This window comes from Lemur catta, chromosome 2, assembly GCF_020740605.2.
Source record: "Lemur catta isolate mLemCat1 chromosome 2, mLemCat1.pri, whole genome shotgun sequence".
Lineage (NCBI taxonomy): Eukaryota > Metazoa > Chordata > Mammalia > Primates > Lemuridae > Lemur > Lemur catta.
Genome location: NC_059129.1, coordinates 84720395 through 84792483, shown reverse-complemented (window position 1 = coordinate 84792483; position 72089 = coordinate 84720395). Strand labels below are relative to the sequence as shown.

The 72089-nt window shown below is 37.4% G+C and overlaps 1 protein-coding gene across 3 annotated transcripts; it reads right to left on the bottom strand.

The window, feature by feature from the left end:
- Nucleotides 1-17019: 17019 nt before the first annotated feature.
- Nucleotides 17020-68692, bottom strand: SPACA1 (sperm acrosome associated 1). 3 transcript variants are annotated; one of them, XM_045542274.1, is made up of 8 exons: nucleotides 67208-68692; nucleotides 65366-65552; nucleotides 27352-27408; nucleotides 24391-24492; nucleotides 23399-23505; nucleotides 22603-22738; nucleotides 17992-18112; nucleotides 17020-17425 (listed from the first exon to the last, which is right to left on the bottom strand). In XM_045542274.1, the coding sequence occupies exons 3-8, from the start codon at nucleotides 27368-27370 to the stop codon at nucleotides 17272-17274; spliced, it is 639 nt and encodes a 212-aa protein (XP_045398230.1). In that variant the 5' UTR covers nucleotides 27371-27408; nucleotides 65366-65552; nucleotides 67208-68692; the 3' UTR covers nucleotides 17020-17271. The 3 variants fall into 3 exon arrangements, with proteins under 3 accessions (XP_045398230.1, XP_045398232.1, XP_045398231.1); XM_045542276.1 differs by lacking the exon at nucleotides 27352-27408; XM_045542275.1 differs by lacking the exon at nucleotides 67208-68692 and having other exon boundaries at nucleotides 65366-65730.
- Between the last annotated feature and the right edge of the window lie 3397 nt (nucleotides 68693-72089).

Below are 72089 nucleotides of genomic sequence, written 5' to 3'. Positions count from 1 at the left end.
GAAAGAAATTGTCCCAGTGCAAAGTGATGTGCTTCTTGAGATGAATTGAGCCAGAGCTAGGAAGTTGGAGAGCATCTGGTTAGAAAGTCAGCCACGTGTGTTCCTTGCAGAGCCTAGTTAGGAGACCACCTTTATTCATGGTGCCCAGAGACCTACTAACAGGATGAAAACAGTTCTGTATCAGAACACATCATGGTAGGAAAGGGCCTACGTTGAACAGCTTTTGTGACTGGAGGTGGCTCTGGATATGCCCAGAATTTTGAAGCATCCAGTAGAAGAGACTGGAAAATATGACAGCAGATTCAGGCACTAACTCCCCAGAGTAGAGCTGCCTCTTCCTGGTACCTAATTTCAAAGAAATGCGGAATGATGCCAAACTTCGAGCTCAGCTGCGAAGAAGGCAGATTCATAACTCCTGTGAAAGCATTCTTGAGCCATCCTAAGCCTTAATTCTATATTCCTTTCATGAGTTTTCATTTTCAATAGAACAATCTGGGGCTAGGATTAAAAATTCTGTAACAGCATGTAATTATCACTAAAAAAGGCTTGGCATTGTAACTTGTGAGTGATGGCTCTAACTACTTCTCTGGGGTGAAATTTCCACAAACACTTACAGATGAATCGATTGCCCTGAATGCCAGTTACCATTATAAGATGTTTCAAAGAGATATGCTAATTTCTCTCCAGAACACTATTGCTTTATGTCCATCATTAATCGTGGGAGGGAAAGCTGTGCAAATTTCAAAGATAAAAATAATCCCAAAGCTAGACATACAATAATCCTTGCCCTGTAAATTCCACTCTAACAGTCACTTGTGTTCATGATAATAGAGTCTGAAGACATATTCTAACCTGTCAAAGAGAATTCTAAAACACATGCATAAATACGAAGCAAATATTCTGAGCTATTTCCTGAATTTGTCAGGCACGTTTTGAAGCAAAATTAACACTTTTAGATCCTTAATGCTTAAATACAACATTGAAGGCTTAATTTAATGACTAGAGCTTTAACCGGAAGAATCAATGTATCCTCTCTACCAAATTTATCTAGAGATAGAGAAAAGTTTTGCAATAGAAAAATCCAGTTTAGCTGATAATATCCATCAATACAAGTAGTAATTCAAACCACTGTATTTCCACTTACCGAAAATAAATGCACGTGTCTTTGTCTAGGCTTTCATACATTTGGCTGTCTGCATCATATTACTTGAGAGTTGTTTTCTTCAAAATTTTTCTTACTCTCCATCATTGGCTGAGAACTAACACATGGTATCCAAGAAGTTCTTCTTACAAGTAAAGATATCCTTGGGAGGGCAAACACAGTGAAGCATTAACACATTATATAAATTTGTTAGCAGTAGAATAGTTACCATTTTCACCTTAGTGTTCCCTTTGGGTTCTTAATTATGTTATTGCCCTAACTAGCTTCTAAGTGGGTGTGTTTTTGTGTCTGTGTCTGCAGAGGCTAGGAGGTCCTCTGAGACTGAGGATCTCCTTGTTCATCCCCATGTCCTCTTGTCCCTTGTTTCCCTTGACCCCCTAGCATCTGGCAAAGTGCCAAGCAAATAGCGCTCAATAGGTGGCTGAGGTGTTATGATATGTATGTTGGTCCACGGTTACTGGCTCATAACTCCCAGCGCCCTTCTTACAGTCTTTTGTTATAATGTTGGGTGTTTTAGGCTTCAGGAGCAGCCTCAGGAAACAGACTCTCTCTGACCTTCACCTGCCCTGGGGTGCAGGTGGGGTGCCTGGGGAGGGCATGGAAGTTCCATGGCCCTTCCTCGATACCTCACCCCATGCATCTCTTCATCTGTAAGCTTTGAATATCTTTTACAACACACATAAAGTATTTTCCTAAGTTCTGTGAGCCATTCTAGCAAATTAGTCAAACCCAAAGAGGAGGTTGTGAGAGCCCCAACTTGAAGCCAGTCAATCAGAAGTTCTAGAGGCAGACTTGTGACTGGTGACTGAAGGCTGGGGAAGTTTTGGGGACTGAGCCCTCACCCTCATATCTGATGCGATGCCTGGGTCAGTAGCGTCAGAATTGAATTGGAGGACACCAAGCTGCTGTCCACTGCTTGGTGTGGGGGGAAAATCCCCACATTTGGCCATAGAAGTCTTCCATGTTGATGATTATTGTGTTGTAAGAGCAGAGGAAATACACAGTTTGAGAGTTTTTCCCCCCCAAAACAATGGCTATTGAACAAAAGAATTAATAATTAAATGTAAATACAGCTAGTTGATTAAAAAGTTCAGGGGTGAAACTGCAAGAGAGATTTTTTTTTTTATCATGAAAAAAATCAGCTTTATTTTAAGCAGAATTACCTCTCAGTAAAAGGTTAGCTGTAATGGAAGGGAATGGATTGCAATTGTCAGGTTTTAGTCTGAAATGTCGGTTCTTAGTGTGCTCGTGGCTGAAGAATGACCAGGAACACCAAAGTAAGGCAATTACAAAAATGAGGTTTACTGAGGAGAGAAAGATAGGATTATAGGACAAGAGCAAGATAGAGGTTTACAGAGCGTGATACATATGCCACAGATGACAACTGGACCCACTGTTGCAGCAAAGGAGAGCGAAAGAAAGGGTGCAAAAAAGGGGGGCTTGCTATGGTCTGCATCTTGTTTGATAGTGCCCAGATTGTGACCTCCCTCATGGCTCAGACGTCACCTTGGAACCACTTTGGACAGTTGGGAGTTGCACCACTACGCATGCAGATGGTCTAGGTCAATTTCTGGACTCTATGGTACCTATGCAGCTTGCCCCGTGGGCTAGAGAGTCCTCTGCATTCTTTTGCAGGTGGCATACTAAGTTATGATTGGCAGATTCATAGGATATTCCCTCCTCCCCCAGGTCTCTGGGAAGAGGATTAGGGTGGTGCAGGGCCAAGATAGGGGCCTGGGGTCCACCCTCATCCTTCTTCCTAGGTGGGGCAATTGCACCAAAGCAATGGTACCCACTTTTGTCCCTGGGAGATCTGGAGTCCCTCCCTATCTACCTAACATAATGACTGAGCTCTAAAGACTCTCTTCTAGCCATAGGTGATTTGTCCTATCGCTCTTCAACTATTCTACCATTCCCAAATACCTCTATTGAACACCATCACTTCCACTGAACATTTCCAGAAGGAAAGCAAGAACTATGTTCAGTAGGTTGCTTCGTACTTTACTATGAAGGCCCTATGTCTGAAGTATTATTTTTCTCAGGCAGAATAATCACAGCTATTACCAAATATCACACAGGTAGAGCCAATGATTACTAGATCTATGATTACTTCGCTTGTAATTGTCACAAGAAAAAGAAATACAAAATTTCATTTGGACACTTCAGTGCACATACTGTAGTCCAAGGCATCCAAGATAAGCTTGGCATTTGTTGTCACTGTGGTTACATAAACTGCTTGGACACATTTCTAAGTGAACTTACTACTGATGTGGAACACCAGTAACACAATGCATGCCCAGTGGAGGCAGAAGAAAAAACATATTGCTGTATTTTTTAGCTAGGATAGTTTTAATCTGGAAGTACCAGAAAACTCAACATGTTTAAACAATAAGGAAATGTGTTGGCATTAGCTAGATTTGCTGGAAGCATAAAGGAAGGGCAATTTGAGGGTTAGCGTATCTTTGCAGAAGCAGTTTCTTTTCCCTTTGGTTCCTTGTCTCTAAGCACACCACAAGTTAGCTTCATTCTTAAGATGAAGTCAAGGTGGCTGCAGCACCTCTGGGCCTCACATGTATGTAGGACAATAATAGGGGAAGAAAAAAGATGTTGTTTCCTGTGTTCCCTTTTAAGATGGAGAAGTATTTCCCAGTTTTACAAACTTCATCTCACACCTCACTGTCACAGTCTCACTCCTGAACTAATCTCGTGCTTAGGGATGTGCTGTGTCCTGACACTAAGATCATCCCTGCAACCACACGACTTCCATACAAAGTGGGGACGTGAAACTGGAGTCAAGGAGAAAACTGCCATTCCCAACCACACCATCATTGTGCCAGGACTATAGAGCAAACTACTAAAAACAACTCTGATACTTTTAGCTAAAGATGAAACGTCTTTCTTTTTAAACCTACCCAAAAGAACAAAAAGGTTACAACAAAGGAAGGGGCAACAACCCTGAATCACATACTATAAAATATCTGTCAAACATAAAATTTGTGTCAACATAAAAAAGGACATTGAGAGACAATGTGCTCTCTGTCCAGCCTCGGACAAAATACAGATGAGCCGAAATAAGTGTCCCTGTTGAAAAAGGCTCATCCAAGGATGTTGCAATTAGTAGAAGATTTGGCTGTAAGCCAGGCAGCTGGAGTGGCTACAGGAAAAACAGGTGACGTGGTTTGACACAGGTTGATAGACATAAGAGCCAGATCCAGCAGGATCTTCGAATGGAATGTCTGAAGAATCAAACAGAAAATATGAAACAGAGAAAAGTATTCAACAATACAATAAAAGAAAACCCTTCTGGAATAATTGACAAAATTGAATCTATAGGTTGAAAGAAAAACTTTAACCCAGAAAAAAAATGACACAGAATAAGTATGCTTATATTCTGATAAAATTATAGATCTTCAAGAACAAACAAAAAAGTGAATATCAACTTCACCCACACATAGAAAAATAAGTTTCCTAAGAGGCAGAAATAATCAAGTTGACCTCAGAGACTTCTTTCGAGTAACAATGCCATAAATAGTGAATCAGCATTTACACACTTCTAAAGGCAACAAAGTATATTCAAGAATTTGGGAAGGTTTTAAGGAAGTGGGGGATTTTGGGTTTAATGCTTTCAGGAAGCAGAAATCATTTTGTAGTTGTGTACCCAAGTAATTCTTCTCTAAAAGATAAGAAGAATGAAACTAAAGGCCGGGCGCAGTGGCTCACGCCTGTAATCCTAGCACTCTGGGAGGCTGAGGTGGGAGGATTACTGAAGGTCAGGAGTTCCAGACCAACCTGAGCAAGAACAAGACCCCGTCTCTACTAAAAATAGAAAGAAATTATCTGGACAACTAAAAATATATATAGAAAAAATTAGCCGGGCATGGTGGCGCATGCCTGTAGTCCCACCTACTCGGAAGGCTGAGGCAGCAGGATCGCTAGGGCCCAGGAGTTTGAGGTTGCTGTGAGCTAGGCTGATGCCATGGCACTCTAGCTGGGGCAACAGAGTGAGACTCTGTCTCAAAAAAAAAAAAGAATGAAACTAAAGTTGGAATTGGTAAAGAATCAGCAATTGCTTATATTAGACAGAATAGGAGGGTGTTTTATCATTTTTGTTTGGACAATGTTCATGTTTTTGTCTGAAAATGGCTTTCTATGAAATTATTTATGTTTAACAGAACACCACAGTCTAGCCGTGAGTGCCAGGTCAACTTCTGGCCTTCAGGGGCTGTGCCCTTCTTACCCAGTTGTCTGTAGTAGAAAGTTACATTGTGATTATGAATGCCTGTGTATTTGTCTTGGATTTTGGTATTCCTGAGGAACTTGAATCCTGCCAACTAAATTGATACTTAAAAGTTGCTGTAGTGGGCAAATGTGGTTCCAAGATTTCAATTATGTTATGTTTCTGCTGCTCTAATTTTATGTGTGAAGTTTGTGCTGCAGCAGTTATAAAAATTATTATAATAGTTATAATAATAAGAGCTGCCATTTATTATGTCTAATGTGTACCAGACAGCACATTAGGTGCTCTATATTTAGATTCTGTTTTACCTCTCCTCAAACACAATGAGGTAGCTATAATTATAGATCATGAAAGAGAAGCTCCGAGAGTGTACATAACTTGTGACAAGGTCACACACAGAGTAAGTGGCAGAAACACGATACATTTCCAAATCTCTCTAACCTCAAATACCGTATCATTTCTATCGATAAATGTTAATATGATTTCAGAAGCTTATTTTCTACTATAAAAACAGAATAAGAAATGCTAAAAACAATACCAGCAGTAGCACCAATAGAACAGAAAGTAAATTTTGTTAAAAAAAAAAAACAAACCAAACTTTCAGATTGTCCCCTTCCCCATGTGTTCTTTTGTTCACCTTAAATTTAGTGAACTACCTGATATTTGCATAATATTCTCCCTGTCATCATCTTGTTCTTTCAGCTGATCCCAACTAATTGGTTTAGAATGAGTCTCTTCTTTCTAAAGAAGAATGGTTTAGAATGGGTTCCCCACTGTGTTTTGGAGAAACTTCTTACTGGTGAGTAAAATGTAGGCAATAAGTTTCTCCATAGCACAGCAAGGAGCCCATCTGTGATGATGTAAACCACAGATCATCACAGAGAACAAAGTTCCTGACCTAGATAGCATCAGAAAGCCCTCCTCCTCTGGTCCCTTCTGGTGCATGGGCTGACAAGCTGGGGATGCCAAAGCAAAACATTTAATGCAATGACATTTTTGGCTGACAATTCTTTTACATTTCCCTTTCTTGAATTGCCCTTGAACTAGAACACTGCATGGAAGATGCCATCTGGCCAATAAATTTTCCCAAGAATCATCTTACCAAGAAAACTTTATCTTTTATAAAAAAGAGCCATGACTACTAAAAGAGGGGTTGAATCCTTAAAGTTATAACACTTGCCCATACTACCTTCCCTGGGTTATAAATCTCTGATTTTCTCTAAAGAATGTTACAGAAATGGCAGAGGAAAGATAAGGGGTTATACTTGATTAGGGGGTGGGGTGAAAAGGTAACCTGGCTTCAGAGGTCTCAGCCTTCTGAGCATCTGGTTTGACCTCAGGGAGATCCCCCAGTCCATGTGCAGATGCTCCAGGCTGCAGGGAAGCAGATGACAGTCTGACTCCAGCCGATGCCTGGGTGAGCTCCTTGGTTTGGACAGAGCAGAATAAGGAAAAAAGATGAGAGAGGAGCTGTCTCAAGACTTTGTGTGGACGAATCAGCAGAAACAAAGAATTATTAATATTTATTTAATTCACCACTGGAGCTGACGCAGATGTGTGAAAGTTTTCCAGAAAGGCAAAGTTTTTGGCATTTTTTGTCAAATGTTTCACCCAGCTGTCACCCCTCTGTGTTTCAGTGAACCCATGAGGAATGCTTGTAAGTCCCACACACCTATCTGGCTGTACCCCGTCCCCTCCTGACCCCCTCCTGGCCCCTGTGCCTCCTCACACTGCCGCTCCCTCTTTCTGCCACTTCTCCCAAGTATGGGTGTGGATCTATCCTCAATTCTCCAAAGCACAGAAAGGCCAGACATCATGTTTTACCAAATCTTTTTTTCAATTTAAACAATTTTTATTGATGCATAATAGATGTACATAGTTTCAGGGTACATGGGATAATTTAATATATTCATGTAATTTGTAAAGATCAAATCAGTACTTAGGATATCCATCACCTTAAATATTCATCTTTGTGCTAGAAACATTTGAATTATTCTCTTCTAGCTATTTTGGAACATGTAAGAGGTTAACTATAGTCACCCTACTGATCTGTGTAACACTAGATCTTATTTCTTCTATCAAACCATATACTTGTACCCATTAATCAACTTCTCTTTATTTCCCCACTGCCCTACCCTGGCTTCTCGTAACCACCAATCTAGTCTGCACCTCCACGAGATCCACATTTTTAGCTCCACCACACATGAGTGAGAACATGCGATATTTGTCTTTTGGTGCTTGGCTTATTTCGCTTAACATAATGATCTTCAATTCCATCGATGTTGCTGCAAATAGAGGATTTCATTCTATTCCATTGTGTGTATATATATAGAGAGATATCTCTCTATATATAGATATATACCACATTTTCTTCATCCATTCATCCTTTGCTGGGCATTTAGGTTGATTTTATATTTTGGCTATTGTGAATAGTGCCGCAATGGTGGTACAGATATTTTTTCAATATGTTGGTTTCCCTTCTTTTGGAATATATACCCAGTAGTGGAATTGCTGGATCCATATGGTAGTTCTATTTTTAGTTTTTTAAAGAACCTCCATATTGTTCTCTGTAGTGGCTGTACTAATTTACATTCCTACCAACAGTGTACAAGGTTCCCCTTTCTCCACATCCTTGCCAGCATCTGTTATTGCTTGTCTTTTTGATAAAAGCCATTATAACTAGGGTGAGATAGTATTTCATTGTAGTTTTGATTTGCATTTCCCTGATGACTAGTGATTTAGCCAGATCTTACTGTTGGCTTACAAATTGCAAAAGGGAATTAAAGCACAGAAAACCTTAAAAATTTATGTAAATAAAATGTGCCCAATGTCCCTATGTCCCGCCAGGGTCCAATATTAGTGTCTGTCTCCTTAGGTCATGACCTCCTTCCCAGGTTCCAGTGCCAGCCTGGCCTCGTCTCCGCTCCCCAGTCCAAACCCACCCCTCAGAGGTTTCCTCTCGCTCCCAGGCTCAGAGCAGCTTCTGCTGGGATATGACTCCTCTCACAGGGGACAAACCTGTGACAGAGCTACGGAATTTATTACCCCCGTTCTTACCACTTAAAAATTTTTTTTTTGCTTCATGTTTGCTTAACCATAAGGAAAAAAACTAAGATGCTTTCATAATATAAAAAAGGTCAATTTTCTCTGAAAGTAGAACTCATGTCTCTAATAGAAGTTTTAGACTTTCATCCCCAACTCTGTCAAAAAATATCGGGGTCTAGTCTCAGCTACAGCACTCTTTAAAGGAGGTATAGAATAGACAATATATTGTCAGTATTACCATAAATGTTATCATCTTCATTGACAAAACATAAAACAGTTGATCCTGTCTATCAAATATAAATAAAAAAATCTGTGACCGTATTTCTTCCAATATCATCCTTCCTGAAAGGGAGATCCCTTGGACCAGAATAATGTCAAATTTCTGATATCATTATGGAATTACTTAATAAATTAATAAACAATAGCATAAAAATTTACCTTTTTTCCTAGTGAAAGCACTGGCGCATACTTTCAGCCATCTTTAATCATGCAGTGGGAGGCTTTTTATGCTCCTACCGACCAACACAGTAGAGGTACTGGGGCCCAGCTGTGTCTCGTCAGTGACATTAGCACCACTTGAAGCCATGATCCTTTGTTTAAAATTGCCACCTCAAAAACTTCTTTTGTTACCCAGCCTCATCTGACCCCTACATTTTGCCAGAAGCCTTTACCTTATTAAGCAATTATCTCTGCACCTTAAGTTTCTTTTACCTTGTTATGAAATGAGCTTGGAGCTGGGTTTTGCCAATTTCATTCAATGTGGCTGTGTTTATTAGTGATTAAGTGACTTCTTGGCCATCTGTGGTAAGTTACTTTCTCATGCTCCTAGGTTCCATTTCCCTTGTTGAGAAGGTTATTTCCTTGTATTTACATGACTCCTTTCATTTGCCCCCTGGCCTGGCTCTGCAGGGTTTTGCAACCTGATTTAGTCCTTTACCCACAAGGTCACAGCCCCCTGACCATTCCCGTGTATTCCCTTCTTTCTTTTTTTCTGATATCCCCTCACCCTCACCCCACTCCCATGGCTTCCTCACACTGCTCATTTTAGAGTTTCTGATACCTGACAGAGTCAACATATTGGTCCGAAATTTGTCTATAGCAATGTAGCATCTAGAGCTATATCCAGACTTCTGAAGTAATAAAGAGGTTTTACTCTATTTGCATTAAAATAGTACAATATGGCTTCTGTTAGGTCTCCCTCAATTTCTAACCTAAGAGTACAGTTGGCTGCATGATCTCATTGGGTTCCATAAACTTGCCTATTAATTTCTCCCTTCCCTTTTTAAAACTATTTATGTTCAGAATTTCTGCTCATTGCCATCTTACATGTATCATACTCATAAATTGGTGGTGTGTGGGAAGGGAGCTGGACTTTAGGTCAGAAAAACAGGTGTTAACCATCACTCAACACTCAGATAATACTTCGAAGGTGAGTTCTTCAACTGCCTCTACACTTTAGTTTCTTCATCTTTAAAAGGAGGCTAATACTGACCTGCAAATGTATAATGCAAATGTAAAGATTCAGTGAGATCATGAGCTTGGCACATAAACTCCTCAGGTCTGTTGATTCTAATTATCTCACACGCATTAGGAAGGTTAGCTGAATGATGTCAAAGAACTTTTAGGTAAAAGGTTGAATCCATGTACAAGGGCAGCAGCATACTCACACTTCAGCCCTGTGGGTGGTAACTCTTCCCACCAACAAGTCTTAATGTACTGCTCAGAATAGGTTCTTCTCTCCCAACTTGTGCCACAAATTCCAATCGTGTTCAAATCCAAAAGGCATCATCATCATTATAATTTATGAAAATGATAATTTTTACACACCCACTATGTACCAGGTACTGTACTAGGTACTCAAAGAATTTATCATGAGCTGAAATCCTTAACAAGCTTATATTTTAAGTGGAGAGGTAAAAAAAAATGTAAAAGAAGAAATAACAAAGTAAAGGAGCATAAATTCAAGGGAAGCAGATCAGTACAGGATTAGAGGCAGTAGAGATCCCTGAGGAGTTTAGTGGTTGTGGCACAAGGTGCTAATTCGCTCTTCCTTCCCCCTCAACTCTCAGCATTCTCCCTACCTTCCACTTCCCACATTTCCCCTTCTTCCTTTTAGTAATAATACTCTGCATTTTAGCTAGGATCAGACTCCCAGACAGAGACTACATTCTCCAGCTTCCCTGGCAGCTAGGTGTGGTCACGCAACTAAGTACTGCCTCATGAGATGTGAGTGGTAAGCCGTGTGTGCAACTTCTGGGTCATACTCTTCAAAGGAAGCTGCTTCGTTCTCTACTTTCTCTTTTGTCTTACTGCAGGCTGAAATGTGGACCTGTGCCTTTGCCCTTACTGAAGCTCTTACCATGTGAACGAGTAGCTCAATGTGATAGAATTCTGAATAATCTCATAGCCAAGAATGGACTACCCATCCCCAACTGCCTGGCTACCTGTAGACTATTACATGAGAAGAAAAGAAATGTCTATTTTATTTGAGTCATTAATGATTTGGTCTCTTCATTATAGTGGCTTAACCTATACAGTGGTAAAAAGGAAGCTTCATGATGAAATGCCTCAAAAGGTAGCTAGGATATAGACTAAATAGGAAGCAAAGAGTGAGAGATGGAAGGAAAAAGTAAATGAGGATTCTCACCTAAAGAAAAAAGTAAAAGCAAAGATGTGAATGTAGCACATGGCATGCTTAAAGGGAAGCTGATGGATCGATTATGTTGAAATTAAAAATATATGCATAGGAAGGGTAAAAGACAGTCAAATTGAGTTTGGGCCAGATTGTGGAAGCACTTGAACAAAAGCTAAGTAATGTAAAATTCTTCACGCAGGCAATGGGACCAGTGTTTTAATAGACTAACCTGTTGGAAGGACACTGAATGGCCAGAGGCACCTGGCGGAGATACCATCTAGGAGGGTAAGAAAAGGTTAGTCTGAACTGGGATGGAAAGGAAAGACAGAGCTGGGGAGACATTCGCTGGCCTTGGTAACTATTTTGCTATGTAAGGGTGTGGTTTGGGGCATGGATAACTAGAGGACAGGGATACTGCAATGGAGGAACTATATGTATGAGGGAAACTTCAGTTTTATATACACTGAGGTGATGCCAGTGCAGCCATGAGGAAATATCCATTCAGCAGAAAGGCAAAATTAAAGCTCTGGGGATCTTCAATTTATATATATATATATATATATATATATATGTATATATATATATGTATATATACACACACACACACACATACATACACATATATATATCTAATGGCATCCCAAAGAAAGATTGAAGCCATTGGAAAAGGGATGAAAGAGAGGTAGAAGAAAAATAGGCAAAACGGTGCTGTTGAAGGTCAAGGGAAGATTTTTGACAAAATAGGGGCTACTCAACACGGGAGTAGGTGAGAGGGAAGGTAACTACACAGAAAAAGGGCTCATGAATTCATGTTCTTTTTATCTGTGTATCCTCATATCTAGCTTTACTTAAAATCTTTTTTGCCCTAAAATCTGTTCTTTTTTATTTCTCTCTGCTGCCAAGACACTCATCACATCCTGCCTTGATTTACACAAACTCCTTCTCACTGGCCTCTTTCTCATCAGTTCCCTACTCCAGTCTTTGCCAAATGTTACTGCCAAGTCCATTTTCCTTTCCTGCTGTTCAGACTATGTTTCTCCCACTCTGCTTTGGCTTCTCTTCACCTTCCAGCCTCCCCACGACTCTGCACCTGCTTACAACTCTTCCTCATCCTTCCTACGGCCCCCACCTCCCCCACCCTCACTCCTTCCTCTGGCCCTCTCATCTTCTCTGGCATCATTAACCACGAAATTCAGGCACTCATAACTTCAGGCCAACACCCTACGTCATCCTCCCCCGCAGACCTCCCAACTCGCGCACATCAACATAGCTCCTAGTCCTGCTGCAGAGAAGCCCAGCATATCCCCTTCCTTTGTGAGGCCTGCCGGCTCCAATAGCTGCATGCTGTGTGCTGCTTTCCCCCAGAGTATACAAAAGAGTATTGCTTGTACTGTACTCTTTCCTGTCCCTGTTACCTCTAAGACCTTATATTGTTTGTTCTGGAAGAACATGATTTCATTACTGTCAGATGATTTCTGTTTCTTGTAAAGCGCTTATTGGTGCTGCCTCGGGGTACTGCATAAATAATACAAATCTCACAATGCCTCTCTGATTGAGAGGGCTCACACCCAACCAGTTTGTCCAAAAGCACCTTGAGTTTTGTCCCAGTAATACCTGGAAGAAAACTGTGTCTGTCAAGAAGAGGAAGAACATTAATGTATAGAACAAAAGCTGTGATGTTTCTATTGTCTTCAACAAATAACATTCATAAACAAAAAATGCATATTTGAGTAAATAAGAAATTCAATGGGCATTATAGATAGCTTAGCATAAAGTTCTCTCCAGCTATGGAATGTTCCTCAGGGACACAATACTGCTATCATAGAAAGCAACAATGTGCATTGCCTACTCTGAACCTTTGCTCATGCCAGTTTCACTTAGCATATATACTAATGTACTTCATTTTTGGTGAAAATATTCATGATAGAGCCTAAAGATTAATTTCAAATAAGATCTCTATTTATAAATACATAGGTATAAAGAATAATAAACTAGTATACATGTCTCTAGGAGCGTGATTTAAATAATTGTTGCTTAATTCTAAGTTTTCTTCTCAAGAAAAAAATGCTTGAATACCTCTCATTTATTTAAACGCACTTGATATTTTCACAAAATGTAGAAGTCGAATATCAAAGAAAGGTTTGTTCCTTTTCTGCATTTTATTTCTTTTAAAGGGTGAAAAAAACCCTTGAAATTCAGCATCTGAGTTTCATTTTCAATAAGAATCAGAAAATTGTCAAAGGCAAACTGTTTTCCATCATACAAATGACTTGATCACAAATAATAAAATTGCACAAACCTCAAAGCCTAAATAACCATGTAAATGGGTTCTATGTTTTTTGAGACAGATGGTGGATCACAACAGTGATGGGTTATGAATTCCAAAAAGATTGTCCTCCAGAATATAAGAAAAAATGACTGAAGAAGCAGATTTAAAATATAAAGTGAAACCAATAGAAAAATCACATCAATTTTTAAAAGATCAAGAGAACATACAGATTATATCAGAACCACTCTGGAAAGAAAACCATTTTGAATTGAAACATTATGCTTATGTTAACACAAGGAAATTGGAAAGTATTTCAATAAGATGAGTAATGTTATCTACTTCATTCCGTATCATGTCCAAGACTGTAGAAAATTGCAGTCTACTGTCTATCAACCACCTAATCACTTGCTGCTTGCCTAGAGGTACGCCCAGCAACCATGGCCATTGTTGCAGACTCTTAATCTCCTTATCTGGTTCTTAGCTGCATAATGTGAGAGTGAATTAGGAACCATTATGGAAGAGAATTGAGTTCTCACTGATAGGTTTTGTGTTCCCAGTACAATTCAAAGGAGCCCAGGTTGAAGTGTAGACTACCCTATCTAGGTAAAGGAACAACAGTCATAGTTTGCCAAAAGGCCAACAATAAGTCAACTCCAGAAAAGCATGGGCATATAGGGTGTAGCAAAAGAACCAAGAGTGCCAACTTCAACATCGACTCCTTGATATGCATTCCCAGGCCATTTAGCTGTATTATTTTGTGAATAAATATATTTTAATATTATCTTATATATAGTAAAACACATAGTATGTATAGTATCTATAATATCACCTGCCTCTGCTTACATCCCAGCCTTATCTCCCCTTTCTGTACACTCCAGCTCTGCCATCCTTCTCTCAGGCTGCATCGTCCTCCTTCCTGTCTCAGAGCCTTTACACCTGCTCTTCCCTCTGCCCAGTCCCTCCTCCCTTTTAATCAGAGTAATTCCTATTTAGACTTTAAGTCCCCTTTAAATGTTATTTCCCCTACTATGGCTTCACAGAAACTTGTAGGTTTCATTCAATGTATTCACCCCAGTTGGGGTTAATTGTAATGTCTGTCTCAGGCAAATAATAAACTCTAAGAGGGCTCTCTCTCCTTTAGCTTTTTTTTTGTGTGTGTGCAGAAACTGTATTCCCAGTGCTTAGCATAGTACCTGGCCCATAGGAATAGCTCAGTTAGTGTTTGTTGAATGAACGAAGAAAGGATTTTCTTGGTGATTACAGCGTTACTCTGAACTTTTCACAAAATCCTGCTACTGCATATGCAGAGACCACTGACTTGGTGTCCAAAGTGAAGGCCTCTTTTTGATACATTATTGCTTGGCTTTATTTACCTCCCAGATTCAGATGAAAACTTCAAGGCTTCCCAAGAGGGTATTTTGGTGATCAAGAAAAGTGACCAGGAAAAATTCCAGCCTAGAAATTAGGAGAAGATAGGAGCTAGAAGATTCCTCTGGTATATGCCTCCTGAAGAGGAATGTGGCCAGCCCCACCGATAGTTAGTGGGGTGCCATGGGGACTCATGGACCATGGCAAGGAGAGATTCCCCAACACACAGACTATGACTAAGTGGCAAATGACAGCATATCGTCATGAGACCTGGAGCATATTATAATCTACAAACAAGGTTTGCTCATTATTTTTTACCCAATTCAGTGTGGTCATAGTACTTAAGAGATGAGCCCCTAGTCTTAGGAATAGGATGGCTTCAAGAAGGGCCATCAAGGTGGATCTGGAGCAGTTGATGGTCTAAGTTAACACCCAGAAGTCTCAGAGAAAGTGCTGTGATTGCCAAGGTATATTGCTGACTTGCTGTGTGTTATATATTATGAAAGACAAGCTCACTGAGCCCTGGCTCCCCATGGATAGACATCAGGGACAGTTCTGCTCAAAAGTGTATTTCTGAGCTGGTAAAGTATTAAAGTTCATGCATGGTTTCATTTTTGTTTCGCAGACCACCAATAAATTTGGGAAATGTTGCACCTATATGCTCTTCCTGGATAGTCACAGTGTGCGTAGCACATTGATGACTTTAAGAAGTTCTGCACTAAAGAAGGTTCTTCAACTCATGTGACCATGATACTTCTTATTCAGAAAAGACTTATGTACCAATCAAGATAATCTTAGCACGGCTGCTGTGTCAGACAACCTCTGAACCTCCCTGGCTTAACATAGCACGCTTTACTTCTCATTCATGCTGCATATCCATTGTTGGTTGACTGGAGATCTTGTGCCACACGGTCTTCACTCTGGGATGCAAGGGGGCAGAGCAAGCACCGTCTGAGCATTTTTTGTTGCTCTGGCAGAAGGAAGGTGAGCTCTGGATGTTTTCACAATTAAATGTTGCAGCCTGAAAGTGACTCATAACTTTGGAATTTGGCTCAGAACTAGTCACATGGCCCCATCATGAGGGGCTGAGATAATACTATCCTACCATGTACCTCAAAGGTAGACAGCCAAAAATATTCAGTGAACAGCACTAATGACAAATAACCAACCCCATTAATATGACTGAACACTAGTGTTTATTGAATTACAGTTGGAACCCACTGCTGTTCATGGTTTTAAAAATGAGAATTGATGATAATTACTATTCAAGAATGTTCAGCACCTAACGTTATATGACCATACGTACTCAGGAAGAACTGGAATGCTAATTTTAAAAAACACTTACGGGGTGGGGATGTCACAGAATAATTCTTTTGGAAGGTTTTATGAAAATCATTTCTTTTCACTTAAAGTCCTCAGTGGATATCCCACAGTAGATAACAAAATCATTTTCCAGTCAATTCCTCATTGCTTCTCTCAAACGTTCTTACAAACAAAAACCATGGGTAATACCACAACACAGCCTATTTCTAGGCTACTACAGGGAGGTATATCATAAATGTCCATTTACAATGAATTCTGCATAGGTGTGCAAAGAGTTAATGGTATCATCAGATAAATCCCATGATAACAGGAATAAAGTTGGCATAGAATTCATTGAAACAGAAAAAATTAAATGTAGTTTGTGCTCCCATCATAACCTCTGAGAATTAATTCCTGATGAAGTCTACTAAATCAAATTACCTAATGCCTTGGTACCTTGTTTGACAGTTGGCCGTAATTGCATCACATAATGACACAGCACAAAAAGGCAGTGAGGATGTTCAGAAACAAGTACCTAGGTTCTGAGATGTTATCACCTGCATACTAAGAGCAATGAAAGTACTTATCTGTGGTCATTCAAAAGTCCATAATTCACTGCTTCTGTGAGAAATACAGGGCATGTAAATTCATGTCATTTCCTCGGCCATCTCCAAGTTCCTCTCCAGTTCTTCCTTATGCATTTCCTACACACAATCATAATTAAATTACCTAGTATATGGAAAACGCTTTGAGCAATGCTTGGCACACAGTAGTCACTAAGTGTTGTTTGTTATCATCGTCAGTATCATTATTTCATGTCTTACAAGCTCTGTATCACATGCAGAGATTCTAAAGTTTTATTTGCTTTAGCAAGTTCAATCCAGTGCTCCCAAGGGGGAGGAAGTCTAATATGCAAGGCATTTCTATATTATATTTTTCTTATTTAGGACAGAACAAGCAATCAACTAAGAATTTATCAAAATGATCAAAAATGTGTTTAGAAGATTTGTTGTTTGTACCTCTAGATAAATGTCCCCAAGCTGAAATGCAGAGTGCTGAGAACAAATTAAAAGTATTATGTGATAAATGTACCACAAAGATGGATTAAAACTGCCCTATCCTCATGCTGCACCACCTTCAGACTGTGGTAAATCTACTGCAACATTATTAAAGTATTCCGTATATATTTTATTTGTATAATAATGAATCTGATAAGCTCTAATATCCTTTGATTTGTCAAAATAATCCATACATCATTCATTCCATTCACTTAAAGCATCGTCTTCTACAGGTATTTCTGTTGGTGCTTGGTCAAGAGAATTTGAATCTTTATATCTCACAGAACTCAGCTCAGATTGTATCTCAGCTGCGGAGCTTCTTGCCCCCCAGAAAGCCTTGACTGCTGCCCTGGAAGAAACAAAAACAAAAACAAAAACCATCATATGAAGTGAAAAATAAAGCTAAATAGAATTATATTTACATTTTCTACATATAGAAGGGCCTTTTTATTCATGATTCATTTTTAGTTTGTGGTGCATCAGCTATACTGTGTGATAGTGCATGAACTCTCAGACTTACCAGGGTGTAATACTCATGTATATGAAAATAAATATTCTCATATAATTAGTAGTTACAATAACCAAGTTTTAGGGTTGTGAGAACTATAACTGAACAACACAAATATTCATGAAATAAGCCTTTTTATAGCAATTACCACATAAAATTGTAAAAATTGCTTTTAAAGGCTCTCCCTTGGCTGGAGAAGCAAGTCATGCAATTGTTTAATAAAGCATCCACAGAAAGAGATGGGGTAGACTGAACTAGGATAGTCACAGGAATAATGAAGGGAGTCGGACAATTCAAGACACATCTAGAGGGCATCATGGGCAGGGCTTTGCAATTCACCGGATGAGGAAGGGGAAGAAGAGGAGGACTCCAATCAAGGGTGATGACGCATCCCACCATTCACCTACCAATTTACAATTATGAAGATCAACACAAAGATCACGAATACACAGATAATGACTCCTATGGTCAGCACAAAAACTAGTACTGCATCAGTGTCTGGTTGGCTTGATCTTCTTATCTGCAATTCTAGAGAAAACACACACACCTGATGATTATTACTACCAAAAAAAATTAAAAAGTAAATGGATCTCTGAATGGAGACTTTATATTTGAAAACCAATTCTAGAAAAATACAGAAATAATTAGTGGAAAGAAAATTATTATTAATGAACTTGCTCTGCACATTTTAAATGTACTTTTCCAACATACAAAAAAAAATGGAAAGAAACTGACAATGAACATCCTGTATTACCATCACCTAGATACTATCATTAATATATTAGTATTCAACTATCCATCCCTCTATCAATTCATCAATCTATCTTATTTTTTGATGCGTTTCAATGTAATTTGCAGATGTCAGCACACTTCCCCCAAAATTCTTCAACAAGCATCATTAATTACAGTTTAATATTTGTTTATATTTTTTCTTTGAGGTAAAATTTTCATACACTGATTTGCACAAAGATCTTAAATGTACATTTGCTTAGTTTTGGCAAACGCACATATGTAATCAAATGTCAATCAAGACCTAGAGTATTACCATACCCCAGAAAGTTCCCCTGGGCCCTTTCCTAGTTAGTCCCGGGCCCATCCTTCAAGAGGCCATATTATTCTGATTTTCTTTTCCACCATAAATTAGTTCTACATATTCTAGAACTTCATATGAATGGAATCAAACATTATGTAATCTCTTGTGTAAGAGTTTTTTTTATCCAGAATAATGTTTTAAAAATTCACCCACAGTATTACATGTAACTACAGTTTTTTCTTTTACATTACTGAGCAGTATTACCCAATTTGTTTATTCATTCTCCTACAGATGAATATCTAGGCTGTTCCAGTTTGGGGCTATTACAAATAAAGCTTCTATGAACATTCTTGTACCAGCCATTTTGTGAACAAGTATTTTAATATTTTAACTAAATACCTAAGAGTAGAATTGCTGGGTCAAAGGGTAGGTAGTAGATGTATGCTTAGTTTTCTATGAAACCATAAGAACTTTCCCAAACTGACTGTACTGAATGTACATGTTTTGGAAATGTTTTCTCCCAGATTTTGGCTTGCCTATTCATTACCCTAATGATTTCTTTTAGTGACTTGAAGTTTTAAATTTTGATGATGTCTAATTTATTCAATGTTTCCTTTTATGGTGATTGCTTTTCAGAGTCATGTCTAAGAAACCTTTGCCCACTCCTGAATCATGCAAATATTCTCTTATATTTCCTTCTTAAACTTTTATGGTTTAACTTTTATACTTAGGACTATGATACATCTCTAATTTTTGTATATGGCATAAGGGAGGAGTTGAGGCTCATTGTTTTCCATACAAATATCCACACACTACTGTTATTTTTCTCTTTAAGAGAAATGTTGCTCAGGCTGGCCTTGAACTCCTGGACCCAGGTGATCCTCCTGCCTCAGCCTCCCAAGTAGCTGGGAGTACAGGTGTGTGCCACTGAGCCTGGCTCACATACCACTCTTCAATCAATCATTCTCTCTCATATCCTTCTGTTCTTCCCGAAAATAAGGCTATTAAAGAGACAAAGCCAGTTTACCATATGTGTTACAGCATTGTGATACTGTAAACTGGTGAAAAGCTAATTTACATCAAATATTACTTATTTTTGAATTACATAGCTTTCTTGTGGCTCTTCCTGGTCCCCAAATTCTAGAATCATAAGATTCATGGGGAAAAGGACCATAGAGATCATCTGATCTACCCATCATATTATATAGATAAGTAAACCAAGGTCCAGGGAGGTTTAATGATTTGTAAGCTATATTTTGACTATTTTAATATTTAATTTTGGTAAGTATTCTGTCAGAAATAGTCTCCTGTATGGGCAATCTCAAGTGCTTGTATTTCTGGAATTTTTTTTTCCTATCTTTTAAACATCATGGAGTATAATTTTCCATTTTCCCTAGTAATTCTATAGCTATAAACTCCATTTAGTGCTCTCACTAAATAGTTCTAAGTATGATAAAGAAATTGCATCTATATGGATATTCCAACATTGTTTAATTTTTAAAATATTTTTATTTTAAAATAATTTTAGATTTATAGAAGTGGTGAGATTTTTAAATAAAAGACAGCTTTTAGAACTAAAACCTTAGGAAAAATGCAAAAATCATTTACCTACTGCCCTGCAACATCATTCAAGAGAGGGTGGAGAGTGAGGGGTATGAAGATTTTAGTTCATTACAACAGTAGTCTTCTTGCAGGGGTCAACTAGACTACTTTTATAGCTAACATAAAATATGCTGAATTTCCTATTGAAATTTTCTAATAAAAAATAGGCTAAATTTGATACTGTCACCTTTTAGATAAATGAAGCTTATGTATATATTAGTGTCCTAGGATCACCATAACAAAGTACTACAATCTGGGTGACTTAAAACAGCAGGTATTTATTGTCTCACAGTGGTAGAGTCTAGAAATCTGAAAACAATGTGTTGGCAGAGCCATGCCTACTCCCAAGATCCCAGGGGAAGATCATTTCTTGCCTTTCCCAGCTTCTGGTAACCCCAGACATTCCTTGGCTTGTGGTAGCCTAACTCCAATCTCTGTCTCCGTTTTCACATGGCTGTCTCCTCCCTGTGTGTCTGTCTCTATGTCTGACCCTGGCATTCTCTCTCTCTCTCTCTCTGTGTGTGTGTCCAAATTTCCCTCTTCTTATAAGAGCACCAGTCATATTGGATTAAAGTCCCACTCTACTCTAGTATGACCTCATCTTAACTAAGTACATCTGTGATGACCCTATTTCCAAATACAGCCACATTCTGAGTACTGGAGAGTTAGGACTTCAAAGTATCTATTTTGGGGGGACACAATTCACCTATGACAATGCCTAATTATGAAAGACAAACATTGTGGGAGTGAAAAAATCTGATATGTGAGGGACTTTTTTATTAACTAAGCCATATTTACCCTAAAAATATTTCAATTACACATTTGTTTCAAGTGAGTACTATATTGTGTGGACATTTCTAGCCAAAACATTTCTTTGATTTCTGAACAGCTAAAAGGGTCTGTTGTAGTAGTATACTCAATTGTAATTTTAAAAAGAAACTGATAGATACCAAAGTGTTCTAAAAACATTCTGTCATTTAACCAGTGCAGGTACTGAGATGGGAGAGCTAGCCTGCGAGTCCCAAATTGCTATGAGAGAGAGAAGCCAACTTTGGTTCAATAAAGGCCTGACCTTCTGGGGTCTGTGTTCCAGCCTTGGGCACACACAATAGCAAATGTATGTTCTCTTCTAATGATAGGAGGAGCTAACCACTGAATTATCCTAACAGGGACGAGGCAGCGGGGACAAAAACTGAGAATGGCCCCACACACCTTTAATATCACGAACTAGGGCTAGTTGAGATATTTTTTAGTTTGATGATGTTTTGGTCCTCTTTTGCATTTTTTTTGAGCTTTATTGATTTGAGCCTTTTAATGTCACCTGATATCCCCACAAAGTAGTAAGATTATTAGCTTTACCATGAAAATTTTTTTGAAAATAACTAAACAACATATCAAAGTTTAAATAATAAAGTTTATTTTTAAAGATCACCCCAAAACACTTTAACCTGTTTTCATTTCAATAAAAAAAATATTATGTTGTGTGGTATCTCTAGACTACAGTGGAAGCTCTTTACTTGGGGTTCAGAAATTCCTTCAAGAAATCCATAAACTCCCTTAAAATTACATGTAACTTTGGGCATGTTTGTATATGTGAATATTTTTCTGAGAAGAGGATCCTGACCCTTGACTGGATTCTTATAAGATCTTGTGACCAAATCCCCCATACCCCTAACGACAAAGATGACAAGCACAATAAAAATGGTTAAGAGCAACTGAACAAAAGAAAATAATTACCTGGTTACAGAAGGCATCATAGACTAAATTGAAAAAATTGCAAATGAATCCATCTCACAAGGGAAATACAGTTTCTAATACATAAAATTATTTTCAGGACAAGATTTGCATTTTGTGACATACATTGAGAACTCTATTATTGCTTCATCAAAAAACATTTTCTTCAAATGTATAATTTTTAAAGAGATATGCTCTGATATCACATTTATTAATTTTATTTATTTTACTGTACCAAAATTTTTGTAAGCATCCATGAGATTCCATTTATCCATTTTTACTTTTAGAAAATAAGTAAGAATATAATTCAAGTTAGAGAACTGTTCTTTGGAGATACTTCAGACATATACCAGTTTTCCAAAGTGAGGCAATCTGACTCTATACGAAAAGAAAATTAAGTACTATCTTGTAGAAAAGTCTAAATGACATAACCTAGTGGTTCTCAAAGTGTAGTTTTTAGATCAACAGTAACAGCATCACCTGGGAACTTGTCAGAAATTCAAATTCTTGTGCCAGCCCCATCCTAGATCTACTGAATCAGAAACCCTAGAGGTGGGGCTGGAGATCTGTGTTTAGCATGCCTCCAGGTGGCTGTGACACTCTTTAAAGTTTGAGACATAAGCAAACCAAAGCATTGCTAGGCACTTACCAGTCAGCGTATAGACTGTGAATTTTACAGTTGCTATTAGTTCATTATTCTCCAAGGTGTCACACTCGAAAGCCAAGGGATGGGCTTCCCTATGTACTTCTAGGATTGCTGAATCATTTGCAAGTATTATGGCTTGCTATTTTAAAACAAACAAACAAACAAAAAAACAAAGTATCATCATTCTTCATATACACTTAAGATCAGGAAACAATTTATTTCCCTTAACAAAGAAAAGTTACCATCTCTCTTAGTCTCTCTTAGCCTCCTTCCATAATTAATCGTGCACATGGATTTTTTGGAGTCACACACTCCAGATTCTGAATCCCAACCTTATTACTTCCTGCTGTGTGACTGTGGACAAGTTACTCACTGCACCTCAATCACTTATCTGTAAAATGGGTATAATAAGACTTACCTCATAAGGTTGTTGTGTGGGTTAAAAGAGACTCTAGCACTCAATGTAGGTTTGGCACTTAATAAACCCTTAATTAGTGTTAGCCACTGTTATCATTATACAACTCCCATAAAAGCCAATGAAAATCTTGCTTCCAAAATAGAACCCTTTATATAAAATGGAAGTTTTTAAGTTCTGATTATAGTTCACCCTATGATATATGTAAAGTCTTTGTCTACCAAATAATGAAAAATTTTTAATTGTGATAATAATAAAGTATAATTTTAAATTTCATTTTGGGAAACTGCTTTTAAAGAGAAGGTTTTCTGAGAGTCATCAGAACTAGGGAACAAACTTTATTAACCATTAGAAGTCACCAGATCACATACATTCATTACTCACTTGGTCTGGCCTTAGAAGTTTCCACATATATTTGAAACGATTTACAGGAGATATATGAATACATGCCAGTCTAACACTTCCAAGACTTTCTGAAATTGGTTTACCCCCTGAAAAAAAGAAACATTAAATATATAAATATCATTACGCATTATAAATTGCTCTACACACACTACTGTTTTAAAAGCCACCTCCTTAAATCAATTTTATGTTGGAAGTTATCATTGTTGGGAGTTTGAGTGTACAGGAGCACAAGAGTGACGGATGTAAATTGCTCTACACACACTACTGTTTTAAAAGCCACCTCCTTAAATCAATTTTATGTTGGAAGTTATCATTGTTGGGAGTTTGAGTGTAGAGGAGCACAAGAGTGACGGATGTAATCTGCTAGATTAACTTTTGAGATCCATTAGTGGCTTCCAGTTTGCTGGTTAGGGACTCCTATTAGAGATACTGAAATCTCAGAATAGCCTCCTTTGATACAGAACAGCTTTCAAAGTTCCCAGCTACCCAGGAGGCTGAGGCAGGAGGATCGCTTGAGCCCAGGAGTTTCAGGTTGCAGTGAGCTATGATGACACCACTACACTCTAACCCAGGCAACAAGAGCGAGACCCTGTCTCCAAAAAAAAAAAGAGAAAGAAAAAGTTCCCAATTTAAGATTTACCAATCTACCAATAAAATGCCATGCCTAAAGTTTCAAGAGCATTTCACTATAGCACAGCCTCAACAACAGATCTGAGTACAGTAAGGCTCCAATGTGTTACAGAGAATGTATGTTAAATTTTAGACATCCCTAAAAAATGTAAAGTTAAATCGCAAGGATACTTAAAACTATAACTGTCTAGAGAAGAAGTAGAATTTAAAATTTTATGATGATTTCCTTTCAATGTATCAATTGACTGCCTCCTCCCACTCAGTGGGAAGCTGAGGTTAAAGACATTTCCCCAGAGTAAACTCCTGCCCTCAGTCTCCCTCTATTATGTAGTCCAACTCACAGCCACAGTCCACTGGTCCACGGCATTCTTCTACCCGCACGATACACTTGGATTCACCTCCAGGGCATCCATTTGTTAGTATAACTTCTCTCATACCAACACCTTTGGTTTAAAAGAAAAAAATGGGGTTGGGCAAATGTTAAGAAAAAGCTAATTCCAGAGTGTCTTCACTTTCCCACCTATGTCTTTTATTGACACTTTTCTCCTAATTTCAGAAATTAGATGCCTAAATTCAGGATCATAACATTTAAATTTTTTTAGGGCCCTCATTTTCAATTATCTCATAAAATGGCATTTTCTGAAGTGAGTTACATAAAACACTGGTTCCTCTGGCTGTTACCATAAGAAAAAGGATTCCATGATCATACATATTTGAAAATGGCATATCAAATAAAATTCAAGGGACCACTTTGCTACAGAATTTTGGGGGAAACTTTTAATAAGCCAATGAATTAATAAGCTATTGTGTATAAATTTTCACTAATCTAAGATGTAAAATTTTTACATTTTAATATGTTTGAAGTTAGAATACATTTATAATTGATGACATGTTATAAATTAATTGGCAGCATTTTTCTTTTTTAAAGTACATAAAGTGTACTTATTACAGCCAATGAATACATTTGATGAAATACGTTGGTAGACCGCACCACTGTACTAACTGGTCCCAGAGCTCTACTGAGTTTGGCTCTCATCACCAGGATTGAGGGAGAAGATAAAACGCTGGATCAGTAACATGCTGAACCATGTCCTGAGAGAAGACAGGCTAAGGGAGAGTCTCTCCTGAGTTCTTCGCCTACCAGATTTCCTCTCTCAGCCCCAAAAACGTGTTAATCATAAAACCCATCCTCAAGGGCAAAGGAAAGTTGAAGAGTAGACATGGCCTGGAACAGTGCTTCTCAAACTGAACAGCACATGCAAATCACCTGGAGATCTTACTGAAATGCAGATTCTGATTCAGTCAGTCTTGAGTAGGTTTGAGATTCTGCATTTCTAACAAGCTCCCACGTTATGCTAATGCAGCCAGTCTGGGGACCCTACACTCTAAGTAGCAAGGGAGAGGACCCCATACGACACAAGGAGATGAAAGGATGGAAAGGGAAAGGTTTCTGATTAAGAGAGAAGGCTGAGAACTGCTGCAGGATGGCTCCACTTGAATTTATGGAAGACTCTCTAGAAGCACAGCCTTACTCTGAAATGCATAAATATTTTCAAAGCAGGTATTATATGTATTTATTTATTCAGCTAAATACATTTCCTTGAGATGTGTGTGGGTGTGAGATTTTCTATAAGATCAAGTAACACCTAAAAATCTGCCTGAATATAAAAGAAAACTTTTGATTTCTAAAATATCGTTTTAGGAGTTAAATAGAATTTTCACAAAAGCATTTTTCTCTTCTAAATAGTTCTAAATTGAATTATTTTAATATTTTAGATATGAAATAGTGCCTTTTTGGTTTATTTTTTCCTTAGAACTTATTGCCATCTGACATATTAGATGTTTTACATATTATGTGCCTGCCCCTACTAAAATATGCATTTCTTGAAGGCAGAGAGTTTTATCTGCTTTGTTTGCTGCTTTACTCCCAGCACCTATAACAGTACCTGCCATGTAGTTGGCAAAAGATTTAAAAATAAAAAAAACCCTCATTTGTTAATATATTAATATAAATATATTAATGCAATTTCTAAAACATACCTTATAAAACAATATAAATTACTAGAACTATCATAAAAATAAGTCTCTACCTGTGAAAATTTATCAAGCAAGCAGCTAAAGAAAGACATCAAGTACAGCCAGGAGCTGGGAGGAGCAGGGACTGGGGAGTTAGTGTTTAGTGAGTGTGAGGTTTTAGTTTGGGATGATGAAAAATTTCTAGAAATGGGCAGAGGTGATGGTTGCATGACAATGTGAATGTGCTTAAGGCCACCGAATTGTATACTTCAAAATGGTTAAAATGGTAAATTTTATGTTAGGTATATTTTACCACAATAAAAAAAATTATCTCAAATATTATAAAACAATTCAGGTGTAATTTTTGACCACCCCCAAAATTCATTCTGATCTAGGTCAGCATGGATTTTCTGTCATCTTACCCTCTGGTTATTATTCCCCTTTCCCTCTCACCACTGTCTTTTTTCCCAAGGCAGATTCTACTGAGAATAAACTCAATTTCATTGTGAATTATCTATTGCCTGCTCAGCACCCTGGTCTATATAGCATTGGTTCTCAAAGGACAGTCCCCTAACTAGCAGCATCAGCTTCATTGTAAACATGTTAAAAATGCAAATTCTTAGGCCCTTCCACAGGCCTATGGAGTTAGAAACTCTGGTGCAGGCTTAATAATCTCTGTTTTAACAAGCCCTTCAGGCACTTAGGGTGAATGTTAACCGTTGGCCTACTACGGCACGTGTACCCTTAATCTCAACCCCATGTAAGATATTTTATGTCCAGTTGCTATCCATGGAATGATCAAAATGTCATGTTCTTTGAACATTATCTTCCCCATAATGCCAATACCTCTTTTCTCCAAGACATGACATACAAATTGGAGAAATGTAGAATTTAGAATATACTATTACAACTAAGCAAATTTCTTGATAGATTTGCCAACATAGTATGTGGGAAGACATCTGTGAGATGTATTGGAAAATCTTTCATCTTCTGAACATCTGTGAGACAGAGAAAATTTTACTTTGGTGAAAGCAGTTTTTATGCCTCAAAAATATAAGAAGCTGGCTTAAAATAAGACTCAGAGGTTACAAGCTGAAAATATCTTACCTTTTAAAGCAATCAGCCTGAATTTAGTGTATAAATTATAGTTAATAGGAATAGAAATAGAAATCAGTAAGAGCTGAATGAAAGTGCACAAATTAAAAATAAAAGATGGCCTCACTGTTTTTACCTTTCCTCCCCCCAAAATTACAATATGGTTTATTCATCTGCTTCATGCTACTTACCACACGTAACAGTGCACATCCCGAATTCTACTTCTTTGACTACTGTCCTATTTGAAACTAAACATAAAATGTAAAGATACATTATTTAATCATATGAAAACTTTTCTAAGTGAAAAAACTCTTACATGGGGATGGAAGATAAGAGTATTTAGCATATGGGCAGCAGACATTTTTTAAGGTTTCCATTTAAACCAGAAAAGCAATGCCATTCCTAGTATCTCTTCTGTTATTGTTTAAATCAAAAGAATCCAAAACCTATAAAGAAGTGCATTAAATTCAGAAATACCCTGAAAAGAAGGTTTATACTTAAACTATGTATATAGTTTAAATTTTTTTTATCAGTTAATATATAGTGAGTTAAAAGTCTAGAAGGTCAGAAAAGCACAAAAAGGTCTGTTAATTGTAAGAACCATTTTTTCTACTCTATTTTCTAAAATTGAGTGTATAATTTCTATCCAAAAAGAAATCTTTATACCAAGTGTTCATTAAAATTGTAAAAGTTATAGATTGGTTCTACTCATTTCCCACATTAAGATGGTAAATTTAAATATTTCTAAGAATTTATTTCAACACTTTATTTAGCAGGATAATCTAGTGACACATCACTACTAAAGAAGTAAAATATTCTTGGTTCTAAATCACATAAAATGGTTTTCTTTTTCTAATTTTTTGAAGTTTGGCATAGAATTCCCCTAGCTATAGTATATAACCAATTCTTCGTAGCTCAGATTAGGACTAAAATCTCAATAGAAAAAATACAAAACGAGATGTTAGAAGATAACTTTTAAAAGGCAGTGTACCCTGGGGCAACAAATCACATGGGAAAGCATATTGAACTGCAGTCCAAGGAGCTGCCTCTACCACTAATTAGCTGTTTGAGTTTGAGCAAATTAATTAAATGCTGTCAGGCTTAGTTAACCCCTCCATAAAATCTGAAAAGGAGAACCCATATTACTTGATTATTGTAAGAATTAAACAAGATAATGTGCATGAATGCATTCTATAAATTGTTTAGCACTATAAACATGCTTAAGATATAATAACCCAATTTAAATTCATTTTGTACTTATTAATTTCATATAATGCTACGGTTTTTTTCCCATTTTGATTACTGTAAAACCTCAATAGTTTCAAAGATACTTCCATTCTGTACTCACAAGCACCAAATACAGTACCTTAAATACACAGTAAGCACCTGATGCATATAAGTAAATCAATATCGACTTTGTTAAATGATGTAGACTATCATGATGATCAATTTGGAATTGAAATTTTAATGCTTGAAATGATTTGATATTTCTGCTGGCATTTTATGAGCTACAAATTAAAAGCCAAATCCTAAACAGAGAAAACATAGATAAGAGAATGAATAGTGGGCTATTTTAAAATATAAGCTTTTTGCAAAAACCACTAGTCAATCAGCTCTACTATTCACTACTTATACTACTTTGGAAAAGCAGCAACAAAATAAAATAAAAAGTAGTCAATTTCTCCTAAGTTGAGTTTCCTTAGAGAAAAAAAAATATGGGAATTACATCAGATAGTTTCTAAAATCCCTTTCAGCTTTAATGTTCTATGACATATTGAGAGTCCATTACATCATTCAATCACTTTTCTTAATAGGAATCCTACAATGGTGGGTCAAGAGAATTATATGTATCTGGATTTCAGTGTGGCATTTGTCAAAATTATGAGTAGTAATAATTAATATATATAATTATAATTCCATTATATACCTCTGAGTAATAAGGAAAAATATGATCTGAATATCAGTAAAATTTTATGTGTAACTGTTAAACACTAAGATCCACAGATGCTAATTAACTGGTTGGCATCAACATGGTAGGAGCAGTATGTCACATGGCTCTGTCCTGTTCAATATTTTCATTAATGACCTGAAAAAGATGCTAATATCATGCTGACTGAATCCAGGATTCTGCAAAGCTAGGAAGGATAGCAAATATGTTTGTTAAATCTGTATCTAAAAATGACAGGGTGGAATAAATGGGCGAATCTAACAAAATGAAATGGAGAGGAATAAAAAGTCCTACGTGTAGACCTGAAAGGTCAACTGTCTAAAAATATTTTATGGGTCATCTTGATAGGAGAACAGTTAAAAACGAATGGAGAGTTCAGTAGTGAGTTCAATAGGAGTCAACAATGTGGTGAGGCTTACTAAAAATCTACTGGGTCTTAGACTACACTGATAAAGCTTGGCGTCCACAATGATGCAGATAATGATTTTGCCTTTTGTTCTGGCCAGATCCTGGAATGTTCTCTTCAGTTCTGGACAGCACACTGTAACTTTTGGTATGTATCACCAAAGTGCAAATTTAACTTTTGAGTTTCTTTCTTGAGAGTTGATTTGTTAATATTTCATGACTTTTATTCTTTTTTAGAGGTCTTCAAAGAAAAATAGAAGATATACTTCTCTTTTTATAGGGTAAAACTCATTTTATAGAATGAAACTCATTCTACTTTGCAATTATTATGTAGGTCCATTGGGCACTTTTATAAATCCAAGGGTATACCTATATAAAACTATAAAAATATATTTTAAAGGTATATAAAACATCATATAAGGTACAAAAAGATGTAAGTGTATACATCTAACATCTTGGTGGTTTTTCCTTCATCTCAAAACATTTTGTTACTTCATGGTCCATAATGATGATATTATTTCATTATTACTCAACAATTATTCCCAATTATGTTTTTACAAAAGACTAAAATTTAAAAATGGAAGAATGATTGGAATTGTCCAGAGAGATGATATAATTGTGAAATAAATCATAGCTATGACATCATCCTCTGTTTTTTTATTGCTTTTCCCAAAGTATAGCATCATCTGTCAGGAAGATATAAAAGAAGTCTAGAGGCATCCTCCTTGTAGTCTATTTTTGGCTTTCATTGAATATAGTTGAAATTTCAGAATTTTCATTTTTTGTTCATAATGGCAAAAAGAAGAAAACTGACAGAGAAAAACATTTCACAATTAGTGAACAAATCAGAAGATGAACAGAGACAGATAACAGTACTTTAGATGCTAATGATGATGGTGAAATTGATTGTATAAGCAAAATCTCAGTGAGAGATGATATCTTAGACGAATATTCTAGATGAATTTTAAGAATCAGTGAATGAACATTATTATTTCTAAGGATGAAAAGGATATACAATATCCTCACCCAGATAGTCTTTCAACAGGAAAGATTTGATCCTAAAATATTTTGTGACAATAACCTAGATCATAGTGTTTTGCTAAAAAGATGCGGACAGTATTGTTTCCTTTTTATAATGTTTATGCACCAACAGTTACTTAATAAGGTTTGTAAATGAACATATCACGATGGGTAAGTGGGTATATAAAAGTGACTGAAAGGAGAATAAATGATATAGAAATGAATCAAATTCATTGCACCAATCATTCTAGTTGGTGTTTATAAATCTAAAAATGGACATGTTTTGCAGTTATGAAGCAAAGATGATGGCATTCTTCTCTTCAACAAAATATGTGCTTTCACAGTTTTCAAAAGTATTGTGTTTTGACGATACAAGCACAGAAAGAACCAAAGTAATGATCAACTAGAATCTATTACATAATCTATTATGATGCATTTGAAATCTGGAATCAGTATTTACATGATGACTGCATTCCAGGTTCATGCTTAACAGTTGAGCATTTAGTTCTATTCCAAGTACTTTGCCTAGTTAGGGTATATACACTTTCAAAACTAGGATATATGCAACAAAAATTTTAGTTTTTCCATGTTTAGATTCTTATTAAAATTTCTAACAAAGTTGTTTTCACTAGCTCTTTATTCTTATTGCTGTAAATCATTTGTAATGTGACTTAAAAGGAAAAAAATAAAAAGGGCCCACTGGATAGTAAACAATGATGATTGATTTTTGCTGGTCCACTGAGAGTTAGAGGGGCTATGCAAATTTTAATAATGTTTCTGGAAATTTTCAGATCTCTGACATGTCAGATTAAAGTTCTCGATTCTCACTCTCTCCAGGAAAAAGCACCTATGCATGAAATTGTATATGTAAAACTCTACAAAGTACATGGATTCCCTGAAGTCCACAGATGAGGCAACCAAAACACTGACAGAATAAGTAACTAACCTACATGTGAATCTGAAAGCAAGGCATTATAACACTATTGCCTGGGTTTAGCCTAAATAATATTTAGCAGTTTATAGCTAGTAGTATCCCCTGACCAGTTTACTACTAAAACTGTAAATTCAATTATTTTAAAGGACTAGAATGATGCAAAACTTTAGAACATGTTCTCTTCTTCCCTAGTCATCTTTTTTTTTCACATTTCCAAAGTCAAGGACCTTTTCAAGCTCTCTGTAATGTAATGCTATCAAGACAGTACAAACCTCCATCCCACTATTAACCTCTGATAGTCAATTTCTTTCCACTGCTGAAGGTCACTATCTTGTCATCAGGAAATAAAAGAAAGGCTGATAAACACAGCACCCACTCTACAGCATGGATTGAGGAGACACGAGAATGCAAATGATCTTTAAACAATCTCAGCTGGGTCATTTATAGGAGAAGGGAATAATCTGCTTTCGAAGGCTGCCATGCAGCTGACCTTTTACCTCCCAGTGCGTAAGTTACCAGTCAACGTAACACGCACAACAGTTTGTCAAGTTTTACTAATGAGCCAGCAGAATAAGGCAAATTTATGTACTAAGCACAGGCTCATTCCTCCTTGGTTAACATGTAGCATCTAACAAAGCCACTAGTTGGATCCCTTGATAGATGTTTTCTACCGCCCCAGTTCCTTTGTTCAAAGTTGAACATACCAATAACACAACACCACGTTGCAGAGAGTAGGAGCTGCACGAAGGTGATATGGCGCTTCTGGGCAGTTTTGTCAGCATATTGGTCTATCTAGACGGTCACAGTAAGGGGAATTCTGCATTACATTGAGTTCCAACCCCACGTGCAAATGTGGAAAAGAAGAGGACCGCAAGCAATGTGAACTTAAAAATCTACAGTGGGAAGGGAAAATGACTGCAAGAAGAGTCAAAATGATTCCCCTTGGTGGGAATCTACCTCCCACCTCTTAAAGTCGTTTTGCTTGTCTAAAGCAATATTCAGCAGTATGTCTGTAGCAATTTCTATACATGTGCTTATTTATCTTGCTTGCTATGGCCTTGGAGAATTAGCAATCCTTCTTCAAGGCCATAAGATGCACGAAACGGATAAACACGGGTAATTCTTATTGTTCCCGGGCAAAGAGCAGGCCTCGGCCCTCAACCGCGGCCTCTGCGTGCCGCCGAGGGGCCTCCCGGCCTCACCGTCCTCCGGGACCTCCGCCGGACTCTCGTTCTCCGCCGCCTCGCTGTCGTTCTCGGCCTCCTCGTCGTTCTCGCCCTCGCCCTCGCCGTCGCTCTCGCTCTCGTGGGCCGGGCCGGTATCCTGGACGGCGGTGACGTTCGCCCCCCACGCGGGCTGGAGGCCCGCGAGGAACAGCCAGCCGACGGTCAGCAGCAGCCAGGACAAGCAGCGCGTGAGCCCGGGGCTCATGGCGCAGTCGCAGCCGCGGCTCCCGAGGAGAGGTGCGGCGAGGAGAGGTGCGACGCCCCGCCCGCTGCCGCCCGGCTCCGAACCCCGCGCCGCGCCCAGGCAACCATTGAGGCGTCACGGCTCGTCACCGCCGGCTGCGGGCACGGAACGCGCCTGGAACGCGCGCGGACGGGGCGGCGGGGCGCGCAGGCCGAGGAGCCGCGAGGGGCGCCCGCCTTCCCCGCCCACCGGTACAGTCTCCGCCCCGGCGCGGCCCGGGGGCCATCAGGCGCCGCTGCCACCTGCTCCCGTTGCCTCAGTTAACCCACAGACCCGCTAACCTCCTCGCTGGCCTTGCTCGCTGTCTTCGACGACATTCCTTTTTCGCACTTCCTAGGTGTGCTGCTCTCCAAACCAGATAGACCCTCAAGCACCCTTCACGTCACTTGGTTGGAAAATTCCTTATTCCGAATATCCAATTTGGATATTTAAGAAGGACTCGGATTTCTTCTTTAGGAATAGAATCATAGGCTTTTGGAGTAGGGAGAAGCTTAGAAATCATCTAATACTCCAAGCTCCTCATTTTTAACTGAGGAGATTAAGAACTGCAGAGATTAAACGACTCGCTCAAAATCATCCAGCAAATTATCTGCAAAGTTGGATCCCACAACCAGTCCTCTTGAATGCTCATTCAATAGTCAATGATTCTTATAATTCAAAGTTAATCATGAAGAACCGTTTAGTGGGGTGATTGGAAGTCAAAAATTCAAGCACTGAAAATAACTTAGGGTTGGCTTTTTTAATTTTGTCATTTCATTTCATCTAGTAGTTACAATGTGCTTTGTTGTTTCTGAAAAGGCACATAGGGTACCATACTTTGAGGTTTAATGTTTAAACTCCTATGACACACGATGAGGAGCCAAGTACTACAAAGTGAACTTGAGGCAAAACTCTGGATTTTGGAACATTTGTATATCCAGCCTCAGCAGACTAACAGGTAAGCAGGTAACTCTAAGAAAAGTATTACAGTATTCTTCAGAGACACTTGTAGCAAGTAGATTATTTGAAGCAAAAGTTAAAATCTTTATTTGAATATTTTTCTCACAAAGTCTTCTAGTTTGGAAAATACAAGAACTGCTAAAAATGTGCAGTATTACAGTTTGAATTGGCATTGGTGAGGAGTCTCTGGGAATGTTTATATCAGTTAAAATGCCATAATATTATAGCACCTAACAAGATTATGAAAAACATTAAAATGAGAAATTTAGAGATGATCTTGAGAAGTAAAAGCCTTTGTTTCATGGCCAAATGAAAGACTCAAAATTTTTCTTCTTTGAATTCTGAGAAAAATAAGTCAAAAATTATGCTTTGAAACACATACTTTAAAAAACGAGATCTATAATATTGTCACAGGTACACTGTTGAGTATTTCAAAGACAACTTTAGGACCCATCTCTTCCTGAAGATAGTATCCTTTTTGAAGAGAAAAAGTCTCATAAACTCTAAGGTATGTCATTTAACTCAAGGAAACATCAGCAACCTAGTAAATAAACACTCCAAAGGGAGTCCAAATGGGTCTTGAAGAGGTGCTAAAAGATTTAACTTTGAAATGAAGACTATTAAAATAATATCTATAATAGCAACAATACAATCACCTACAAAATATTGTATTGCTCATACGAGTTGTAAGAAAAAATATAGTATCTCTCGCCAATAAACTTATACTCTTTCCAGTTGAAGTCACAAATAAGTAAAAGGTAAATTTTAGCTGGAAGGGCAGGGCACAGTATCTAGAGGTATTGACCTTACTCTGAGTTGCAGATACTAAGGAGCAGGAATTCCAGCCTCAGTCCCTGATTTGCTCCTAAGCCCTCTCTCCTCAGTTCAGTCAGCTCACCTCACCCTGCCTGGCACTAAGCATCTCCACCTGTAGCTCCAGTTTCCAAGAGGCAGGGATTAGAGCCCAGTCTCTGTTGAGTCCACTGCCCTACTCTTCTGCCATACTCTGCCCAAATATAGCTCAACTATATCCTGGTCTCATGCCAAGTGACCTCACCTTGCCTGCAGCTCACTTAGCATGCAGAAAAATCATTCCTCTATCCAGTCTCCATTCTGCCTACCCTTGCAGACTCTTTGCTCTGAAAAGGAAGACCAATTTTTTCCTTTGGTAGTACAAACACAAGATAATCAAGGCCTGAACAAAAAATCACCATAAAAATGAGAAGAGAAATGAATGTGAAATTACAAAAGAAGGATTAACAAAACAGAGTGACTGGCTGCCTAAGCAGGATGACGAAGTGAGGGAGAAAGACAAAAAAAAAAAAAAAAACAACGGGGAATTAGGAAAGTCAGTAGATATTTTGTTGAAGCAAGTTAAGTTGGAGGTATCAACAGAAGTCAAGTGAAAATAGTCAGTGGGCAGCTTAAGATGACCATAAACAAAAAAAGTCAAAAGATGAAAACCACTAACCATGTGCCACAACATGAAAAGTACATATGTATATCTAGTTAATATAATGTTTTGAGTACGGTTGTAACATTAGGAACTTTACTGTGGTATATAGGGAAACAGTTCTGGGAGATAAAATTGATTTGGGCTTAATATGCTTGAACTGGTAAAAAAGAAAAACAACAAAAAAAAAAACAAAAAAAAAAACCATTCTCCGTAGTAATCCCCCACAGAGAAGGCTCTCAAACCACTTTTGTAATATTTCCAACCTTTAGGGGAGAAGAACTTTCTCTGTCTGGAGCAAGATCCTAGGGGCAAGATTTCTCCCTGGCTTTTTGTTTGACACCCTTACCCTTGTTGTGTCCTCATTCTCTGTCCATCTCAAAGCTATACTGCTACACAATCGGAGAATTTTGTGATAGAAACTATAGGAAACCTCTTGGATTTTTGAATATGGGATTAGTGGTTTCAACTGGTCATAAAACATCCTCTCAATCCATCACGTATCTAGTGAGCTTCTTTCTCTCATTACAGACCCAGCCTCTCCTACCACTTTATTTTCTCATCTAATGCAGCTGCCGGCAAAGACTCTACCTTTCTAAAGGCCGCCTTAACGCAATAAGAGTTTACAGGTATTAAGGGAAGAGTGGAACCCAAAAGATACTCTATTTTAATAATATGAATTGAAAAAGCCTTTGAAAATTAAATAATATTCTAGAGAAATGTGGTTAGCATTTTGTGACAGGACTAAGTATCATATTGTGAATAAGTCTTGATAGAAAGCACATAGTACTTTCAAATTCCTCTATTTGCAGGACTGTGTAAACCACATTTCCTAAGGTTGAATAAGGTGCACTATCTGTGGTTATTCATAGGTGCACAGCTCCATGTGCCCAGATTAATACGTAAAACAAAATTTTAGAATTTTCCTAGATCAATGAGGTTCCTGCCCAATTTTTGTGCTCCTATTTTTTGGTTCTGTTATTTCTGATTCCATGGTAAAAAAAAAAAAAAAGCAAGTATTCTCAATTGTTTTGGTTACTGAGGAATAAGGTTTATCCCACAACCCCATTTCAATACTGCTCTACCCACACCCACTCCAAACACAACTTAACTCTTTCCTATTTTGTTCATCTAATTCTGCCAAAGTAGATGTGCCCCTCTCCCTGCTTTCTAAATACGTGCTCCCTGGTGACAAGCCTAAACTGTTCTAATTTCTGAACTCAAAATTTCCCCCAAAGTCTCAAGTTTCTTTACAGTTTCCCCTTCTGTTATAACTCTACTGCCTACCACCATCACAGCACAAACCCCACAGGGTGTTATAACTCCCATGATTTTAGGATATTTATTAACAGTATCTATAAATGTCTACTATCTTTTGCTATATCCAAGCCCAGTTATACCAGAAATATTAGACTTTTCCCACAGGTAGGTGAAGGTGAATCATAGAATGGATATCTTTAGAGTCTTCAGGAAATCTTGCATGGGACCACTAAACATCAGAAGCACCATTTTATTTTCAACTGGCTAATAGCACCAGACAGGCATTCTGGAGAAGAGTGCTTCAGAAGCAGGTAAAAATACAAGATCTGCACATCCCAAAACTCACAGATACTCATAAGCACAGCTGGATTTAAAAAATAATAATAATAAATAAATATATGAATGAATGAACCATTTTATTGAAGGAGAGGTACAGAGAGCATTTGCTATCTGTGACATGAAGGGAAGAATATTACAGAGGAAGAAACAAAACAAAACAAAACAAAAAAAATTATCTAGGTGATTTGAGATGCAAATAAAGATTTTGTCCCAAAATGAGAGTTTTTAAACAGTGTTATTGAGACATGATGCCATACAATAGATTGCACATACTTAAAATATACACTTTGAGAAGCTTTGACATAATTGTATACACCACAATGAAGATAGTGAACATATTCCTTGCATTGAAAAGTTACCACATTCCCTTCTCCTCCTTATGCCTCTATCCTTGTCCCTAGGCAACCACTGATCTGCTTTCTGTCACTAATAGATTGGTTGGTATTATTTTAGAGTTTTATATAAATGGAATCATATAGTATATATTCTTTTATATCTGGCTTCATTCAGCGAAATTATTTTGAGATTAATTTATGTTGTCATGTGTGTTAATAGTTCATCTCTTCATAGTTCTGGGTAGTATTCCATTGTAGGGATAATAGCACAGTTTTTTTTCCATTCACTTGTTAGTGGACATTTGGGAAATGTTTCCAATTTGGGGCTATAATAAATAAAGTTGCTATGAACATTTCTGCACAAATCTTTGTGTGGACATATGTTCTGTTCTTTTGGGCAAATAGCTAAGACTGGAATGGCTGAATCATATGGTAGGTGTATACTTAACTTTTTAAACAACTGCTAAACTCTTCTCAAAGTGGTTGTATGATTTTACATTACCACCAGCCCTACATCAGAGTTCTTATTCTTCCACATCCACACCAAAAGTTGGTATAGTCAGGCCTTTACATTTTATCCATTCTAATAAGCAAAAGGGTATACAGAAAGTATATAGAAATATCTCAATATGGCTTTGATTTGCATCTAATGCCTAATGATCTTGGGAATCTTCTCATGTGCTTATTGGCCACTTTTATATCTTTTGTGTAATGTCTGTTCTCTTGCCCATTTTTTTCTTATTGGATTGTTTTCTTAATATTAACTTTTGAGAGTTCTCTATATATTCATTTTATCAGATATGTATTTTGCAAATAGTATCTTCCAGCCTATACTTGGTTTCTCATTCTTTTAACTACATTTTTTCAAGAGTTTTACATTTTCATTTAGTCTAGTTTATCCATTTGTTTTTTTATGGGTTTGTTGGTTTGGTGTCTTATCTAAGAAATCTTTGCAAGGTTGCAAAGATATTCTCATATATTTCCTTCTAGAAATTTTAGGATCTATATTTAGGTTTATGGGCCATTTGTATTCATTTTTACACATGCACAGGGGCATAGATTAAAGTTTATTTCTTAACATTTGCATATGAAATTGTCTCAGCACCATTTGTTGAAAAGAATTTCTCCACTGAATTGCCTTTGCACCATTGTCACAAATCAATTGTGTGAATCTATTTCAGGACTCTATTCTGTTCCACGAATCTATTTGTTTTTACTCCTATAGCACACTGGTTTAATTACCATAGCTTTATTATAAGTCTTGAAATCAGATAGTTTATACCTCCATCTTTGCTCTACTGTTTCAAAATTATTTGGGCTATGTCTTTACATTTCCATATGAGCTTTACAGTTAGCATGTCAGTTCTGACAAAGGAGTCTCCTAGGATTTTGATTGGGCTTGCATTGAATTTATGGGTTAATTTAGGAAGAATAGACTTATTTATGTTAGCAAGGATTCACACTCATGAACAAGATAAATGCCTTTAGTATTTAATATTTCTAAGCAATGTTTTATAGTTTTTAGCATATAAATGTTTTATATCTTTTTTCAGAATTATCACTAAATATTTCATATATAATGGTTTTGTTAATGTTATTGCTTTTATATCAATATCTGATTATTCATTGCTAGTATATAAAAATAAAATTTTGTATATTGATCTTGTATTCTGCAACTTTGCTAAACTCATTTATTAATTCTAATAGACTTTTTTGTAGATTCCTTTGAATTGTCTACATAGACAATCATGTCATCTGTTAATGAAGACATTTTTACTTCTACTTCAATTTGCATGCATTTATTTCATTTATTTTTCTTGCCTTACTGCAATGGCTACAACCCCTAAGTTAAGGTTAAATAGAAGTGTTGAGGGCAGACCTCCTTGTCTTTTTCCTGATCTTAGAGGGAAAGCATTCAGTCTTTTACCATTAAGAATGTTAGCTGTAGGTATTTTGTGGTTGTTCTTTATGAGGTTGAGGAAGTTCTGTTCATAAAATTGTTTGCTGAAAAAAAATTATCAGGAATGATAAATGTCAAATTTATTTCTGTCTATTGAATATTTTTTAGTTTATTAATATGATGAATTATATTGATTGATTTTCTAATGCAAACCTAACCCTTTATTCTTGGAATAAAATCCTCTAAGTCATAATGCATTTTATATATTGTTTTATATATTATAGTTATATGTAATTATACATATATATTTATATTATAATTACATTTATATTTACATCTTCTATATATTGTTGCATTTAATTGGATAATATTTTGTTTAGAATTTTTACATGTAACCATGAATATTGATTTTTACAAACCAAGAATATTTTTTATAGTTTTCTTTTCTTGTAATATCTGTGTCTAGTTTGGGCATTACTGCAATGCTGGCCTCATATAATGAGTTGAGGAATATTCCTTCTCCTGCAGTTTTTTGGAAAAGGTTGTGTAGAGTTGGCATTATTGCTGCTTTAAATGTTTGGTAGAATTCACCTGTGAATTAATGTCCCAGATTTTTCTTTATGGGAATATTTTTAGCTACAAATTTCATGTCTTTAATATATATAAAGCTGTTAAGATTATCTGTTTCTTCTACAGTGAGTGAGCTTTGGTAGCTTGTGTCTTCCATGGAATTTTTTTATTCCATGTAATTTATAAAATTTATAAAGATAACAGTGTTCATGATATTTCCTTATTATCCATTTAATATCTGTAGAAACTATAATGAAGTTACCTCTGTCATTTCTAATATTGGTAATTTATGCCCTCTCTCTTAGTCTGGCTGAAAGTTTATCAATTTCATTGATACACTCTCAAAGAACCAGCTTTTCATTCCAATTACTTTCTCCATTGTTTTTATATTTTCTAGCTCACTGATTTCTGCTTAATTTTTATTTCCTTTGTTTTGACTAATTTAGATTTAAGTTGCTCTTCTTCTAGTTCCTTAAGATAGAAAACGAGATAGTGGATTTGAGACTTTTCTTATTTTTAAATATAGGCAGTCAGTGTTATAAATTTCTTCCTGAGTACTATGTTAGCATTAGCCCACAGTTTCTAATATGCTGTGATTTAATTTTCATTCAGTTCAAAATATTTTCTAATTTTCATCTGATTTCTTCTTTGACCTGTGGGTTTTTTAGAAGTATGGCATTTAGTTTTTAAATATTTTCAGATAATTAAATTTCTAATTTAATTGTATTATTGTCATAAAGCATATTTTGTGTGGCTTGAATCCTTTTAAATCTATTGAGATTCATTTTATAGCCTAGAATATGATCTATTGGTAAATATTTCATGTATATCTGAAAAGAATGTGTATTCTTCTCTTGTTGAGTGGAGTGTTCTATAAATGCCAGTTAGGTCAAGTTGGTTGATGTTGATTGTCAAGTCAACTATATCCTTGATTTTTATGTCTACTTGTTCTATAAATTATTGAAAGGTATTGATATCTCCAACTATAATTGTGGATTTTTCTATTCCTTTTTTATTTAATCTCTATCAATTTTTGCTTCATGTGTTTTGAAGCTCCATTACTAGGGGCATACATATTTAGGATATTTGTGTTCTCATGATTGATGTTTCCTTTATCTTCAGAAATAAACTTCTCTATCCCTGGTAATATTCTTTTCTCTGAAATCTACATTTTTTGATATTAAGATAACCAATTCAGCTTTTTTATTTTTAATAATGTTAGCATAGTATTTCTTTTCTATGCATTTTTTAACCTGTTTGTGACTTTATTATTTAAATTGTGTCTTTGGTAAACAACATATAGTTACTATATATTAAATTTTTCTTTTGAGACAATTGTAAATCCACATGTAGTTGTAAGAAATAATAAAGATCATCTAAAAATATTGGTAAAATAAAATAAAACAACTTCAAAATTTAATTTAGACATTCTTTTTCTGAACATACTAGTTAGACAGGTTTATAATAACTATCTCAGCTAAATTGTTTAAGGTCATAAAACTGTTGCTTCTGTGATATTTTTAACATATATGTTACTTGTCTATGAGCTTATAACTTTAAAATTGAGCCTTTAAGCTATGGTGAGGCAAAAAAAAAAAAAAAAGGCCTATTGGTCTAGCCTTTCTGGCCAATTGTGCAAATAAAGGCTAAAAAGTATTAGATAGTCTGCCCCGACCCCCAAAAAGAAAGAAAGAATATGGAGAAGTTTTGGGGGGCCTTTTTCTAGTTTTTGCAATGGTACTATCTTACAAAATGATAGTAAAATATCATTCAACATAATGACATCAAAACAGTCAAGATACAGAACATTTGCTTCACTTCAAGAACCTATTGAAGTGAAGCAAATTTTATAACCACACTCACTCCTCTACTACTCTAACCCCCTCCTTAATCCCTGACAACTACCAATCTATTGTCCATTTCAGTAATTTTGTCCATTCAAGAATGCTATATAAGTGGAATCATACAGTATGTAACCTTTTAGGATTATCTTTTTTTTTTTTACTCAGTATAATTCTCAGTATAATGTGTATATCAATAGTTTGTTCCTTTTTATTACCAAGTAATATTCCATGGTATGAATGTAGCACAGTTTGTTTAACCATTTACCCATTGAAGGACATCTGGTTGTTTTCAGTTTTGGAGTATTACAAATAAAGTTGCTATAAACATTTGTATACAGATTTTTGTGTCAATATAAGTTTTCATTTCTCTGGGATAAATGCTAGGAGCACAATCGCTGGGTTGTGTGATATAAGTACATGTTTAGTTTTTCAAGAAACTGCCAAACTGTTTTCCAGAGTAGCTGTACCATTCTACATGCCACAAGCAATGTATGAGTGATCCAGTTTCTCTACATCCTCACCATTTTTTTAATATTTAGCAATTTTGTTAGGTATATTGTAGATTCTAAATATTGTACTAGTCTTTTGTCAGACATGTGGTTTGCAAATATTTTCTCCCTGTCTGTAGCTTGTTTTTTCATCTTCTTAACAAGATCTCTCATAGGCAGAACATTTTTAATTTTGATGAAGTCCAATTTATCAGTTTTTCCTTTGATGGATAATGCTGTTAGGTCAAGTCTAGGAACTCTTTGCCTATCCCTAGATCCTGAATATGTCTTTTAAGTTTTCCTAAAAGCTTTACAGTTTTACATTTTATATTGAAGTCTGTGATCTATTTTGAGTTAATTTTTGTATAATGTATGAGAGTTAGATTTTTTTTCTTTTGCCTATGGATATCCAATTACTTTAGCACAATTTAATAGAAAGGCGTTCCTCCTTCATTTAATTGTGTCTGCACCTTTGTCAGAGATTAGTTGGCCATATTTGTGTGGGTCTATTTCTGGGTTCTTTTTTCTGTTACACTGTTCTATGTGTCCATTCTTTTGCTACACTACATAGTCTACTGTAGCTACAAATTAAATCTTGAAATGGGGGTAGACTGTTTTCTCCCACCATATTCTTCTTTTTCAAATTTGTTTTTGTTATTTTAATTCCTTTGCCTTTTTATATAAATTCTAGAATAATCTGTTTATATCTATGAGAAATCTTGTTGGAATTTTGGTAGAAATTGTATTAAACCTGTTTATCAATTTTAAGAGAATTGATAATTTTACCATGTGAATCTTACAGTCATGAACGTGGTATTTATTTTATTTAGATCTTTGATTTCTTTCTTCAGTGTTTTGTAGCTTTCTCCATGTCTTTTACAGATTTTTTGCAGGATTTGTTAGATTTATGCTTAACTATTTAATTTTTTGAGTAATTATAAATAGCATTGTAGTTTTTCCAAGATGGCAGAATAGGGACTTTGCCAGCATGCGTCCGCCACTTGGAAATAGCAAAATAGTGTGTAGAGATTCACACTGTGGACTTTTATCCAAGAAGAAACTCAAGAGTTCAATAAAAAAGTGAAAGAAAACTTCAGATACTGGGAAAAAGAAGCCAGGCAACAGCCCACTTTGCAGGGTCTGGTAGAAAATGATGAGTGAATCCCCAGTATGTGAGAGGTGGTATGTCTTCATAATATGCGTCTCCCATGGGGACCCAGGCAATCCAGGACATGGGGGAGCTCCTTGACACTACCAAGCCCTGGATCCTACTTGGGGAGCAACCGAGAGACTGTGAAAAGAAACTGTACTGAGAAGTGTCCTGCAGGCTCCCAGACCTGGGCCCTAATAGGAGACTATTCCTGATCCCAGCTAATGAAGGCTGTGTAGGAACCTGCCAGCTAGCAGGGTCAGCAGTCACCAGTTTGAAAAGTCTCAGGTTGGGGTTTGTCAGTCTGGTCCGGAGCAGGGAGGGGCCCCACAACCAGAACTGAGAGGTGAGTATGGCATGGGTCTCAGCCAAAGGAGCTGGAGTTGGGTGCCGCTGTTTTGTGGGACAAGAACGGGAGGAGATCTGCCTGAGAGGCGTGGTTTTGACCCAGGCAGCAAGTGTTACGGCCTGGGACAGTTTCGTGGACTGAAAGCAAACTGCTTAACGACTTGACTGACTGTCCCATTTTGCTGCCAGGGTTCTGCTGTAGGGGGGAGCCCCATAGGATCTGAAGGGTGAGAGCGAGGCGGGTTCTGCTACTGCTTGCTAGACAGTGGAGCCAGAGATAGTCTTCCCCATGCTGGGTCTTTGGTGCAGCAGTGGTTGCTCTACTTCTTGCCGGGGCATTTCTCCGAAAGCCTGAGGACTGCCCCTTGACACGTGTTGGGGCAGGCGCTTATATCCATCATTGGGGGCCTGGAGAGTGGGTTTGCCTGGCTAGCCTTGCCCAACGTTGCCCCCACCCCCACCTCCACCTCAGACGTGGATCAAGGGACCTAAGCACTAATCATTCCACAGCCCAACTCATCACCCAGCACAACTGAGTACTTCTGGTTAATAAAGGTTAAGCATAAACCCTACTGCTACCACCACAGCTGGCTGTCACCTGCAAATGCCACCTACTAGCCTGCAGATCAAAAAGCACAGCCCATTACATCTGACCCAAGTGCCCAGCACTTGGGAAGGAGACAGACTTCTCCCAAACCCTGCTACCACCATCACCCACACCACCCTGGTTACCCAGGAGCCCATGAGCCTGCTCACCCTCCCAGTACACTGCTACTACAACCAGCATCTGAGAAAGACACCACACTAAGGCTATTTACAACCAAGGAATTTATAGAGTCTTCACCACTGAATGCATCGAGAAGCAGAGTCAAGTGGCCTACTCAACTTATAGTCACATCCCGAAGGAAAAAAAAAGTCCTGTCCAAACAAAAATAAATTCAAAAATAAGAAATGACTGTTTCTCCAGATGAGAAGAAATCAGCATAACAATACTGAAGTGTGAAAAAGCAGGATGTTATGACACCCTGAATGAATCACGCTACTTACAAGCAATGGATCCTAACCAAAATAAAATTATTGAAATACCAGATAACGAATTTAAACTATTGATTTAAAGAACCTCAATGAGGTCCAAGAGAAATCTGAAAACAAATACAAAGAAAATCTATTCAAGATATGAATGAGAAATTTACCAAAGAAATAGATATCTTAAAAAAAAAAAAAAACAAAAAACAGAACTTCTGGAAATGAAAAATTCATTGAAGGAATTACAAAATATTGTTGAAAGCTTCAACAATACACTAAACCAAGCAGAAGAGAGAATCTCAGAACTTGAAGACAGTACATTTGAATTAATCCAGTCAGACAAAAACAAGAAATAAGGAATAAGAAAAGCCTTCAAGAAGTATGGTACTACATAAAGCAACTAAACTTTCAAATCAGTATTTCTGAGAGAGAAGAAAAAGCAAAAAGTTTAGAAACCTTATTTAAGGAAATAATTGACAAAAACTTCCCTAATCTAGCAAGAGAGTTAGATATCCAGATATAAGAGGATCAACAAACATCAGGAAAATACATTGCAAGACGGATTTTACCAGGACATATAGAAGGTCATCAGACTGTCTAAAGTCAACATGAAGAAAAAAAATCCTAAAATCAGCAAGAGTGTATACTCATTTATAAAGGAATCCTCATCAGACTAACTGGAATTCTTAGGAGAAACATTACAAGCCAGGAGAGATTGGAATCCTATCTTCAGGGTACTTAAAGAAAAAACTATCCACCATGAATTTTATATCTGGCCAGAATAATGGCATAATGGCATAAATGAAGGAGCGATAAAGTCTTTCCCAGTCAAGCAAATGCTGAGGGAATTCATCACCATTAGATGAGCCATACAAGAAAAGCTCAAAAGAATTCTAAACATGGAAACAAATGGCCAATACTCACTTATGTCATACAAACACAAAAAAGTATAAAATTCACAGATCTTATAAAACACTTACATAAAGGAGGAAGAGAGAGAAACTAAATGGCAACATGACAGAACTCCACCAAACCACAAAGACCAATATACAGAGGAAAAAAAGAAAAGAAACAAAGAACCCACAAAACAACTAGATAACAATGAACATTGTGACAGGAACAAAACCTCACATGTCAATATTAACCTTAAATACAAATTGATTAAATGCCCCATTTAAAAGATATAGATAGGCAGAATGGATTTTAAAAAGCCCATAAGCCCACTATATGCTAACAGGAAACTCACTATAAAAAAGATATTCTATGCAAACAGAAAGCAAAACCAAACAGGAGTAGCTATACTTAGATAAAATAGACTTTAAATCAAAACAGTAAAAAAAAAAAAAAGACAAGGAACGTCACTATATAATGATAAAGAGATTGATTCAACAAGAAGATTTAACAAACCTAAATATATATGCACCTAACACCAGGGCACACAGAGATTCATAAAACAATATTACTATACCTAACGACAGAGATTAGACAGAGATACACAGTAACACAATAATAGTGGGGGACTTCAACACTTCACTCACAGCACTAGACAGATCATTGAGACATAAATCCACAAAGAAAAACTTGACTTAAAGTGGACTTTAGACCAAATGGACCTAATAGACATTTACAGAACATTATATCTCACAACCACAGAATATGTATTCTTCTTATCAGCACATGGAATGTTTTCTAAGATAGACCATATGTTAGGCCACAAAATTAGTCTTCACAAATTTTTAAAAATTGAAATCATGTCAATATCTCATAAGACCAAAGCAGAATAAAACTAGAAATCAATACTAAGAGGAATCCTCAAAACTATACAAATGTGTGGATATTAAATAACATATTCCTAAATGATCTTTGCATCAACAATGAAATTTTAAACTGTTTTGAAATGAATGAAAATGGAGACACAGCATACTAAAACTGCTGGGATAGAGCAAAAGCAATGCTAAGAGGGAAAATTATAGCATTAGATGCCTACATCAAACAAACAGAAAGACCACCTAATGTTGCAACTCAGGGAATTAGAAAAATAAGAACAAGCCAAATGCAGAGCTGGTAGAAAAAAGGAAACAAAAAAGGTCATAGCAGAACTAAATGAAACTGGGACTAGAAAAACAAGACAAAGGATCAACAAAGTGAAAAGTTGATTCTTTAAGAAGATAAACAAAATTGCTAGCTAAACCAAGAAAAGAAGAGAGAAGATCCAAACAAACATAACCAGAAATGAACAAGGAGACATTGCAACTGATACCACATAAATACAAAAGATCATCAGAGACTGAACAACCATAGAAAGAACTGGTACAAATTCTCCTGAAACTGTTCCAAAAAATCAAGGAGGGAATCCTCCCTAACTCATTCTACAAAGCTAGTATCACCTTGATACCAAAGCCAGACAAGGACATAACCAAAAAAGAAAACTACAGACCAATATCTCTGATAAACATAAATGCAAAAATCCTCAATGAAATATTGGCAAACCAAATCCAACAGCAAATCAAAAAGATAATTCACCATCATCAAGTGGGTTTTATTTCAAGGATGATTCAACATAGAGATGTCAATAAATATGATTCATCATATGAACAGAATTAAGGACAAAAACCATATAATTATCTCAATAAGTACAGAAAAAGCATTAGATAAAATCCAGCATCCCTTCATGATAAAAACCCTCAACAAACTAGGCCTAGAAGGAACATACCTCAAAATAATAAAGGCCATATATGAGAAACCCATCGCCAACATCATACTAAATGGTAAAAAAATGTAAGGCAATCCCACTAAGAACTGGAAGAAGACTGGAAGAAGACAAGGATACCCACTTTCACCATTTTTATTCAATGTAGTAGTAGAAGTCCTAGCCAGAGGAATCAGGCAAGAGAAAGAAATAAAAGACATCCAAACTGGAAAAGAGGAAGTCAAATTATCTCTGTTCACTGATAATATGATCTTATCCTAAAAAGTCCTAAGGACTCCTCCAACAAACACTGATTTGATCAACAAATTCAATAAAGTTTCAGAATACAAAATCAACGTCCAAAAATCAGAAGCATTTCTATATATCAATAACAATCAAGCTGAGAACCAAATCAAGAAGGCAATCCCATTTACAATAGCTAGAAAAATATAAAATACCTACGAATATGTTTAACTAAGGAGGTGAAAGATCCCTAAAAGGAAAACTACAAAACACTGATGAAAGAAAGCATAGTTGAAACAAACAAATAGTAAAACGTCCCATGCTCATGGATTGGAAAAATTAATATCATTAAAATGACCGTACTGTCCAATGTGATAGACAGATATAATGCAATTCCTATCAAAACACCAATGTCATTTTTTACAGATTTAGAGAAAACAACCCTAAAATTCATATGGAACCAAAAAAGAGCCCAAATAGCCAAAGCAATCCTAAGCAGAAAGAACAAAGCTGGAGGCATCATATTACCTGATCTCAAAATACACTACAAACCTATAGTAAACAAAACAGTATGGTACTGACACAAAAGTAAACATATAGATCAATGGAACAAAATAGAGAATCCAGAAATAAAGTCACATACTTACAGCCAACTGATCTTTGACAAAGTTGACAAAAGCATACACTGGGGAAAGGACACACTTTTCAATGAATGATGCCAGGAAAATTGGATTGCTATATGCAAAGGAATGAAACTGGACCCCTATCTCTCACCATATACAAAAATCAAGATGGATCAAAGACTTACATGTAAGACCTGAAACTATAAAAAATACGAGAAGAAAACCTAGGGTAAACTCTTCTGGACATTGGTCTAGGCAAAAAAATTATAACTAAGACCTCAAAAGTAAATGTAATAAAAACATAAATAAATAATGGGACTTAAACTAAAAAGCTTCTGCACAGCAAAAGAAATAATCAATATAGTGAACAGACAACCTGCACAATGGGAGAAAATATTTTCAACCTATGCATCCAACAGGAGGCTGATATCCAGACATAGAAGGAATTCAAACAACTCAACAACAACAAAAATTATCATATTAAAAAGTTGGCAAAGGACATGAATAGACATTTTTCAAAAGATGACATATAAATAGCCAACAAACATATGAAAAAATGTCCAGTATCACTAACCATCAAAGAAATGCAAATTAAAACCACATGAGATATCATCTTACACCAGTCAGAATGGTTATTATTAAAGTAAAAAAAATAACAAATATTGGTGAGGATGAAGAGAAAAGGGAATGCTTATATACTGTTGGTGAGTATATAAACTAGTACAACCTCTATGGGAAACAGTGTAAAGATCTCTCAAAGAACTTAAAATAGAACTACCACTCAATCCAGCAATCCCACTACTGGGTATATACCCAAAGGAAAAAAATCATTACATCAAAAAGATACCTGCACTCATATGTTTATTACTGCACTATTCACAATAGCAAAAATATGAAATCAGCCTAAGTGTCCATCAACAGATGATTGAATAAAGAAAATGTGGTATATATATTTAATATGCGTGTGTATGTTTACATATATATATGTATACACACACAGAGAATACTATTCAGCCATTAAAAAAGAATGAAATCATGTCTTTTGCAGCAGTGTGGATGGAACTGGAAGGCATTACTATCTTAAGTGAAACAACTCAAAAACAAAATGTCAAATATCACATGTTCTCATTTATAAGTGGGAGCTAAATATGTATGCACATGTGAAATGACAGTCATTGGAGACTCAGAAGGGTGGGAGGATGGTCAGAGATAAGAAATTACTTGATGTGTACTATTTGGGTAATGGTTACACAAAAAGCCCAGACTTTATCACTACAAAATATATCCATGTAATGAACCTGCACTTGTACTCCTTAAATTTATATAAAGAAAAACAAAATAAAATATAATAAATAGTATGTATTTTTAATTGAGGTTTCCATGTGTTCATTGCTTATATATAGGAATACAATTGATTTTGTGTGTTTATCTTTTATCTGTGAACTTGCTAAACTCACTTATTAGTTCTAGTAGTTTTTGTGCAGATTCCTTGCAATTTTCCACACAGACAACCATGTCATATGCAAATAGGGACAGTATTAATTCTTCCTTTCCAATCTCTATGCCTTTCATTTCCTTTTCTTGTCTTATTGTTTCAGCTAGGACTTCCAGTACAAAGTTGAATAAGAGTGGTGACAGCAGACATCTTTGCTTTGTTCCCAACCTTGTGAGAAAAGCATTTAGTCTTTCACCATTAAGTATAATGCTAGCTGTAGGATTTTTACAGATGCTCTTTAACAATTTGAGGAAGTTCCTCCATTCCTATTTTTCTGGGAGTTTTTATTATGAATGGGTATCAAATTTTGTCAAATGCTTTTTCTGTATTTGTTGAACTGATCATGTGATTTTTTCACCTTTAGACTGTGATATGATGAATTGTATTGATGGATTTTTGAATACTGAACCAGGCTTACATTCCTGGGTTGAAGTCTACTTGATCCTAGTATATAATTCTTTTTTATATATTGCTGAATTCTATTTGCTAATATATTTTCAAGGACTTTAAAATCTGTATCCATGATAGATACTGGTCTGTAGTCTTGTTTCTTATTTGTGTTTTTTGGTTTGTTTTGTACTGTCTATGCTAGCCACATAGAATGAGTTGAAAAGTACAGTCATCTCTTGGTATTCCTTGGGGGACTGGTTCCATGACATACACACACACAAACACATACACATGTGAGTACCAAAATCTAAGGATGTTCAAGTCCCTTATGTAAAATGGTGCAGTTTGCATATGACCTACACACATCCTCTTGTATACTTTAAATCATCTCTAGATTGCTTATAAAACAATGTAAATGCTATATAAATAGTTGTTATACTGTATTTTTAATTTGTATTATTTTTCATTGTATTGTTATTTTTTATGTTTTTTTCAAATATTTTTGATCTGTGGCTGTTGAATCTGCAAATGCAGAACCTACAGATGCAAAGGGCCAACTGTATTCCCCCTCTTCTATTTTCTGGAAGAGATCATGCAAAATTGCTATTAATTCTTTAAACATTTGGTAGAATTTTCTAATGAACCTATCTAGGCCTGGATATGTCTTTTGGGGGAATTTTTAAATTACAAAATCAATTTCCTAAATCGTTGTAAGGTTATTCAAATTATCCATGTTGGTGAGTTGTAGTGATTTGCGCTTTTTGAAGAATTGGTCCATTTTGTCTACTTTGTCAATTTTATGGATGCAGAGTTCTTTACAGTGTTCCCTTATTATCTTTTTTATGTCTGCAGCATCTGCAATGACATGTTCTATTTCATATTCAATACTAATAATTTGTGTCTTCTTTTTTTCTCTTTGTCAGCCTCGCTGGAGGTTCGTCAATTTATTTACCTTTTCAAAGAGTGAGCTTTTTTTCATTAATTTTTTTATTTTTTGTTTTCAATTTCTTTGAGTTTCACTCAAGTAGACCCAAACAAATATAGTCAAGTGATCTTTGACAAAAGAGGAAAGACAATCCAATATAGAAAGAATAGTCTCTTCATCAAATGGTGCTGGAACAATTGGTTTTCCACATGCAGGGGGAGGGGGGAAAGGAATATAGACACAGACCTTATGTGTTTCACAAAAATTAACTCAAAGTGGATGATGGATCTAAATGTAAAATGCAAAACTATTAATATAAAACTCCTATGAGATAACATCGGATAAAATCTAGGGAATCTTGGGTTTGGTGATGATTTATCAGATACATCACCAAAAGCATGATCCATGAAAGAAAAAATTGGTAAGTTGGACTTTATTAAAATAAAAAACTTCTATTCTGTGAAAGATATTAAGAAAATGAAAAGACAAGCGATGGACTGGAAGAAAATATTTGCAAAACACATATCTGGTAAAGGACTGATAGCCAAAGAATTCAATGAAGAACTTAAAGCTCAATAATGAGAAAACAAACAACCCAATTAAGAAATGGGCAAAAGTTCTGAACAGACACCTCATCAAAGAAGATATACAGATGGTAAATAAGCATATGAAATGATGCTCAACACCATGTCATTATGAATTACAAATTTAAAAAAATGGTATACCACTATATACCTAAACTCCAAAACACAGAAACACCAAATGCTAGTGAGGATGTGGAGGAAGAGGGACACTAATTCATTGCTGATGGAAATGCAAAATAGTATGGCGACTTTGGAAGACCATTAGGTAACACTTATAAAACTAAACATGCTCTTGCCATTTGATCTGTCAGTTGCACTCCTTGGTATTTACCCAAATGAGTTGAAAACTTATGTTTATACAAAAACCTGCACACAAATGTTTATAGCACTTTATTTATAATTGCAGGAACTTGAAAGCAACCAATATAGGTAAATGGATATACAAACTGTGATACATCCACACAATGGAATATTATTCAGCAATAAAAAGAAATGAGCTATCAAGCCATGAGAAGACATGGAGGAAACTTGCTAAGTAAAAGAAGCCAATGAAAAGGCTATATACTTTATGATATAATACTTTATAATCATACTGTATGATTATATAATTATATGACATTCTAGAAAAGGTGAAACTGTGGAGACAGTAAAACATCAGTGGTAATTTTTAGAGCAGTGAAACTATTCTGTATGATACTGTAATGGTGGATGCAGGTGATTAAGAGTTTTTGTCAAAACTCATAGACATATATAACACAAAGAGTGAACTTTAATGTAAAGAATGGACTCTAGTTAATAGTAATGTATCAACATTGGCTCATAATTTCTAACAAATATACCACACTAATGCAAGATGTTAATAATAGGGGAAACTGTGGGGTGGCCTGGAGTTGAGAAGATATATGGAAATTCTGTACTTTCCACTCAACTTTGCTGTAAACCTGCACTGCTCAAAAATAAAGTATATTAATTTTTTAAAAAGACTTTGTTTTTGAGAGCAGTTTTAGGTTCACAGAAAAATTGAGTGAAAGGTATAGAGATTTCTCATCTATCCCCTACACCCACATATGTATAACCTCCTCTACTATCAACATCTCACAGCAGAGCAGTAAATTTATTACAACTGATGAGCCCACATTGTCACATCACAATCACCCAAAGTCCATAGTTTACATTAGGGTTCACCCTTGGTGGTATATATTCTATGGGTTTGGACAAATGCATAACAGCATGTACTGCATCCAGCTTTATTGTGTCATACAGAGTATTTTCTCTGCCCTATAAATCTTAATTTTAAAAAAAATGTTTTCCTAAAATAAAGAAAGAGAGCTGAAGTAGAAAAAACAGTGAGTCTAAGTCTTCCCAAACTTTTTTCAATCTGTTCATGGTGGGCAGTGACCCTCCAAAGGGTTTAGTTACCTCCAGCCATGTTCAGAAGATCATGGAGCACAGTACCTCAATACACCTGCTGCCCATTTATGCCTTGGACCACAGAATATCTGTTGGGGAATTTTTCTCTGAGAAAACAAGATACAGAAAGCTAATTTTCATTATAGTTTCAATTAATTTTCATTTGGTAAAAGTCATGAATTGTATGCTGATTAATTAATAAATTTGGAAATAATCATTTCTATTGCTAGCAAGATGTGGTGAAACTGGAATGCTCTAACAATGCCAGGATTCAAAACAAAATTCTTATAGAACTTTTCTAAAACAACTTATCCATAAGTTTTCATATACTTATATGTGTGCCATGTACAATATTACATTTGCTTAAATCCAATAATTCCATTCTTGGTAATTTATGCTATAGAAATGAATTTGATGGATTAAACTATTGTACAAAGATGTTTATTACTGCATTATTTATAATGAACAAAACATGGAAACTATCTGAATATCCATATAATAGAATGATTAAATAACATTTGTGCAGCAACTCAATGGAATGTGATGCAGCCATTATAAATCATAATTAGGAAATTTGATTGCATTAAATAGCTGGAATTGTCATTACTAATTATGATTACAATTAGCTCAACATGGCACTATATGAGAAAGAATGAATACCAAAGCTTCAAACATCACATTCTTTCCATCTAACCTCCACAGTTTTGTCCATGCTCACCCTTAGCTTGGAATAAATGAATCAATGTACAAATACAACTATGTAAACATTTTGTGTGAATATGTGGTGACTGGTAGGGCATTGAAATTGAAAAGCCACATGATGAGAGTTAGGATTTTTCTTTTTAATTTTTAAATTTCTACTAGTATTTGCATAGTAAATAATTTATCTTTAAATGATGAGCATTACTTTGCCTCTGCCAATGCATCAGGGGTTTAAGAAGCTTGAAGCATCACCCTTGAGCAGTCGTCATGGCAGTGCCTACTCTGAAAATCTGAAAATTGAGGTAATTATCCAGATAATTCAAGATCCTGACCATTCCCTCCTCTACCCTCTAAATAATCACTTTTTAAAAAATCATATAGATAATTGAAACAGATTTTTTACCTTAGATAATTGTCTCAACTCTCAATGCACTGGGCTGGTGAAAATCTGTCACAACAATGGTTCTCAAACTTTGATTGCATATGAATCACCTGGGGATCTTGTTAAAAGGTAGACTTTGATTTGGCAGGTTAGGGGTGGGGCCTGAGATTCTTCATTTCTAATAAGCTCCCAGGTGATGCTGATGCTGCTAGTCTAAGGACCACACTTGAGTAATAAATAGTAGAGCATTTGAGGAATCTACTTATCTAGTAAACCCAGATAATTCATATACATGTTTGTGTATATGTGTGGTATATATACATAATTCATATGGTTACATGTGTGCATATATACATATATTACATATATAAAGTGTTCTGTCAGCTTTGGCCATCAACATGAAGCAAATTCTGGAAAATGGCCAATTTATACTGTAATTTATGCTATATAGATAGCCTAGTTGCCTTAGTTTTCTCATTTTGAAATAAAGATAATCAACAGTAGGTAAGTTACCTACCACTTCTAGATTCTGTGGGGAAAAAAGAAAGAAATGAAATGTTGCATTAGATCATGCTTGACGGAAGCCTGATGTGTTTAATGATAAAAGCAAAGTCTGATCGTAAATGTTCAAAAAGCATCAGTAAGCTCTAGTAACTCTTGCTGATGGAATTGACATCTAGCACTCTTCTTTCTCATAGACTATGCTCAATAAATATTTTTTCAGTAAATGCCGCATGAACAAATTTACGAACACCTAAGCCATATCTTTGTACTACAACCTCTGCTGCAATTTTCAACTACTGGCTAAAAGTATTATCTTTTCTCCATGGTGTTCTCAAGTGATAACCTGATTGACTTCAAGTATGATGAAAGTATTCATTTTTGTGGAAAATCTTAAATCATCGAGATGCTGTTTTCTGTGACATAGTGTTTAAATTGATGATATCTTCCAGCATCAGCCAGTAACTCTCAATAAATTTTATTTTCCAGACACTGTCCTCAGCAAAAATAATACTGAGAGGTCAGGGCACATCTATCTGCCGGGTATAAAAAGGCACAATTTGAAATACTCTTTTCTCACTTCTTTCTTTGCATAGATAATGCATTGCTTTCTCCCACTGAATAGGGATTGTTGCCATAGTAATGTTTCAAGAATACTCCTAGATCAATATTAGAAAGTATCTGAGATAGTCTATGCAATTTTTGCATCTGAAACTATACCCCTACTCTTGTTTATTTGCTCAACTGTAGAATAAAGACTTGAGTAAATCCTCACAACTAGGCATCTCTGTGATGTGAAGAATTAGTCTATCAGTCAACAAGTGTCCTGTGAATGCTTCCCAAGCAGAGGACTATGGTAAGCATTAAACAATAACAACAATGTCAAATGCAGAGGCTGTGTATCTACTGACCTGGAAAAAAGTGCAGTGCTGACTGCACCAAAGTGCTAGGATCCCAGCTGTCCCTTAAAACACATGCTCTTAATTTTTTCCATATTATATTTCAAAGTTTACCTAAGAAAATTCAGTATCTCTCGTCTCATCCTATTCATCTTTAGCTTCCCATCACAACTCCCAACCTGCCCACATAAATAATATCTCAGTACCACACACACTATGCATAAAATATGAGGAATGAGTTGCAATTCCTTATAGTACAGAATGTTTAGAAACATTTAGATGGTTTAGAATAAAGGGCTACCAGGAAAAAATATGTATACCAATTATGTGTCTTCCTTCTGTAACAAAGCTATACATACGCAGGCAGTGCTTATTAGGCCACGATGTAGACACTTATTCCAAAAGAGCCCTCTATCTTCAAGTGCTGTTACAGAAAGCTCCTTAAGTAAGCCCAGTAATGAATGTGCTTCTGAGAGACTGTCTACGAAGAGGCCTGGGTTCTAGCCGCAGCCCTCCTTCCAGCCATGTGACCCTGGGCAAGTCATTTCGCCTTTCCTGAGCTGGTCACAAAGATGGAACTGTGCCTCACAATCTGAGTCTCTGACTATGAAAACCTCTGACTCCATGAAACAGAGTAAAATAAGGGATCCCTTCATCCTTCTTGGGTCTTTCGCTCCACTTTTGCATTCCTTGCTGATATGGCACAGTACTCAGTATCTGTTCTCATGGAAATTTGGCAGTAAACACACCCTATCTGTCATAAAGATTTAACTCAGTATTTTCCCAGTCATGTATATTATAGGAATGAATTCAAGGATTCACTCTGGGAGAATAAGGCAATGAGGATATTTGTTATTTCAAATCAAAAAGATATAATTTTTATGTATTTACATGAAAGTTTATATAAAGATATAAATATAGGTTCAATAACTTAAAAATGAGCATTACCAATTGGTCAAGTTGCCTTAATTTTATTATAGATACATATTTAGAAATAAAATATTAATAATACCCTGATATAAATGGCTTTTAACTATCCTATATTATTCCTCCATTGTGACCTTGATTGAAATTGCATGAAGTTAGTTCATTGACCTGTAAAGTCAGATTTGGCTTTTAAAATATTAATACAAGTTATTTTCAATATATATCATCTTTTGTTTACCTAGCTATAATAATCATTTTAGTTATATGAAAAGTGCTTAAAGTGTGAGCTCAGAATGCTAACTTATAATTTAAATTTAAACATTATTTGGCATAGGGTTGACTGTGCCACTCAGTGAATTCCTGGTTATCTGCATTGTAGCAAAATGTTATCTGCCCAGGTAATTGGAAATTGACTATATTTTTATTAGTCTGAAATTTCCCTTGGTCCACTCCTCTTTTCCCAGACATCTCTGGCAACTTAACTTTTCCTCACCAGGATCTGTCTATTTCTTTAGTTGGAAGAATTCAGAAACAATCTTGCATGGGAACCCTAGATATCTAGATGTTAGAGAAGTAGTAATGTTACATATGAAGTATATTCAAGATCTTTCTGTTTACTCAGATTAAATGGAATAAATAATTGTGACAACTTCCATAATTAAACAACTTTATAGTGTTTTATGACCATCAGATGAAATAGCAGAATGAGCCGCCAGGAGCAGTTTCCCTCCTGCATCACCATCCTCACACCCAGCTCCCAAAACATAGAAATGCTGGATAAAATAGGACAACACCACAAAACAGTTTTACTACAAGCCAAACACAAGAGAAAGGTAGAAAGGCAAGAAGCAGAAACAAAGACAGAAGCCAAAGCCAGAGCAGTGTGTGACACGGCAGCAGCCTACAGGGATTGACTGGGCTGGAGGCCCCTGGGCCAGCTGATTCAAGGGCAGGGAGTTCAGTCTGGGTGCCACGTGAGGCTGGGAGCCTAACTGGACCCTGGGCATGCCAGTCAGAGCTGTGGAGCAATGCCTCCTCCAGGCAAAAGGAGCCAGAAAAACTCTCCACTAGTCCCGGAAAGCCTTAAGGAAGGTCTTCTGGGGCCTTGGGTTGGAAAACAGTCACCAGAAATCAAAACCCCAGTTCTGTGACATATTGAGTGTACAACTTGAATCTACACTATTTGCCTGGGGGAGGACCTCCAGGCCAAGAAACAAGCCTAAATATTGGGCCAGGACCATTGACACCGTAGGACACAGAGGAATGAACTATGACTGAGGGGATCTGGGATGGTTTCCTAGTGAAGATTGTTACCCAGCCCATAAGGAGTTTCCAACCTAGGTCTGGTTGGTTCCAGCCCAGAAAGCCAATTACTAAGCTGACTGGATTGTAAGGAGGAAAGGGAATTTATTACAGGTGATGTTATCTGGGAGATGAGAGAACTTCCTCAAATCTGTTTCCCCAACCAACCGAGGGTAGGGGTTTTTATAAGGGGTTTGGGAAGGTGGCTACCTGTATTGGGTCAGGCTGTGTTGGAAGCGCCATGTATGGGAGGTCTCATTCAGAAGTGGCAGGTTAGTGATAAATGTGAGTCTTGGCATTGTCATCCTGTGAAGAATCTGCTGTCTCTGGGAGACAACTCAAGATGTAAAAATGTTAGCTAAACAGACAGATTAATATTCTGGTCATCAAGCCCTACTGACCTGGGCAAAGCATAAGAAAACTACAGAGGAAACAAACATGGAGGGGAGGTATTTTTGTGTTTGTTCATGGAGCCAATTACAAGGTGAAGGATGAACAGAATCTCCACAGACAGCATTAGGAAAACGGTGCTCCAGGTGGAAACTTACCTGTGCAAAGGCATGCAAGGAAGTATGTGGCATAAGGTAAGGAGTTGGTGAAGAGGGTTGGGTGAGAATAAAAGCTGAATGGGGGGTAGATTAGAGGGACAATATGATCGAAGTTTTCTCACTGGTATTGTGTTCAAGCTCAAATGTCGTAAGGTATAAGGGTAATAACTAAGGTTTGTCCCTTTTTGCTGTATAATGAACAATATGAATAATGAGTGGGATGAATGAGTGAAAGGGTTAATACTAGCTAACCTCCCCTGAGTTCTATTGGGTAAATCATTGCCCATCAACAGATAAATAAATCCTTGCTGCTACTCCCCCACAGCTTGGTATAGAGAAGGCCAAATGAGAAGTAGCTCAATTTGCATATAATTTGGAGCATTGGTCCTTTCAGTTTGGGCTTATTTGCAACCATTGTTTGTCTAGTACGTCTCACTCAATCATAAACAGCCTCTCACTGAATCTCAGTTTCAGCTGCTTTGGGAGATTGATAATTACCTTTTGAGATCTTCCCTGGGATCTCCCTAAAGTATATTTTGTGTATTCTGCATAGTTTATACTTATAGTCACACCATGCCCAGAAGAGTCTCTAAGTTGGGAGGATACTCAGCTTGCTGTTTTGCATAGAAACTTAATTTTATTAACATAGGTCAGGTTTAAGCAAACTTTTTCAATAAAGAGCCAGATCGTAAATATTTTAGGCTTTGTAGGCTATCTACACTCTCTATCACATATTCTTTGTTGTTGTTGTTGTTGTTGTTTGCTTTTACAACACTTTAAAAATGTAAAAACCAGTCTTTTGCTCAAAAGCCATACTAAAACAGACTAGCACCAAATTTGGCCCACCAGCTATAGTTTGCCAAGCCCTGATGTAGATTAATCCAAGGAATACAGCATTTCTGGCATTTAATTACAAAGATGTCTGCGGCCAGCATCAGTGAATGACTGAGACCATGAGGGATGACTGTTGGGGTGCTGAGACCAGCTGAAGACAATGTTAGAAACACAAGACCATGCTTGCCTGAACCACCGGAGCATCCATCACACGGAAATCATTTTCAAAGGGAAGTCATGCTTGCATGACGAACAGCAGAATATCAATCCAAACAGATGTGTAGGAGGCAATGGAAAGTCAGAAGCACGGAACAGTAGATTATTTAAAGCAAATGATGTCAAATGCCAGAGAAGACGTATAAAAGAGCCTAGAATGGAAGTTTAAGAGAGACTGTACATCAAAATAAAACTATGCTCCACTGCATCATCCTTCAGTTTCAAGTCATTTAAGGCTAAGTGACCGCCTCTAGTCTAACTACCTATTAGAGTTATAAAGCTGTACTTAAAATATAAAGCTCTTATTCTGGAGCAAGGGAAGAGAGATGAGAGAGCAGGGGAGATAGAAGAAAAGGAAAAGGAGGAAAGATGTGTGATGGTCAATTTTATATGTCAGCTTTACTGGGCTAAGGGATGTCAGGTGGTAAAATGTTATTTGTAGATGTGTCTGTGGGGGTGTTTCTGGAAGAGATTAGCATTTGAATTGATCAACTGACTAAAGAACATCACCCTCACCAACGTGGGTGGGCATCATTTAACACAGCAGTCCCCAACTTTTTTGGCACCAGGGACTGGTTCCATGGAAGATGCTTTTCCCACAGATTGTGGGGGAGGGGAGGCGGAGCTCAGGCAGTGGAGCAGCTGTAAATACAGATGCAGCTTCACTGGCTCACCTGCTGCTGCTCACCTCCCACTGTGCGGGCCTTCCTCCACCCTCACCCCACCCCATCCCATTTCCTAAGTTTCATGGAAGACAAGTTTTCCACGGACGGGGAATGGTAGAGCTCTGTGGCCTGATCCCTAACAGGCCATGGACCAGGGGATTGGGGATTGCAGATTTAATACATGGAGGGCTCCAAATAGAACAAAAATGAAGAGGAAAGGCAAATCCTCTCTCTGTTTGAGCTGAGCATCCATCTTCTGCCCTCAAACATGGGTGTTCCTGGTTGGCGGCCTCCAGACTTGGTCTAGGTCTTACACCACTAGCTCTCCTTTTTCTCAGGCCTTCAGGCTTGGGCTGGAATCATACTGCTGCCTTTCCTGGGCCTTCAGCTGACTGGTGGCAGCCTCAGCCTCCATGATCATGTGAGCCAATACCTTATAAGAAATTTCTGTATATCTGTGTATGTCCTATTGGTTCTGTTTCTGGAGAACCCTGACTAATAAAGAGGAGAAAGGAAAGGAGAGGAGGGAAAGACAAGCAAAGGGAAACGGAGAAGAACTAGTCACATTATAACATCTAATAAATCTTAAAGTAAGTATAATGTAACCACTGGCACTTGTCTTAAGCCTAAAAACTTTGACTACAAAAAAAAAAAAAAATTATCTTTTTTCTTCCTCTTCATGTATTGCCCACAAGGAATCAACAGCATCTTGTCCAGGATTAATCACATGGCCACATGCAGCTGCAAGGAGGCTGGGAAATGTATTTTAGCTAAGCACTTTGCCTCCTCTGATAAAATCAGTAGTAAAGGGATGATGATGTTGGGGTAGGCTATGTCAGTCCTGGCCATACGGACTTTCACCAGTGTGACTTTCACCTTATTATGGTGATTGGATTATTTTCAGCCAATCTAGGGATTTGAAAACAGGAAATTTAAGAAGAATTCATAGCTACAGGTATGTGACTGGCCAGAGTATTTTGGTCAATGGACATTAATAAACATGAGTGTGTTAAATGAGCAATAGAAATGAATGTGCATAAAATACACCATCCTTTTAAAGCTATTTAAAAAATGTGACATGATCCTTGCACGAACAACAGAAGTCTTGAACTAAGGAAAACTTAGTTTATTAGAGATAGTTCTTTTGAAATGAAAATAATTTTAAAAGTAAGTGTTGTTGGACTGGGAAAAAATATTCACAAAACTTATCTGAAAAAAAGACTGTATCCATATTATCTAAAGAACTCTTAGAACTCAATAATTAAAGGCAAACAATCCAATTTAAAAATGGGTAAAAGATTTGAATAGACACTAAAAAAGAGATATACATATGGCCAACAATTACATAAAAAGATGTTCAATATTATTAGTCACCAGGGAAATGCAAATTAAAACCACAGATACCAACCACATACCCACTAGAATGGCTATTAGTATAATAAAAAGGCTGACAATACCAAATATGGTAAGGATATAGAGAAATGTGGAACTCTTCATTGCTGATGGGAATGTAAAGTAGTACAACCACTTTGGAGAACAGCTTGACAATTTCTTAGGAGGTTAACATGTAATTCAGCAATTCCATTCTTAAGTATTACCCAAGAGAAATAAAAACATAAGTCCACAACAAGATATGGATGTCCATAGCAGTTTTATTCATAATCTCAAAACATATGGAAACAATTCAAATATCCATCAACAGCTGAATGACTAATCAAATTATGGTATATCCCCACAATGGAATTCTACTCAGCAACAAAAAAGAAAAGACTACGGCACTCAATGACATAGACGAACCTCAAAAACATTACACTTTGCAAAGGAAGTCAGACACACGAATATGCATACCAATGATTCCATTTAAACAATTCTAGAATAGTTAAAGCTAATCGACAGTGCCAAAAAGCAGATCAGTGCTTGTCTGGGCCAGGAGGAAATTGACTGGAAAGGAGGCCAGGGAAACTTTTGGAGATGTTGGGAAAGTTCTGCACGTGGATTGTGGTGATAGTTATGGGTGTATAAATTTACCAGAATTCATTAAAACATATACTTAAAATTAAATTATTTTACTGTATGTGAGCTAAACCTCAATAAATTGATTTTAATAGGATATTAGTGTTGGATAATAATTTCAAGAATCAGGGTTTACATGATGAAAAAAATAAATTGGAATTCTTAGAACCTCATCCATTCATTTATTCATTCCTCCATCAAACATGTGTTCACCAAACACCTGCTATGTGATAAAAATTGTCCTAGGTGCTGAGGATAATGGACATATGACATAATCCCTACTGTCACTGAGCTCTGTCCATTGGAGGATGTGGGCTTATAAGCCAGTAATGTCCAGTAGTGCGTGTTGTAATAAAGGTGAGTCTGCAGTAGAGTGGGTGTTCAAAGGAAGGAACCACATCTGCTTGAGGTCATTAGGGAAAGCTTTATTGAGAAGGTGTTTGAGTTGGGCCTTGAAGGATGGGTGTGAACTTCTCAGGAAGCCCAGGGGAGGAAGTATGCTGAAGGGTATTCTGCCCATACACAGACAGAAGCATATTGAAAGCATACAGATGAGAAATGGCTTGGAGCTATAAAGCTTTGGGGTGGACTATAGGCTTTGTGCAAGTGGTGGGGATGTGACCCCATCAGGGGAGGCCTTGTGTGCCACATTGGGTAGTCTGAACATTGTTCCATGTGCACTGAGCAATCAATGATGGGTTTTAAGCAGGCGGGTGGTGTGGTCAGATTTGCATTTCTGACAAAGTCCAGATGAATGGATTGGAGGGGAATAAGTCTGAAATGAGGTGCAGTGTGGTTAATTTATTAAAGAACTGGACTCAATTGCTAGTCAAGACCTTTGCAAGAGCAACTTACTCTGCCAGTGCCTATGGTTCTCCAAATGGCCTGGCCTCTGTCCTGTTCTCCAGTCTCATTTCCTCCATCTGTCCTCCTTACTCACTGTTCTCTAGTCACACTCAACTTCCTTATTTCCTCAGACAGTCCAGGCTCATTCTTGCCTCGGGACTTTGCATTAATCTTTGCCTCTATCTTGCTCTCTGGTTCCTTCTCATTGTCACAGTTTGCATTTAAATGTCACTTTTCACAGAAAGCCTTTTGTGGACTTCCTGATCTAATGCTTCCTTCTTTGCCATCTACTCTTCATTATTCCTCCCCTGAATCTTCTTTGCAGCATCAAGAACCATGAAGGGTCTAAACTTTTACCCTACTTGCAAGCTAAGAACTTGCCTTGCCATGGTCCCATGGATGCTGACACAAGACACAAGACTCCTGGCTCAGAGAAAAAGGACCTTAGTACTCACAGCACAAGAAGCAGCATGAGCTTTATGTTTGTACCAGTACTTCTTGCTACCCAAGTTCTAGGGATAAACAGTATGGCCCAGATAGATACAGCATACACAGTGGGTTGTGTCACAGCTGAAGAACCTAGGACTTAGGGAAGCTGAATCTTTTATATTACACAGAAAGCAAAGCTACCCAACCATTTCTCTAGAGGGAGATACTATCTTTATTAGACTGGATAGTAATCAAGCCTACTCTACTCCAGAGACACTAGCTTTATCATCCAAGGTTGTTTGCTATATAGACATCTTTAAAAAGATACTCCAGAACAAAAGGGAAGTTTGTGCCTTTGCCTAAAAGACATGCAGAAACTTGATAGAACCTTCGAGAATTATCTCCCAACAATATCCAACCCTCACTTCTACACTGTGTTGGCTTCTGGTAAATTTTCCCATGAATATACTGCTCTATCAGCCACTCTGAATAATCTGAACCACAAAGGTTGAAATCAAATCCATTCAATTTGTCTCATCCATATTGTGTCATACAAATTTGTCTCATTAAGGCTACTATTGATAGGACTGCAAGCAAAAGGATGAGGTCAACCTGTAGTGTAAACCTTAACCATGCTCCTCTATGGTCCCAGACCTAACAAGCTAAAAAATCCTGTAAGATATCAAGGTCCACATTAGAAAGCCAAGTGGTTTTAAGTTTCCACAGTGACATTTGCACTTGGCTTGAAGCATTAATCCAAGTATAATAGGATGTATCCACAATTACACAGATTTTACCACGGCCCACAGGAAGAGGTTTAGGGCAATTCTTAGCAACCATGGCAAATGAGTTGAAGCTGACTTTAGCGCCTTCCATGGTCAAAGTATTATTTCCTTAAATACTTTAAGTTCTCTTATAACTATCCATAAGATGCAAGTCCCTGTATGTTCAGGATGGACGCATGTTAATGTTGGCTTCTTCCATCAGTCAGGAGCACAGTTGGGAGTGCTTCCAGTGTAGAATCTTGGCCAGCTGGCAGTCTTTAGGGGGCCCAGTTCAACTGGAATAATTTACCCTAGTCTTTTTTTTTTTTTTTGAAGGACTAGCTGATAGCAGTCAGTCCAACTTATCTTGGTTTTCCAAACCACCAACCAGGTGGCATTCATCTGCCTCATGAAATGACCAAGAACAGGTAAAGAAGATCTCTAAAGGTGACAGATGACACTTTTGCAGGGGAAGTTTAGGAGCTAGTAGACTTCTCAGAAAGTTTAAAAGGAATGATGGTGAAATAGTGATTGGAATTACCTAGAGGAGAGATGCTTGCAACAGTTGGGAGAGATATACCAGGTGTTTTCCTTCATGAGGAAGGCTCATAGGGTGGTGATTCTGAAAGACCCTCAGGATCTAAAGTAGTCCTTCCCCAGTTGCTGGGGCCATTGCTTTCCTCCCACTGTCTCAAATCAGTGTGTCTCATTCTAATAGCTACAACATCATCTTTTCTCTAATCATCCCAGATCTCTCATCTGGTAGGAGTCACATGCAAAAGAAAAAGGACACTTTTGTAAACTTACAGAGATCTATCATGTTCCCTACTTTGGCCTGTGAGCCACCATGTACCCTCTCCGGGCCCCCATGGGAAACTTGGTGGGCAGCATATTCAACAAAATTGTTCTTATGATCTGGGACCATATCAGTACAACAAGAGAATCCAGTGTCTGAAAGGGAATTAAGTTTAAATATCCTAAGCCACCTTTTGGCCAGGGTGCCCCCAAGAGAGTCAGCTGACCAGGTTGGCCTGGGGTTGCCATTAAGGGAACAAAAGAAGCATCAGGCCTAGGAATGGTCAAGGCATAATCCAAAATTTCAAAATAGAGCTATATACCTCCCATCCCTTTCATTGCAATCATTACCCAAGAAGTTGCCTACAGTAGGTGATCCCTGTCTTGGGACAACCACATTCAGTGACCAACTGCCTTACTAAGGAGTATGGACCAGGAAGAGTGAAGAGAGGTTGTATTAGCTTCCTAGGGATGATGTAACAAACTACTACAAATTGGGTGGCTTAAACCAATAGAAATTTATTCTCACTGTTGTCCCCCCACTGCTAAATTTGACTGGCTTTAAAAAAAAAAAAGAAAGAAATTTATTCTCACTGTTGTGCAGGCCGAAGTCAAGGTGTCATCAGGGATGTACTTCCTCTGAAGGGTCTAGGGACGAATCGTTCTTTGCCTCTTCCAGCTTCTGGTAGCTCCAGGCATTTCTTGACTTGTGGCTGCATAACTGCAGTATCTACCTCCATCCTCACATGGTTTTCTTCCCCATGTGTGTTTCTTCTCTTCTCTGTTACAAGGAGACTTGTCATTAAATTTAGGACCTACCTGGTAATTCAGAACATCTCATCTCAAGATGTTTAATTTAATTACATCTTCAAAAACCCTTTTCCCAAATAAGGTAACATTCACAGGGTCTGGGTATTAGGACATGCTTGGGGGCTACCATTTAACCCACTACAGGGGGATAGTCAGAAATCTTTTTGAGTCAATTTTGAGGAGGCCATTCCAATGCTCAACACTACTAGATGCCTGTGAATGGTTCAGGGTGTGGAAGGACCACTGGATAACTTGACTATTACTGCCATTGTTGAGTGGCTTTTGTGATAAAAGTTGCATAACTGTCAGACTGAAAATGGTCCTAAAAACCAAATATATTATGCATATTAGTTTCAAGAGCCACAATGGTGTGGCTGGAGTCAGTTAACCAGACTGCTGCAGTAGCACTGGAACCTGAAAAAGTATCTACAGCAGTAAAGCACCACTGATAGCTCTAATGGGGGGGGAGGGGTCAAAGATTCCATGTGGTACATCAATCAGGAGTACACAGAAACTAAGCCCATGTAATGTGGCTGCCCACACCATGAGACAAATGGGTCAGCTTATGGCAGGATTCACAAGTCTAGCATGCAGTGGCAGCCTTAGAAACAGAATCCTTTACTTTGTGCCCAGTGTATTAGGGTGGATGTGTTGCCATGTGTGGCATGATGATGGGTTGCAGCAGCAATGGTGGCAATCCAGGATGTGCAGGCTTGGTCAGCAGTTTGATTCCAGTTGATTTAATCAAAGCATGGGTGCTTATAACGAATATCTACATGAGTGAGCCAGACTGTTTTGTTTTGTTAGCACAGTTCATGGCTTCAAAGAGGGATGTCTTTAATCTGCCAGTCTATGGTTTTCCAAGTAGCTAGGCCTTTGGAAACACCCCAAGAGTCAGTAAAAGTATAGCAGAGTTCATCAAGGGGAACATTAGACAGGACAATGAGAAGGCTTTGATTTCTGTCCCACTGTTTGGACCAACCACATCCATTTTGCTCTGCATAGCTGAACAGATGCAGTAGCCCACTGGGCACTACTGGGATTCAGCTTTGCCAAACCATCAGTGAACCAGGCCCAGGCATCTACAGTAGGAATCTGCAAACTTTTTCTTAAAGGGCTAGATAGTAAATATTTTAGACTTATTGGCTGTATGGTTTCTATTGCAACTGCTCAACTCTCCCACAATAGTGTAAAAGTAGACAATACATAAATGAATGGGCATACCTGTGTTCCAGTAAAACTTTATTTACAAAAACAGGTGGCTAGCCTGCAGGCTGCAGTTTGGTAACTTCTGATTGAGGGGCATCTTTATGGATTGAAGTCTCTATTGAGCCATTATCTTTGCTTCAGGTGGTAGAGTTGGAATAAAATTTCCCCCAGAGGATTAACTGCCACTTTTCATGCAATGCTGAGAAGTTGCTAGGGCCAGGGTGGCTGCATTCTTGAACAAACCATTCCTATTTGACAAACAGGGCCCTTCCCACCTTGTTAGTGGTTGAGTCCTTGTTGACCTACTCCACAGACGGAACGTCAGACTGGAGAGTCAACAGGTCTCCATGAATCAGGCATCCAATGTTGACAAGAGCCAGATAGCAAGCTAATAGCTACTTTTCAAAAGAAGTGTACCTGGTAGCCATGTCAGGGGGCAACAAGTCAAAAATCCCAAGGGGCACCTCCAGGTGAAGGCTGTCTCTCTTCATCAGATCCTCCAATCAGCAAAATCATCAGTCACAGAGACTTGTAGCTCAAAGGGTTAATAACAGACTTATTGTTAGTTTTTTTTTTTCTTTGAGCCCTACTCACAGGGTGCTAATTTTCAAGTTAGCCCATATAAAGGAGCAAGACAAATGCCCAAGTGAGGCACATACTGTCTCTAATACCCAAAAAGTACAATTAGGTGCTGGGTCTCCTTTTTGGTGGCGATTGGCTAGAAACAGTAGATTTTCCTTAACTGATGGAACATTGTGAATCCCTCCATGGTCCCAAAAGCTTCAATCAGTGAGCAGGTCCCTGAATTTTGTCAGGGTTTATCAGCCACCCCTGCTGGCAGACATGTGGTAATACCACAGTCAGGACCATTGAAACTCGGGCTTCTGACTTGCTAAGCAAAAGGATATCATCTGCACAGAGAAAACTTTGGGCGTTAGAGGGTACAGCCATTTATGCTGAATCCCAGCTAATTCACTGGTGGCAAATGCCAGTTAATTATCCCACTAACACTTCTATACATGAGGCTCTTCCTGATCAGAAGAATCCCCTCTGGTAACTTATGGCACAGGGAAGTACAAGCATATAAAACGTCAATTCATACTATAGATTCCTATGTAGAAGCAACAAGAACAACCCATTGAATCTGCCTAAAGCACCCTATTCACAAAGTCATGTTAGCTTCCCTTCCCTCCGGTACACCCAGCCCAACTTCTATCAATTGGGATGTCATGTGTCGGTTACCTGTGTCCAACAGAACTTAAAAGTTTGATGCCCATCTTTCCCCAAAGTTTCCCAACACACTCAGATGGGTGTGTATGGCCTCCAGTTGCCCTTGGGGACAGGGAGGCCTTGGGCCAGGCCCCATAATCTTTAAAGGAGCTGAGGTCAAGGTTAAGGGAGAGGGAGGGCCCCAGGGGGTACAGAAGAAGAGGGTGATTCTGCACCAGTAATCAGGGCTGTGCATTTACTTCCAGTTCTAAGCAGTCACAAGTACAGTGCAACCAAATGAACTTCTAATGTTTTTAGTCTGTCTAAAGCTCTATATCTTTACTGCTGACACCATTTATTTCAGTATCAGGGGACTCATACTGCCTTCTGGCTACAGGACTTGCTGTCCCATTGTCACTATGACATTTCTTCTTCCCACCTGGAGGCAAGTGAACACAACCAAAGCATGGTTCTGGTGGCTTGTTTTATTCCTACCTCTCTTTACTTGGCCTTTAAAGATATTAACAGGTAGAACAGGGGGGCCCTTACTAATCCCCCCCACAAACCTTGCTCACCCATTGAGTAAGGGCATTACTGCTGGATTCCAGGGAGTCCTTTTGTATCCCTGAATCTGGCCCATATGGTACTCGTCCTTTCTTTTCCAGAAAGCCATGTCTCTGTCAGCGTCTTGCACTCTCACCAAAAGCTGTTGGAAACTATGAAGGGTCTGAGATTTTTATCCTGCTTGCAGACTAACAGGGTAGGCTGCCACAGTTTCATGGATGATGGCAGACTCCTGGTTCAAAGACAAAGCAAGTTATTACTCAAAGCACGGCAGACAGCAAGAGCTTAGTACTTGTGTTGCTTCCCTTTGCCCCTCAAATTCAATACAAGTGATGTGGAGGGGCCTACATGAGTGCTGCGCACACTGCAGCTGAGGAACCATGAGCTTAGGGACCCAAATCTTTTATATTGGGCAGTAAGCAAACCTACCTACACCCTGCTCCTGAGAGGGATACTGTATCTTCCAAAGCTGTTTGCTATACAAACAGCCTTGAAAAGATAGTTCAGAATAAAACTTCTCTATTCTTGATATTCCCTCATTTGTTTACTTTTTTATTGTCTTTTGCCCCCACCAGAACCTGAGGGCCATGAGAGCAGCGACCTTATTTATCTTGGTCTCTGGCCTTCCCCTACCATCTAAAACAGCATTTGGCGTATAGTGAAAGCTCAGTAAATACTTGAACAAATAAATTTCTCAAAACCTTACTTGTCTTTCAGCACCCAGTGTGGATGACCTGTCCTCAGAGGAGTCATGTACCAGATCCTGTAATTGAGATTTATTGTTCAGGCATTCGGGCTCTCATAATACTTCTTCTGCTTGTAGCGTGGCACTTGTAATTGTACCTTCATGTTTGTGTGGCTATATTGAGAAATCCTTGAAGGTGGGGCTGGGGCTTCCTTATTTATAGAGCTGGGATTAGGGTGAAGCAAGTGAAGAAGAACCTCAGTGCAAAACTTAAGGACGTGCTGTCAAGTTCATGCAAGTTTGCCCTAGGTATCTTGCTTGCCTCACCCTAGTCCAGCCCTCCTTATTTATCTTTGTATCCTCAGAGCCCATTAACGTGGCTCTCATCTAATAGATGTTCCATCAATGTTTGTTCAATGAAAATGAATGGATCACAGTGTTTGAGACCCACTGTCTTAGTACCTGATATTTGCCCTCTGCCCCTTCAGAGGCATGTTGTACCACCCTCCGCCCTGCTTTGTGCCACAGAAGGCTGACCTATGTGAACTGCATCAAAAGGCACTCTTGCCTCTAGCTTCCAGTTGGGTTTGGTCAGTGGTGGCTCCTAGTGCAAGTTGGAAAGGCAGAAGAATGAGTTCAAGGGTGTTTATTTCCCTAGCTCCCTCACTGCACAGTCACCCTGGACTGGCTACATCCTCCAGCAAACACATAGCTTCTGGCAGTCAGTCCTCTCTTACAGGCTCAGTTAACTCTCCTTAGGTTCCAATAAATGTTCTTGTCCCTTACCCCTCCATGCCTGTGATGGGAAATGGCTCCCCACTGTGGCTGGCTCTGGAATGCATGCCCGTACCTTTTAGTTTCCTGCAACCCTGCTTGCACCTTTTTACATAGTTCATTTGTTAAAACCCTTTCAATTACTTCATTTGAGTGTGTTTATTTTTTTCCTATTGGGACCCTTAAGGAATACAATGTTGGACCTCAGCAGATATTTCTTAATAAATACAGGGAAAAGCAAAGATATAAAATATACCGCTGAATTTTTTTATATAAAAGATGTCATTTTAAAAGAAAACTTGACAACAATTATATGGTATTTTATTGATTTCAACCAAATGAATTTAATTTCAATGGATTATGACACCTAAAATTGATGAAGCAATAAAATTAAGCAAAAGGGGAACTTGTTTGAAGCCTGGGAAGACTGATGAGGTATTATAGATAATGGAAGCTAGAGGGTGGGGATATTGTTATAATTCACCTTTTAGTCATTAATAAGTCAATAGCAAATCTATACATCAAAATGGAAATGCCCAATTAAAAGATTACATAGGGCCTTTGATGACTCCAAGAATTATTAGGGCATAAAGACTTGAATGAGTCTGGAAATTAAAGGATGCCTAATTAAAACAATTTTAATTATTTTAATGATTAACAGCATAAGGATGAATAGTCTTAATACAATATGGCATAAATGGTCCTGGCTAGTAAAAGAAAAGCTTTAATTTAATAGAAAAGGGTAAAAGTTGATATACTATTTCATCTGGGAAACTCAATTACTGAAAAGTAGAAGAGCAAATTGATTAATAGGTGGTTTTAGCAACGTTTGATGCTCCTTACAAATGGAGTAAGGGGTGATGGAAATCATACTAACTAAATTCATAACACCTTAATAAACTCAGAGAATTTTGTAAAATGCCACTAAGTTTATTTTGATGTGGGGCTGACATGCTACATTAGATTCTGTCTCTTCCAATGGTGCCATTTAAAAACAAATCTTTGAACAAAATGGGACAGGCAATTCCTTAACCCTTTCATCCCTGGAAGTAATTGCCTACAGAAAGAATATGATTGCCTGTTAAATTCTAAGCTTGCTTAGAAGATGCAGAGCAGAATTGAGTAATTAAGCAGATAATTGAATCCCCAAGCCTTTCTCTTTATGCAAACAGTCCAAATAATTGAAGCAAGGATGAATTATCTAGATTCATCATCTCATTTCTGGACTTCACTTTAGTAATTGCAGATTAAAATTCAACCAACATTTGTTGAATAGCAGCTGATTCCAAGATTTTCCATATGCTGTCCCCAGTTAATCTTCCTAACACCTTTGTAGTGTAGGTGTCATTAATTGCATCTTACAGATGAGGAAACTCAGGTTCAGAAAGGTTTATAACTTGCCATGGAGTTGGATTGGAACCCATACCCCCTTACTGTAAGTCTGGCAAAGTTCCCTTTAAACCACATGGATAAATGGATGAGAAATAAAATTTAAACATGAGTGTGAAAGCCACACATTCTAGCTAAATACCCCTAAGCCAGGAATGAATTTGCTCCTCTGATATTCTAACTGAACATGTCTTGACCGTTGCCAAGAAGCCTGTCATCAACCACACTCGGAGCAGAGCGGGGCCAAGCCTACATCAAAGTCACATTGTCTTCATCAGTTACCTGTCACTTTCTCTGGAAACTATTTACCTTTCCTACCTGATTTTTGAAAAACAGAGGAAATATTATGACATTAAATGGTCACCACTTAAATAGTGACTCATGATTTATCTAAGGAATGTAGAGAAGCTTTTCAGAAGACTACATTTCCCTTTGCCAATGTTATAGATAAACATTTTATTTTACATGTAGAAGATCAAAACTCTGAAAGGGAACAAACAACACTTTAAAATTCCAGTGCCTGAGGGCAAAAAAATATATCCAAAGAGATAATTCCTCAGGCGTTCACTGTTTCTTATTCACAGAGAAAAGAATGCATAAGATTGAAAATATATGAGAAAACTGAAAGAAGCAGGAGGTGGAGAGAGCCAGAACAGAATAGCTGTTGTCGAGAAAAGA

Coding starts and splice junctions, on each gene's coding strand:
- SPACA1 (XM_045542274.1), bottom strand. Junction 23,506..24,390: donor TGGACCAGTGGACTGTGGCT/GTGAGTTGGACT, acceptor TCTTTTTTTCAG/GGGGTAAACCAATTTCAGAA. Junction 17,426..17,991: donor ATCTTCATAATTGTAAATTG/GTAGGTGAATGG, acceptor TGTTTCTTCCAG/GGCAGCAGTCAAGGCTTTCT.